Source organism: Trematomus bernacchii, unplaced genomic scaffold (genome assembly GCF_902827165.1).
Source record: "Trematomus bernacchii unplaced genomic scaffold, fTreBer1.1, whole genome shotgun sequence".
Taxonomy (NCBI): Eukaryota; Metazoa; Chordata; class Actinopteri; order Perciformes; family Nototheniidae; genus Trematomus; species Trematomus bernacchii.
Window position 1 is genome coordinate 1435533 of NW_022987577.1, and position 70538 is coordinate 1506070.

The following is a 70538-nucleotide window of genomic DNA, read 5'->3' on the forward strand; positions in this document are numbered from 1 at the left end:
TTCGTATGTCGCGGGCGGGAGATTCATGTGATTGGTTGTTCGCAAAAAATCCCCAAGCTTCAGATACGCCCACCTCCAAGATTTTTTTAACGCTGCTGTGGAGACGGTCCGTAACACCGACTTCTTTATATTTCTCTGGTGTTTACAGCGGCAGTTAAAAGACAGCCTTCCCTCTTCTTCACTGTCAGAGTTGGAGAGGAAGTCACTTTGCCTTGTAGCGGTGTGAGAGATGATCAGGACGGATGTAACGGTACTGACTGGACCTTCAATCATTTAGGACCCAGAGAAGTAGATCAGGTTAAACGTGGGCAGATTGTTGAAGAAGCAAAAGCTAAATCAGACAGACTGAGTGTCGCAGAGAATTGTTCTCTACAGGAGGTCAGAGAGGAGGATGCTGGTCGTTACATCTGCACAGAGATCAGATCAGGACGACAACAAGGAGAAGACGCTCATGTTTACCTGACTGTTGTTAGCTGTGAGTATTAACATCACAGTGTTGTAAACTGCATCTATAAATATACTGAAACATACCAGCAGTTATGATTACAGTGATGAAGCTAATTGAACTCTTGTTGTCTTTCTCTCTCAATATCTCCACCTTCAGTGACTCAACATCAGGACAATGATGAGGTGACGTTACGCTGCTCTGTGTTGAATAATGCATGGTGCAGACACACAGTGAAGTGGCTGTTCCAGGGTCAGGATGTGGATAAAGATCTCAAAGATATGAACACATCAGAATCTCACTACGAGGCCTCTGTGACATTTCTGACTTCTCATGTTGGATACAGATCAGGGCTTCATTTATTTACTTGTCAACTAACTGATGATCACACAGGGGAAGTATTTCTGTTTCCCTTCAGCACTCCGTCCTCAGGTGAGAAAACATGTTGAGATGCTCAAAGTCACTTTAAACTCACCGATTAATTAAATAAAACATTTGTATTTTATGGCTTTAAAGTGCTATAACTATATCACAACAGATGGTACACGAAAGACAGTTTGATACTGAAGACTTTTATATTTTATAATAGGATAATTTTTAACTGAACACGTTTTGCGTTTTTGGCTTATTTTTAAAGAATACATCAGAAACCTACAACATAAATGTTTGTATTCTCTCTCCAGGTCTCTTGAGGCTCATCGTGGTGTCTGTGGGTTTAGCAGCTCTCATAATGATCGTTGTGGCGGTCAACATATGGACAAGAATTAAAGGTGAGAACATTCACAGATTTACAACAAAATACTGAACTGTTTTTCCAGTTGTTTCTTTACACTCTTCATTATAATCTGTATAAAGACAGAAGAGAGAGAAACAGACAAAGGATGGTTTACCTAAATTACATCACATCCTACAGGATTTTCCAAATGTAATGTTTGGATCTAAAACCAACCCAGTGTTGTTGTTGTTTTCCTCAGGTGCGTTATGATGTAGATGATGGTACAGTGAACTGAGAAAACATCAGACCTCCTGATGGAGTTTGAGCAACACTTCTGCCTCCATCAGCCTCCACTGATCAACAACGTCTACATCCATCACCGTGTTTCACATCAGGAAGACTTTAAGATCATTGTTTTGTATGAAGTTAGGTTTATTTAGCAGCTGGATTTGAACCTTTTAGCATTTTACTTTAATGTTTTACTTTCTTATATTGCCTGAAGATTTCAGAGCTACTTTTAATATCTACTGATTGTTTTTGAAGATACAGCAGCTTGAGCTCAGTTTAATATCTCTGTGTGCTGTGTCTGCTGTGTTGGGATGTGTTTGAGGGGTCTTCACCCTTAATGAAGTCAGTAACAGTCCTTTCTTTATAACATGTGATGACCATATCATCTGCAAATAAATACATGTTTATCTTAGTCTTACCCTGTGTTCTGTGATTCCTCCGTGTATTTCCAGTGTTTAGTGGACAGTGTTTATGTACTCTGAATGTCCTTTACATCACATCTCATTCAGACAAGAAGTGCAAACAATTTCCATGACGAGCAAGCATCCTGCATTAGCTTTGAATCAGACCAACCATTTTTCTTTTTACATTAAAGCAAGTCAAATGTAAATGGATAGTTTCATCAAAGACAGAGACCCTTCAGCTCTCATAAATAAGATGTGAGAATCTGCAATGTCGACTTAACTATTAGTAACGTTCGCTGCCTTATCGCTCCAGAAAGCCAACCCACCCCCCCTTACTGGATATCCGTTGTTTATCTCTGCAGCTGATCTAATACATTTCAACATCACTGCAGCTTCACACCGGACTGAACACAGATAACATATTGAACTCACATTAACCCCTCTAAAGGGTTTAGTTTGAGGGTAATTCCAGAATTGGAAGACATTTTCTGTAGCACCTGAAATGTCATATAATCGATACCTATAGTTGTGTTAAATATACTTATTACACTGCAGTGTTTCCCCTACCATTGTCTTGGAGGGGCGCTGCGCCCCGCCAACGGAGCCCCGCGCCCCCCCTGAAATTCAAGGTGTTTAAAAGAAAAATGTATATATATATATATATATATATATATATAGCACCAAATTGCAACTAATCTATATCTACTGTCACTTTTCACATTGAACATGTGCTCTTTTATTAAATAAACTAAACGCTTTCATTTTAAGTTGTGAGTTCAGTGTTTTTGACCCTAAGAAACACTGATGCATTAATCAATAACAATAATCCACAGCTCCTCTCTCTGCTCCAGAGGATTTAAAATATATATATCCCAATGCCACCCCAAATGTTTGCTCTAGAGTGGATTTTGTTCACATTCACATGACTGGGAAGCTGTCAATTTATTGCAAATGAACATTGTTCTTTTGTCATTGAAAGAGTAATTTGTTGATGGTCCCCAAGTGAACACCTACCGGCCTTTTGCAAATGTTTTGCACACGTCTGCACAGCCCTCCACTTTAAAATACAAGTCACTGTAGTTTGCCATTTACTCATTGTCCTATGTGTTTTTTTTAGCTTTTACGGTTCTTTGTATATTTACATTTACATTTGGTGTAAATACTTGTCTTTAGTATTATTTTGTTATGCTAAATTGTTTCTTAAAAATGCTTGGTTTTTATTATCCCCATATATTTATTTTTTAACTACTATTGCAAATTACAATTCCCTGTTTTTGCTAACGTATCTGGCAATAAACTTGATTCTGATTTTGATACTTCTTGTATGGCGGAGAAGAGCTCACCATCGAAATACAGCCAGGATAAACTGACGCTGAATATCCAACCTAAAACCTAGCTTCACCAAATATCCAACCTAAAACTAACTTCACCGCCATACAAAACCTCACTACAAACATAGCTAACGGACAGTTCAGTAAACAGTAGCGTCACACAGAGAAAGGGGGTGTGTATTTCACTCACCCTTATTTGTAGAGGAAGGCCATTATCCTGTCTTCTTACATACAGTAGAAGTGAAGTGGTCAATAACCGTTGAATTCCCGCCAGCCTTCATAGTACAGCGGATAAGCACAACAATTGTGCATTTTATGAGAAAAGCATGACATTTCTAACATAGTTAGAGCATACCATAAGGTTTATTTTCAGATGTGGAGGGAAGTCAGATTTGACCTGTGAGGACCGTGAGAGGTCAAATCCAAGATGGCCGCCAGTCTCTCGGGTCAAATGTTCAAACACGCTTAATTTTGGAACCAAACATTGTAGAAAAACATTTAAGGTGTCATATCCAACTAAATTAGGGATGCCCAATCATTTGATGATACTTTTGAGATCGCCAGAATTCAAGAAAATGCATTTAGGTGAAGATAAAGGTAGAAATTGACCAAAAATAAGCTGTCAATCAGTTGAAATTTGGTGTGTGTGTGTGTGTGTGTGTGTGTGTGTGTGTGTGTGTGTGTGTGTGTGTGTGTGTGTGTGTGTGTGTGTGTGTGTGTGGTCACCCAGCGCTAGCATTACTACAGAGACTGGAGGAATATGGCTTTACTTGGCACAGTCTGCATGCTGAAGCAAACATTTGTTTTTGTCTTCAAATACATACTAACATGATTGTGACGAGCATCATATTTGCTCCCCGCCCAACTCTCTAAGTGCTTGAACTCCGTGACAGGAGGATGAAGTATGTATAAATGGATGGAACTATCAACAAAACAACAGCGTTTTATTCCCCAATGTCATATTTAATAGAAAAATAATGATGCACCACTTATTGGAGAAAGAAGAATGGGGAACAGAAAGGTTTAGAGAGGGACAACATGCTGAAACCTTGCAACTTCAGTGCCAGAGAAAAAAGGTACTGTGAGTACACTTGTGGTTATTGTCCTCATGTTGCACATAGACAATTCAATTAAGATGTTTACCGCATGTGGGCAAAAATCCATCAATCTTTCAATTTTCTAAAACTTGTTATATCCTTAGAGTCATTTAAAATGAGTTTTTTTCTCCATGCCATGGAGTCTAAATGGGTAAACCTTTGTATTTGTAATTGTACAGCCATGCTAGGACAAACAAATCCCCTTTGCCAATGTTCTCTCTGCACTCTCTGTCACACACACAACATACATAACCCTTTCTTTGCATGACCTCTAAATGTCCATGTGAGCCACTAAAGAACAGAAAAAAAGCTGCGCTACCTTGGCTTTATAGGTGGACAGGCAGGGAATCGAACCCCAACCCTCTATAAGTGGAAAGGGACAGCGGTGAACCTTATAGTTGAGTGCAGCCCTTTGTTAACAGCGAGGGTTAAGAGAGCTGTTTGTGCTCTACATGGAACTGTTTTCCATCTCCCTCTTTGGTTTACATTATTATTATTATTCTATTAAATATGACATTGGGGAATAAAACGCTGTTTTGTTGATAGTTCCATCCATTTATACATACTTCATCCTCCTATCACGGAGTTCAAGCACTTAGACTTAGAGAGTTGGGCGGGGAACAAATATGATGCTCGTCACAATCATGTTAGTATGTATTTGAAGACAAAAACAAATGTTTTCATCAGCATGCAGACTGTGCCAAGTAAAGCCATATTCCTCCAGTCTCTGTAGTAATGCTAGCGCTGGGTGACCATAAATCCACTGGAATATACCACACACACACACACACACACACACACACACACACACACACACACACACACACACACACACATTTTGCAAATTGCAACTGATTGACAGCTTATTTTTGGTCAATTTCTACCTTTATCTTCACCTAAATGCATTTTCTTGAATTCTGGCGATCTCAAAAGTATCATCAAATGATTGGGCATCCCTAATTTAGTTGGATATACCCGTTCACACACACACACACACACACACACACACACACACACACACACACACACACACACACACACACACACATGCGGGTTTTTGTGAACTAAAAGGACACTTTGACCCAAACACGTTTTTTCCATCATTAGGTGGACACCCCTTTCCACTAGCTTTACAAAGATGTTTTGAATATCAAAAAATCTATTTTGAGCCATACAACACAAATCCCACTTCAAATGTCCCATACACATAGCACAACTCAAAATACAACAACCTGACACCATGCTTCATTAAGAGGACAGCAGATAATGAGCTGCATAAGCCCCGCCCATGACACAATGGTTATTTGTGAGGACAGTAGCTATACAACACACAAACATGTCACTGAAGTGTATTAAAGGGACAAACATGATTAAATGGAACATAACTTTACACAAACGTGTTGGATTGTGCATTACAAGACCAAACCTTTTATAAACGGACAAAATGTTTTGCACAACAGCATAGGAATACCTGATTTGTGATGTAATATTTTAATAGACAATATAGTGCACCATAGATATATAGCTTAAAAGTATGTTAATGTGTTTTGGTTATTGCTTGCCTCCTGTTGGCAATCTGTTGTTTTCATGCAAATGTAGAACCACATTCTAATACTCTCCAGAGGGGTATACTACAAGCAGGTCTTCCGAGACAAATTAAATCCATTTGCAAGTAAATGCTTATATTTGCAGCACTGCTAATTGCAATTACATCATCGATATGAAAAGAACCGATAACCATTTTATAGCAAAGTGACCGAACTGGTTTATCACTAATACAAAATGCTATTTGCCCTACAAGACTGCTCATCTACTTGGAGCTTTACCTTTTAAAAGCTGATACAAAAGGACATATTGCACCTTGCACAGTGAACAATGAGCCAAGTTTAATGGTTATTTTCACATAACATTTTCTCACATGAAAATTGAGCTAAGACTAAATCTTTATTATTTTAAACATATAACTCTCCTTCCAGCATTACCTTGGTACGACAGAGGATTAGGGCCACACAAAAAAGAAAAGATAGTAGAATAAAGTCATAATTACGAGATTAAAGTAGCTATGTTAGGAGAATAAAGATGAAATTATCCCGGGGGCTGAGGGGTCGTTGCAGCAGATCTTCAAGGAAGTTATATTGACAGATTGGAACTGGAACGGATCAATAACTCATGAACAAAACGTTGCTAAAACACAAACTAACTACCGTAATAAGGTAAACAACTATCCACAATCCAATTTTCATCAAAACAACCTCACACCGGCCGCCCTCCAAGCTGGACACATAACACAGGTGTCTGTCTGCAGCCGGAGGAGAGAGGAGGGGTCATGGACCGTCTACAAAGTGCATCCAATGCGGTCATCCAATCCGCTAGGTGGCGATGTTGCAAAACAACTAGGGTCCTGGGAGTGCGGCCCTGAGAGTGCAGCCTCCAACGCTGCAGCTTCATACTATTGTTCAATTCTGAGAAACAAGTCGTTTTCTATGAGTTTTGGATGGCCGAAGACATTACATTACCCACAATCCTCTGTAGCAACCATAGACTGTATAAAAAAATTAAATAATACATTATTCCGAGTGTGCTTAGTTTTCTCTTTGAAAGTCATCACATAACGGCATTGTAATACACGTTTCGGCTGCATTAAATATGACATATCTGCCGTAGTTAACTCTATGTATAGAGCCCTGATGAGAACACTTCTAGACAAACAGGAACTGCCGCCAAAACTGAAAACTTGACGTGGATCTTAAATATATAAGCAATTAAACAACATCTTACATTTCTTTTCACACAATACGTCTCCTTGCAGTATCAACACTAATTCGGCTGACTTTTATATTTGATCCAATTGGTAGATAGGCTGTATTTACGCCATAACGGTGCACAGCTGATAGAAAGGGACACCTACTGGTTAAAGCACGTTATTGCATTTTATCATTTTATTATTATTTACTTTCTATCCCTTTTTTTAAAATGTTTAATTCATTTTTTTAATTTTATTTTTTTTTTCTTTGAATGGAATGAATACCTATGGTGATAATTCAATGTAATACATCATTTTTATAGTCTGGTACCTGAAAAAGGTCAAATGGCACTGATGGAACCAGATATACCCAAATGTGCCGAAAGCCTATTCCGCCTGGAACCTTTTTTTGCTAAATCTCTCTAAAAAGGTCAAATTTAACTTGTTTTGCCTCAATCTTGATACAGGGTACTTATTATATGTTATAGTTTGGATTCCTAAAGCTTTTAGTCTACCATCCCATCATCCAAGGGTGGTTTTCACTATAAGTAATGGGTTTTTTGTAGGCGGAGGTAAGAATTTACCTTTTTTTACTATGTTCCATCTGAATTTACTCTGACTGAGAAAAATCTATATTGATTCTGACACTTCTACATCCAACTCACAGATGTAACCTTGCTTTGATAAAATAAATTATTCATATAACCCTTTTAGAAGTGAAGTTGTAGTCATTTGTTTTGGGCATGTCATTTTCGAGCCTGAAACCTGAAAAACAGGCTCGGGGCTTAACAGGTTAACAGCCTCCGACACAAACGAATGCCGTGCTTCCCTGAGCGTCAAATCCCGCCACAGATGGGAATACATTGCAATCAGTTGACAGCTATTTGCCTCTGTTTATGAAGCTGAAGGAGCCTAGGAGCGTCCCAACTGCACGCCTCGGGACCCTGACCAAGCGTCGCTCCTGGACGTTTATGGAGTGAGAGTGTGTTGCTTCTGCATGTCCAGATCATTAATAGTAACAATCAACTGATTCTTATACACTTTCAAAAATGTTTATGCTGCAGCCCACTGACATGGTTTAAAATCAATATATTATCCAATTTGTGACCCCCCACAGGACTTAAAAAGCACCTAACTAGATCATGAAAATCCCAAAAATCTCATGTTTGGACCTCGGTATTTAGGAAATCCTGGATGCGGCCCAAAGTGTATATGAACAACAGGGAAATTAAAAAAAGCTAATTTATTAATGTTGTTAATTGGGTTTTATTAGTTAACCTTCATTTAAACACGACAGTCAAGTCGTGTTTTTTTTTCCGGAAGGTGAATAGAGAGTTCATGAACTCTTGAAAACCAATGATTAGGCACATCACTTTTTTCTATTTAATCACTGACATTTAAGTAAAACTTGCCAAGGCTTCCCTTGGCATGGCCCTGACTAATCACAGGTCACCAAGGGATGCCAATTTCGGCTGGCCTCTTGCAATATACTGTTTCACCATAACATCTAGAGGGACGCTGTTTCCCTCTTTGTAAAATACTCAATGAGAATGGGGGAGAGATGGCAGCAACACACACTCAGCACAGAATAATTACCGAAACAAAACAAAGTGTTTTTTTAATTTATTTAAATGATAACTACAGTCCGAAAAAACAGCTAAGCCTGGCTTCCCTTGGCCTGCAGGAGAAAACGCCCCTGGAGGAGGTGAGGTGGTGATCCCCCCCAGAGTGCTGCAGATGGGGGGCTGGATGGTGTTGAAGGCACTGGAGAAATCAAAGAACATGATCCTCACGATGCCCCCAGCCTTCTCCAGGTGGGAGAGGGACCTCTGCAGCAGGTAGATGACGGCGTCATCCACCCATGGAGCATCCACCCCGATGTCAGGCTGGTAGCATGGTAGCTTATTATACATCCATGCATGGTAGGCGTAGCGGGTCCATCGATGGTCTCACAAGGGGCTGAAGGTGACCGAGGACCAGCCTATTCACAAAGTATTCCTTTTACATCACAGTTTGACCCATTGAATTTAAATAATATATTACGAGTTATATAGAAACAAACTGGATGTGCAATTTAAGTGTGCAATGATCTTACTACAATAGCCTACTAAACAAAATGTACAATCACGATGACTTACGTAGTGATTATTCAGATTTTTTTCTTTCACATCATTTTCACTTTTTCAATATACTTTGGGGGTTTAGAAGCTCAAATGATATATATTTAAACAATGCTACAGAAAACACCTGAATCATAAATCTCGACCTGATATTTAATGCAGGACAGGTTATTCCTTTTTCCACCCGACAAACCCTTTTTAGGTTTGCATACTACTGTGACCAACAGGGGGCAGTATTTGATCAAATAAGTGTTAAACCTGTTGGCGGTGACCTCTCTCACAGCACACATTTTTACTTCACTGGAAAATACAAGAAACTAGAAAATGCATTTCCAGCATAAAATGTGTGTGAATGCTGTAAACTGTGAACATTTGTGGCTGAATTTCGCTGAAAATGCAGAAAAAGCTCAATATTTTATTAGCTGAATGGTAGCTGCTTTTAGCTACAGAGACCAAGGTTGCATTCGAATAGTCCATTTAGCTTAGGAACCTTCCTAACGGAGTGAAATGACCCGGAAGTCCCTCAGTGGCAGCCATGATAAGTGCCGTTCGAATTCTCTAAATTAAAAGGAAAGGAGGTTTCAAACTTCCTTTATAACCTCCTTTAGCCTAGGAACCACTGGACCTCCCTAACCGAAAGGAGAGGAGAAAATGCTGCCCCACAATGCCTTGCAGCCGCAGCATTTACCGTCACACAACAGTCAGCCGTTCACGGAAACAACCGATTATGAACGAGAAATGATATCATGAAAGTTACGGTGCTTATTAAGCATTTTAAAACGTATGTGGTAAGTTGCCAAAGTGCTTTGTTTTGAACGTTCATCAGTATTATAATCAAAAAGAGAAATATGAACGTTAGTTTTTACTGAAATGATCAAATAAAGTCAACATTTCACAGTCTTTACTGAGCTGTGTGGGGTTTGTTCAACTTTTAAAAGATGTTTGAATGGTGATATACACAGTGATAGATGTTAAGGACTAACGTTTATAATAAATACATTTGTATTTATTTTAAGATCTTTTCATACAATCATACGTACAGTAGGCTATTGGGATCATTTGTATTAATGTGGACCGGAGGGAGAGGGTGAAGAGCATAAGTTGCACTTTCCTTTTTTATTTCAATTCCAACTTTGGTCATGAAGAATATGTTTCTCTGTTGTCCCCGTTCATAAAGCATAAAACAACAGCATCAGAGCACGGTGCAGAGTCTCTAGATGAGTTTACAGTAGTCCCTCGTTCTTATTAAACATCCATGTTGTAGTCCGCTGTATAGAAAACTGTAGTTTCCATAGTTTCCCCACCGCAGCAGGCGCACATTTATGACCTCTGCTGGCGCATCATAAACACGTCGGATAGTGAAAGTGCAGTCGGATTCTCTAAAGTGCCGCAGTCTCTTCTCCTAAATCCTTTTGAATTCTCCTATCCACTATCCCTTAACCCCATGACGTTTCACTCCGAGGTCAAGGAATAGACGATAGGGTTAGAACTTAGGAGCTGTTGTTTTGGAGTATTCGAACGCAACCCAAGTAAGTGTGTTGCTGAACTTAGCAGAGAAATGCAGAAAAGTGAAATGATTTGAATCAAATTGTTACAGCTCAAATGCATTGCAATGACTTCCATGTTAAAAAAAGACTTTAAAAAGCTGAATATTTTTAAAAGTATAACATATTTTAAAAAAGTTGAAAGTTTCCCATCATGTGCTGAAAAGGCTGAATAGTTTGATATTTAAATGGTTCCTGCAGCTGAAATTAGGCTCAAGGAGTTAAATAAAGATATTAAATGTAAGTACTAGTGAATGAATGTTTACAAACACCTGTGTGTGTAAACCATAGACTGTATATATAAATGGACGTAGGGTCCGTGACGTCACCCATAGGATTCTGCAGAGTTGCCGAGAAGCCCTTAGTAGGCGGAGTCGGCCACTAACGGCTTGACAGTGGCGTCAGAGTTCCACTCCCGCCTGCTCCAGCCTGCTCCAAATAAGGGCAAAGAGGCGGAGCCGAGGCGGGAACTGCTGCCTCCGAGCTGGAAGTTCCAGAGCTAGCTGAAGCGACCAAGCTAACATGCTCACCATCTGCACACTGCCGTCGCATTTTACGTTTCTAAGGTAAGCGGACATGAGACTATTCAGCAAAACTATAAATAATAATCTAAGTTGAGTTTTTAGCATAATACTACAGAATCTTAAAATCCCTTAACGTTTGTATGCAATGTGCTAAATGCAACACTGGAATCAAGCAAAAATATTAATATGTTTGCATGACATTAGTTATTTATATTTTGCCATCACTTAATTATACGTTTAATACATTTAAGTTAAGCTAAGGTACATGTGATGGTAGCTAGTTTGTGCTCTTACCTGTGAGGCCTCCTCCAAACAGCATTATAACCAGACTGTATCATTAAAACTATAAGTACCAGTTCTAGATCCTTGACTTTAGACAAACAATTCAAAAGACAAAATGTATTTAAAGACCAATCTTTATTTGAAGGTGCCTCTTAACCTGAGATATTAGTTATACAGTAATAGTATTGACAATCTAAAAAAACGGAGCAACTCAACAGTCAACTTTATATTTCTTATTGTCTAAAGCATTTATTATTTTCATTTTTCCCCTCTCATATTCAGTGTGGATGGATTGAGACAGCGTGGTGTCCAGAGAGCTGCAGAGACTTCAGGGAGAAACCTCCGTGTGATGGACGTCCTGTCTGTTGGTTTGGAGAGGACTGAGGGTCTTTCCTCAGCGAGGAGGACCAGGCCTGATGGAGGAGCCCATGCTGGGCATAGCTGATACCAACTGCACAGGCCTTGTCTGTCACTTTATTTGACTAAATGTGTTTACTTATACATTTAATAGGTTTACACCTTCTGTCCATATGTGCTTTTTTATTTAAAACATGTTTGATTAACTTTTGGTTCAGATTTCAATAAATTGAATTTGTATTTGCACTCCTTTTGTCCATTATTCTTACTGAAAATGTTAGATTACACATTCACATCCGACTGAAGATTGGCCCCATTTATTTGTGACGTTGCAAACTCTGCGGTACAAGGTACATGTTGTGAAGCTCATGAAGTGAGGCAAATAGAATTAATCAGCTGATGGAGTGTAGATGTGGAAATAGGTGCATTCGATCAGCTGACTTCACAATAAAAGTAGTTTCTTAGTGAATGTCCTGTACTGGTCTTAACATCTCATAACATCAGCTTTTAATTTTCCTCTTGGATGTTCTTCTTGACCCTCAGAGAAGGAGAAAATGTTGAGTCGTGTCTTTCAGGCATGTCCTTTCCTAACAAAAATTACAGGAAACATAAAACATATTATTGCAGAACAAGTGTGTTATTTATGAAAGAGGTGTGTTTGTGTTTAGGGGCTGTAGATATAATTATTTTGTAATTGTAATGTTTTATTTTATTTCAACAGTGAGCTACAAAGACAATCAGATTATGAATGAACAGTATGACATTCATCAACATTGAAATATATTTTATTATCAAAATAATATTGAACTGTTATCAAAACTTAGTGCAACTGTAGAAGCTTGCTCTGTTCTCTCACTGAAAGAATCACTTTTACCACGTTTTTTACAGACAATATTGAGAGATAAATAGCAGTTCTCACTAATAGCTTTGCCTTCAATACCTTAAATTAGAAAGCTGACAAAGTAATATTGCTTGTTAACATGTAACCCTTTGCATGGAAAAAACCCACAACTTCACTGATGTGTAGGTGATCTAGTATTTAGTATTGTTTAATGGAATGTATAGCAGTGTATTAAAGTCAATACTTCATTTATTTAAACCAATATCTTTCTTGATTCTTTGTACAGTATGAAAAAAGAGTATTTGTACCTGTGCTGAAGTTCACTGCTGTGAGGAGTCCAGTTCTGTCTCTCACTCTCTGGTCCATCCTGTCTGCATCACCTGGACACTTTAAACAAACAGATATATATGTAAAGAACCATGTGTACAAACAATATAACTTATTCTCTTCTGTTGAACATGTTGGATTGTGTATTGCCCGAGTCAGGGTCCTTTTTATTTTACTGTAACTTTGGAAGTTGTGTTACCAATGCTTACTGTTTATCTGATACCAATTTGGTAATGCAATTAATAAAAACAACAAGGTTTGGGTTCGTTCTTCAGATGACTGTGACGTTAACGTGTAAGCTCAATAATGAACTCCAGCTCAACCAACCATATTGTAATATCTAAGTAATCATCTTGAAATATGACATTAATAATTGTAATATACACACATCTTATTGTGAGGTTGATTTCACATACACTACTTCGACGTTAGCTTGTCTACATACTTGAGCATAGCCAATTTAAATTAACCTTAGCGATGCATAAAGTTCCTACCTACATAATAAAATATCTCTCTAAGTTACAAGGATGACCTTATTTTATCAACCTCAAACAGAAGCCGTTTGTTCTACAGTATTATCCCACTTAACGCTTAACACTTGTCTATTTCATTTTAACCTTTATATATACAGTCTATGGTTTTAAGTTAACTTGGAGGATTTTTCTGCTGTGATATTGGGCATTTTAACATGGGGGTCTATGGAAATTGCTCCTTTCTGCAGTCATCGCCTATCGGCCAATATATGAACTGCAGTTTGTGGCACTTCCGTATTGGCGTCCCGGCTCTTCCCCAGAGTTTGCCGCTTGGTGTAAACCCAGAGATCAAAGGTTACCATGGTGACGACTTATGACGATTTACCAACTGCAGCACTGAGTCCCATTAAGAATGCATTGAGGATTATATCTGACAATTTTGCCACCTGTTCAAAAACTATGGCTCCTATACAAAGATGACCAGACCGTGAGCATCAGGGAACCCCAATGAACTGATATATGTTGTTTTTTTTGGTTTTGTGTGTAAAATGTGGAGATGGGAGCAGTTTGTCTAAAGTGTGCTTCTCTCTGTTCTGAAGAAAGTTCCGGAAAATTTAACATGGGAATCAATTGGGAGCTAGCTGGACTTTTTGTCTCTTCATGCCCTCAAGAGGCATTTTGTTAAAAAAAGAGTTTAAAAAGCTGAATATTTCAAAAAGTATAAAATATTTTTAAAAAGATGAAGGTTTCCCATCGATTCCTGAAAAGGCTGAATAGTTTAATATTTGAATGGTTTCTGTAGCTGAAAATAAGCTGAAGTTATGGAGAGCCAAAGTATTGGTGAAATAATAATAAGGGGAAGAATACAGATTTGAAGTACTATAGTGGAATATGCTGTGGCACAGCATTCCACTAATAACTCCTAGTCAGGAAAGAAACACTGTACAAAGACATGTTATGCAATCATTGTTTTTATTATTTTGAGCAACAACATTGAATATAGTAGATTTGAACAGTACATTTATTCATTTACAGTTGCAGGTCAACACACCTATTATCGATAACCTATTTTCAATTACAAAAATTCATGATTTAAGCCAGTGTATTGTAATGTAAAGATGGAGCAGTTCAGTAAGAAATAGAAACCTCTCAGATACAATAGATGCAGTATCATGGAGGCACTGGTTGACATGGAGGTTACAATTCAGCATGGTGCTCCAGCTCCTCCAGGGCTTGGATTATTTTCTTCAGTACGCTCAGATCCTGTTCCGCTTTCAACATCTTTGCATCTAACTTCACATTATCCCTATCTATGAGAGACTTAACTTTCTCCTTGTAGTCCTCAGTGATCTTTGCATAATCCTCCATGAATGCAGATTGTTCAGGTGAACCTTCCGCCGCTTTCCTCATAAACGCCATCATTGGGTCAGGGCCGCTCAAAATTGCATTAATGAGCTCTGCAGCGGCCACCCTTTGTGCCTAATGTGGGAAAAAACAGACTTCATGAGATGGCAGTGAATCTATTTGCTGTGTTGTGGCCACTGTAGTGCATAAAGTCCCTTCTGAACAAGGCCAACTTCTCTCAGTCTGTCAGTTACTCCAAATAATTGATGTTACCCATGGACTCACCTTCAATTTGTCCAGGTTTTGTTCTATTTCCTGAAGTTTTTCCTTGGAACTTTTCTAAAGAAAAAATCCATCATGAAAAGGACCAGTTACATTTGGGAACATAAAAGCAGCTCTTAAGTAGCTGCATTTTGGCGCATGAGCCGGCAGAATCACAACATGTTTTAAGAGCAACTGAAGAAAATGTGGATTTGTTTCCAATAACAATGTGAAGTTAAGTCACTATTTATTTACCGATTGGTTCTCATCAAGTGAAGCTGCGGTGCAAACCAGACCCAGAAGAGTGAAGAGGAAGAACAGCCCCCCCGCTGCTCCTCTGCTTCTGGATGAAACTGCTGCTGCCATCGCTGCTGTGATTCAAATGATTAGAGTCAATGGGGACTTCAAGAAATGTTCAAATATTTAGAGGTCTATATATTTGATCTAATAGTGAGTAAAGGTTTCTGATCTCACCTGTGATGTGAGTGAAAGGAGAGCGTCTGTACCGGTGATGGATGAAGGGAATGATTTGATGCCTCACCTCAAAATGTTTTATACTTCCTGTGACCTCGCCCCGTGTGCCTTGATGCAGATTGGCTATTGGTTACTTGTTGGTATTTGCATGCACTCCTTGGTATTTCTATACGTCACGCTGTGCCTTAAGTTTCCCTTTCATATAAATAGTATTTGGTTATTTCTCTTTACAGGAATACACCAGCTTTACACTTGTCTATGAGAATGTGATTACATGCAGGGTAGAACGTCCTCTGTTTCCATATGACACTCTGTTTTACTTTCACAGGAATAAAACATGTTTTCTCAGGCAAATCCCCCGATCGGTGTGTAAAGTTAATTTATCCTGATGAGCAGGTTGCCTCTGCCACAGGTGTGTGAATGTGTGTGAAACAGTGAATGGCTTCTTGTGTTGTAAAGCGCTTTGAATGTTCACTAAGAAAATAATAAATGCAATCCATTTATCACTCAAGAAGCAAACGTGGACGTTAAAGTCATGTCAATTACAATTTAAACTTTGATAGCATTTTTGAGCATATCACATCACACATCACATGTCCTCTGCTTTTCTGTTTTTATTGATTGATTATATTGTCGGTTTTTTTGGACTTTTGTTTTTTTTGTGTACCTTGGACGGAGACCTTGAGAGCCTTGAAAGGCACCTTTATAAATAAAATGTATTATTATTTTTATTATTATATCTTCATTTTTCTTCCACTTAATTTTCCCTTCAATACATTGTTGTTTAAAAGGCGTTTCAGTATTTGTTCTAAATCTATTTGAGAGAGATGCGTGCTGAAAGTCTTAGAATTAAATCAGCATTGGTTAAGGTTAAACAAATAACCAATGCTACAGAAAACATCTGTATCATCAGTCTGGACCTGATATTTTAAGAGTTTGCTAAGCATCATATTGCACACCTTTTCATATGTTGAAATGATTCCAGTTGTTAACTTCCTATATATTTTAAAATCAAATGTTTCCATGACACCATTTTAACCTGGAAAAATAATAATAATGGGCCAGAAATACAGACTAGAGAAAACATAGTTGGGTTATCCACCATGAAATGTAAGGAAGTTAATGATGTGTCATCTTGCGTGTCTCCCTCACAAACACCTTCCTAATTTAGTTTTAAACGCCCTGCCAATCCCAACAAAAGCTCCTCAGACAGCTGCATTGAAATTGAGAGCAAAGCTGTGAATACTTCTGTTTTTTTATAATTTAATTTGAATGTGATTGCATGCCATTTTATACATAACTGACACATCCTTTTGGTTTTCTCATGTCATTACTGTGAACATCAGGGGTCAGTAATTTAGTGGGAATGCTGATACAGCATTCCAACTATATGTTATGCTACGGACAAAATTCTTCTTATTATTATTCCATCCAATTATTTTGTCCGTCTTCTCCTCCCACATTCAACATCGCAGAAACTCCGTTCAAACATCAAAACGTTCAGCTCGGTCGGGAATCGATGGCTATTACTTTTATCATTCATAACTTTCATAATTCCAGAGATACATCCCATAATTCATCACATTTTTAACATTGAAGTCAATGGAGACATTCTTCAGACTTCAACAAATCTTCATGCGACTTCAACTGCTAACTGTTCATTCATACTTTCACTCAGAAACCTCATTTCAACTTTAAAATGTTACACATCTTTCTGACATTATTCTTGTAATACAACTTTTGAATCTGATTCTTACTTTTAGAGATATTAAACATTGTTCAGACCTTGTTAAAGAGGTTTTCTTCAGATTTTAACATTAACTAGAGTGCGTGATGTCACAGCTAGAGGGTAGGAAATCTTGAAATTTGCCTTCATATATTTTTTTAAAACTGCCATAATTCCCAAACCCTACATTCTTGAGACATCATTTTTCATGACAAACGTAGGAAAACATCTCGTAGCTTGAAAAATTACAAATAATTAAGCAAAAAATAATTAAACAAAATGCCTCTTGAGGGCATGAAGTGACAAAAACGTTTAACATGTCTCCATTAAAGCCCATTGTAATTTCAGGCAGATATTTCCTAACAGCAGCAGCCGCACACCTTTAGTTAATCTGCCAAAAAGGCCACATTATTAACCCGAAAGTACACAAAAATTACACTTCAGATACTCAACTTCCTTGACATGCTTCACGTTTTGAAATTTCAGATATCTGTTATCGTTCTTCCACAAAACGTTCACATGTAAGAGGTTCATCTCTCATTCAGAACAATGAAACCTTTGAAGTCTAGGCACCTCGTTAGCTGAACTATAAACACCTGTGCAATGGAACTTTCTTTTCTTTTCTCATCACACATTCAAGCCCCCAGTGCTCATGTATCATTTCAATCTAAATTCTTCACTTTCTTCTTACACATTACATTTCAGCATAGCAGTTTAGCGTCAGATTTTCAGCATAAAGCATTCCCACTAGCAATTTCTTCAGGAATTGCATTCTCTAGTTACAAATATTATACCGTTAATACAACAACAAAAAAGTATTATTATGTGCAACAACATTAAATATAGCACATTTTAACAGTTAATGTATTCATTTACAGTTGCATGTATGTGAACGCAAATTCCTTTTCCGTTTAAAATCTAACAGTTGAAATAAATTCATGATTTCAAGGCCAGTGAATAGCAACATAAGATAAAGCTGCATAATCTCAACGAGAAACTTAGCCAACACAATAGATGAAGTATCAGATGGAGGCACTGATTGACATTACGTTACAGCTCAGTTTGGTATTCCTCCAGGGCTTTGATTATATTCTCCTCTTCTATCAGATTATGTTCAAAATTCTAAAAGTCTTCATGCATCTCCCAATTTTGCCAAGCAGCTTCGTACACCTCCAGGGCTTTGACTAATTTCTTAATTTCTCTCAGATCCTGTTAAATGTTCTGAATTTCTGGATCTAATGCCCACATTTGAATGTGTCTCGAAGTCATCAATGATTGGCAGACATTCCCACAGACTTTCTGGATCTAATGCCCAAGTTGGATTTAGTTTGACATACTTTTTTGTCATCAAGACATCAACGATCGGCAGAAATACCCTCACCAATCCTTTCAGGAGCGAGAAGCTGGGCATATGTGTATTCTTAGGCTCTAAAATGGCATCCCATCTTGCCTAATATGGGAAAGAAAACACACATTTCATGATATGGCACTGACTCTATTAGCTATGTTGTTTCCACTGTAGTGCATTAAATCACTTTCTCTCCTCCTGTCAGAGTATTAAGAATGTATGTGAGCAACATAGAAACTGACTCGCCTTCCTTTTCTCCAGTTTTTGTTCCAGTTCCTGTACATCTCTCTTGCACTTTTCCTTGAAATCCATAATTAGAATAAGCATCAACATGCAGTTACATACGGAAACAGATTGTACAAGCATGACAGGAACAACTAAAATAAAATGTGAAATAGTTATTTACCCGTGTGTTGTCATCCATCAGTGAAGTCGCGATGCAAACCCAGACACAGCAGAGTGAAGAGGAAGAACAGCCCCCCCGCTCTGCTTCTGGACAAAACTGCTGCTTCCAATCGCTGCTGTCACATTACCTTGGTTGGTGATTTCAGAATCTCTTTACACAGAGGGGACACATGTTGATGTAGAGGAGACATGAAGAAGAGGGGACACATGTTGATGTAGAAGAGACATGAAGAAGAGGGGACACATGTTGATGTAGAAGAGACATGAAGAAGAGGGGACACATGTTGATGTAGAAAGAGACATGAAGAAGAGGGGACACATGTTGATGTAGAAGAGACATGAAGAAGAGGGGACACATGTTGATGTAGAGGAGACATGAAGAAGAGGGGACACATGTTGATGTAGAAGAGACATGAAGAAGAGGGGACACATGTTGATGTAGAGGAGACATGAAGAAGAGGGGACACATGTTGATGTAGAAGAGACATGAAGAAGAGGGGACACATGTTGATGTAGAAGAGACATGAAGAAGAGGGGACACATGTTGATGAAGAGACATGAAGAAGAGGGGACACATGTTGATGTAGAAGAGACATGAAGAAGAGGGGACACATGTTCATGTAGAAGAGACATGAAGAAGAGGGGACACATGTTGATGAAGAGACATGAAGAAGAGGGGACACATGTTGATGTAGAAGAGACATGAAGAAGAGGGGACACATGTTGATGTAGAGGAGACATGAAGAAGAGGGGACACATGTTGATGTAGAAGAGACATGAAGAAGAGGGGACACATGTTGATGTAGAGGAGACATGAAGAAGAGGGGACACATGTTGATGTAGAAGAGACATGAAGAAGAGGGGACACATGTTGATGCAGAAGAGACATGAAGAAGAGGGGACACATGTTGATGTAGAAGAGACATGAAGAAGAGGGGACACATGTTGATGTAGAGGAGACATGAAGAAGAGGGGACACATGTTGATGTAGAAGAGACATGAAGAAGAGGGGACACATGTTGATGTAGAAGAGACATGAAGAAGAGGGGACACATGTTGATGTAGAAGAGACATGAAGAAGAGGGGACACATGTTGATGTAGAAGAGACATGAAGAAGAGGGGACACATGTTGATGTAGAAGAGACATGAAGAAGAGGGGACACATGTTGATGTAGAAGAGACATGGAGAAGAGGGGACACATGTTGATGTAGAAGAGACATGAGAAGAGGGGACACATGTTGATGTAGAAGAGACATGAAGAAGAGGGGACACATGTTGATGTAGAAGAGACATGAAGAAGAGGGGACACATGTTGATGTAGAAGAGACATGAAGAAGAGGGGACACATGTTGATGTAGAAGAGACATGGAGAAGAGGGGACACATGTTGATGTAGAAGAGACATGGAGAAGAGGGGACACATGTTGATTGTAGAAGAGACATGAAGAAGAGGGGACACATGTTGATGTAGAAGAGACATGAAGAAGAGGGGACACATGTTGATGTAGAAGAGACATGAAGAAGAGGGGACACATGTTGATGTAGAAGAGACATAGAGAAGAGGGGACACATGTTGATGTAGAAGAGACATGAAGAAGAGGGGACACATGTTGATGTAGAAGAGACATGAGGAAGAGGGGACACATGTTGATGTAGAAGAGACATGAGGAAGAGGGGACACATGTTGATGTAGAGAGACATGAAGAAGAGGGGACACATGTTGATGTAGAGGAGACATGAAGAAGAGGGGACACATGTTGATGTAGAAGAGACATGAAGAAGAGGGGACACATGTTGATGTAGAAGAGACATGAAGAAGAGGGGACACATGTTGATGTAGAAGAGACATGAAGAAGAGGGGACACATGTTGATTGTAGAAGAGACATGAAGAAGAGGGGACACATGTTGATGTAGAAGAGACATGAAGAAGAGGGGACACATGTTGATGTAGAAGAGACATGGAGAAGAGGGGACACATGTTGATGTAGAAGAGACATGAAGAAGAGGGGACACATGTTGATGTAGAAGAGACATGAAGAGAGGGGACACATGTTGATGTAGAAGAGCCATGAAGAAGAGGGGACACATGTTGATGTATTAAGAGACATGAAGAAGAGGGGACACATGTTGATGTAGAAGAGACATGAAGAAGAGGGGACACATGTTGATGTAGAAGAGACATGAAGAAGAGGGGACACATGTTGATGTAGAAGAGACATGAAGAAGAGGGGACACATGTTGATGTAGAAGAGACATGAGGAAGAGGGGACACATGTTGATGTAGAAGAGACATGAAGAAGTGGATTTTGCATAATAGGTGACCTTTAAGGTAACATTGTTATTACAGTATGTAAACATTTATAAACTGACCTGAAAGGGGAGCTGCTGCAGCGATGATGAATGAAGGTAAATGAAATGTGCTTCACTCAAAATAAATGTATATTCCCTCCTGTGACCTCGCCCCGTATTCACTTCAACTGTGTCAGTAATGAAGGTTAGCTATAAGTCATTTGCTTTGTTTGTCTTCATTCCTTAGTATCTCGTCTACGTCAGGCCTCTCTTAAGTTTCCCTTTCAATTCAATATAATTTGACAGATCCATTTCACAGGATCAAACTGACATCCATTAATGAAGGTATTGTAACTCAGAGAAACAAAACACAACTCATAAAAGACAAACCTGTACAAAATATGTAGATGTGCCTGTTGTTGAAGTCCAAATATAAGACTGAAATAATAGAGGCCTTGAATGAAGTTGTTATTGTCTCCTGATTTATTCTGATAGGCTGACAGTTGAACAAATATGTGATACAGTGACAGACAGCAAATTGTTTAAAAGTCAGAACTTTTAATTTGTGTTTTCAAAAGAAAACACCAATTGAAAATAAAGGATGTTACACAATATGTTCGAGACATGGAAAGTAAAAAACAAAACGTTTTATTTCACTTCATGAGATGTTGTCAGTTCTATTACAGTAACTTAACCACTTAAATGCCCTTACTGTCACTCCCCCATGGCGTCTGTATCTGCAGGTGTGTGCTATGATGACATTTAGATGACATGCCTGTAGATACAGGTTATTCCTGTATCTACCTGACACATCCTTTTAGGTTTTACTTTCACAGAAATAATGTGACGGTTTCACTTCTCAGGAAAAGGCCAACATCTATTAGTATAGATACAAACCTATACACAAAGAGGTAATACAAACAAGAACTGTTTTGTTCAACAACATTGAACGTAGGACTATGACTCTGACTTGACAGGTTGAATGGCCCTATAGAACAATTTGTTTGAATTAGGTCTTAGGACAAATGTGTAACACTATAGCCAGTGTAAGAAAACGTTTTTAGAGAGTAGGCTACTTGTCCATGGACAAGTGAGTTTGGCAATTTACTTGTCCGAATACTGGACCACTGGAATCTTCTTCTTCGCCATCGTATTTTACATTTTCGACACCGCTAACGTAAGTGAGCGGTAAGATCTTACTGCATCACACATAGGGTTGGGTTCTTATTATACATCCATGGTGGCTGGGTATCGCTTGGAGTTTAACGATTTCGGTTATGCTTCTCGATTCCGGTTCTTTGAGAGAGTAAAAATAAGTCCCATGCCAATTTCACTGGGAGAAAAATATATTTATGAAAACATTAAGTCAAATCTGTATTCCTATTTACAAATCACTTCATACTGTTTAATTTTGTTACGGTTGAATGCAATTATATAAAAATAATCTCTGCATTGTTTAGTTAGTTCTAAGTGGTGCAGTTTGAGAATGTACAGTTGGCCCAGTCTCCTCTGATGTTACACTGCAACCTGCCTGTGAGACAGAGTCCAACCACAGTCTGTGTCCAACACGTGTCCTGCAATACACATGCTGCAGCTGCCCAGCTACTCACTGTTTGTAAAAGGAAATAAATAGTATTTTCATTTCAATAATGTACTTTCTATACCCTGCTTCATATACAATACTGACATGTGACATCCCTGTGCTCCTCCGAGTCAGGGGGTCCGGGGATGTGAGGACAGCGCGAGGACACAGACAGGGAGGCTGCTTTACTTCATAAAGGAAATGGCGGTCAATATTAACAACATAGGAGCTAAAACGCTTAATAACCTTCATTACGTGTTAGAGAAAGAACATAAGAAAGTTTGACAAAGATGAGGCTGTTAAACGGGCAGCGGAGCCGCTGTGTGTAGAAAGAGAGAGAGAGAGAGAGAGAGAGAGAGAGAGAGAGAGAGAGAGAGAGAGAGAGAGAGAGAGAGAGAGAGAGAGAAAGAGAGAGAGAGAGAGAGAGGAGAGAGGAGAGAGAGAGAGAACGAGAGAGAGAACGAGAGAGAGAGAAGAGAGAGAGAACGAGAGAGAGAGAGAGAGAGACAGAGAGAGACAGAGAGAGACAGAGAGAGAGAGAGAGATAGACGCTGAGCTGCAATCAGCTGATCCGGAGCATAGAGAGAGAGCTGCGGTCCGCGGGAACACGGACAATTTGCGAATGAGTTCTGCCTTTAGTAAGCTGAATTTATCAATAATTTGTCAATAAATGTGGGCGAAAAACGTCACTTGTCCGTCGGACAAGTCAATGGAAAGATGTACTTGTCCGATATTGTAAATAACACGTCCCGGACGATCGGACGTGTGCTTTTTCGCACACTGATAGCAGAGAACAAATTATTATAAAAACAATGCTTGATTTAGAAGCATGGTGTTTTAGAGTCAATATTTCTTGAGTAACCATCTCTGTGTTGGCCTGTGTTGCATTCAGGGGAAATGCATTATTTGCTATGAACACCAGGGGTCAGTATTTGATTATATCAGATGTTAAAGCTGTTGACTTGAGGCCTTTATCACAGCACACATTTTCACTTGACAGTTTGAAAACACAGGTATTACAACACTATCTAATACACTAAGGATGTTTCTGTTATATTCACACCTGTGTTTTCCCCCTGTAACAACTCAGCATGACTTCTGTGAAAAGGCATCTGTAGAGCACTTTGACTTGTGTATGGTGTCTTTTCCCAATTATGTATCAGAATCAGAATGCATTTGTTCGTCCCACAGAGGAAAATTACAATTGTTCCTGTACCAATAACAGTTTAGCGATAGAGCAGCCAGGTGAAAGTACAAAAGGTGGTAGAGTAAATTGCACAGCTTAACGGAATGTATAAATATTGCACATAAGTAGTATTGCACAACAGGAGTGTTATAGTCTTTAGCCGCTTTCACACCAAGTACTTTGCCGTACTTAGTGCCGGCACTTATTACCAAGTACCAATCGCGTTCACAACGGAGTACTTTTCCCTGAGGGAGGATTACGCAAATGAGCCGCTGACGTCACTTCTTCTTCTTCTGCTTTGGGTTTACTGGCAGGCCGCAAACCACTTCACGGCGTATACTGCCACCCGAAGTCCCCGGCCGGAAGTCCCCGGAGTTGGGGACTGGCTTCAGTAGAAGCTGCTGGGACTCCCAGCAGCTTCTTTTTCATTTCATAAAATATGATGTGAGAATCTGAATGTTGATTTATGAGCATTTGTAACGTTCACTGCCTTATCGTGTCTTTGACAAGGCAACACCCCCTGATATATTTCATCATCACTGCAGCTTCATACGGGACTGACCACAGATCAGATTAAACCTCGTGCAGCACTCTATAAAGTGTCTTATTTTACGGACATGTTCTTTCCCGCCTATGAAATGTCATGTAATCCATGCCTAACATGCTAAAACATGCACTAGTTGTGTTAAATGTACTTTTAAATACAGTTGTTAAACAAGGGGTTTCAAAATATTATTTAAAATATCTCTCAAGCCTCCCCCCCCCCCCCCCATAAAATGGCATTTTTCTCTTGTTCCTTCTTCTTGGAGATCAGCTTGCATGTCAAATCCAACATTTAAAAATATTCTTTTTATTGACTTGTTTTGCTATTATTGTGATGATACAGTATATGCCTCCTGTAATGGTCGAAGCAGTTTGTTAAATGATTATCACATTTAAATGAACATCACTTTCACACTGAACGTGTGTCCGACAACATGCAGTACTGTTAGACTTGTCAGTTCTGCTTAGGAAGGTTCCTAACGGATGATAGGAAAGGAGCTTTGATACTTCCTTTAGAATCTCCTTAAGCTTAGGGAACACTGGACCATCCTTTAGGAAAGGAAAGGAGAACATTCTGTCCCACAATACCTTGCGGACGCAACCGTGACTGAACATTCGGTCTTTCACGGAAACAACCGACCGCGACCGAGTTTCAAGTTTCATGTTTGTTGCATTAGATTGGATCAATGCATGCAGGAACGTTCAACTTCAGAAAAACACTTCTCAAAATGTTTTGACGTCTACGACAAATTAAAATATACAAAAATGTAAAGTCACTTCTAGAAGGTGGGGTCCTACTTATCACAGGAAGTGGGTGCAGCCTCTCTCAGATAAAAACCACTTGTTTAGAGACATCTCATCAGAACTAGAGATAGAGGAAGCAGAGAGATGGACAATCAAGATGGATGAGTTCAAACGGATTAAAATGTCTGTATTTCTCATTCTGCTGCTTCAGTCTACAGGTAAGAGTAAAGATGATGTGTATGAACAACAGGAATGTTAAAATGGCTAATTCATTCATTTAGTTAATTGAGTATTAATAGCTAACGTTCATTTGAACATGACAGTAAAGTAGTTAGTTTGTTTTCCAGGAGGTAAATAGTGAGTCACTTCTTTATGTTTCTCTGGTCTTTACAGCAGCAGCAAATGGACAGCCTTCCCTCTTCTTCACTGTCAGAGTTGGAGAGGAAGTCACTTTGCCTTGTAGCGGTGTGAGAGATGATCAGGACGGATGTAACCGTACTGACTGGCTCGTCACTAATTCAGGATGCACAACAGTAGAGCTGGTTGAACTTGGACAGATTGTTGAAGAAGCTCGAGCTGAATCAGACAGACTGAGAGTGACAGAGAACTGTTCTCTGGTTATAAAGAATGTCACAGAGGAGGATGTTGGTCGTTACTTCTGGAGACAGTTCAGATCAGGACAAGATGAAGACGCTCTGGTTCATCTGTCTGTTGTCACCAGTGAGTATATTTACATCGTAGTGTTTTAAACTGTCTCTTTAGAACAATAAACTGAAACATTACAATAATTATGATCACACTGATGACGTTAATTTGACTCCTATTTTCTTTCTCTCACAATATCATCAGTGACTGAACATCAGAACAACGATGAGGTGACGTTACGCTGCTCTGTGAAGGCATCTGTACGGTGCAGACACTCAGTGAAGTGGCTGTTTCGAAGTCGGGATGTGGATGAATATCAAGAAGATATGAAGACATCAAAGTCTCACTACGAGGCCTCTGTCACATTTCTGACTTCTCGTGTTGACTACAGATCAGGGTTTCATTTATTTACATGTGAAGTAACTGAGTACATGGGAGAAGTACTTCTGTTTCCCTTCAGCACTCCGTCCTCAGGTGAGAACACATGTTGAGATGTTTAAAGTCAAATCAAACTGACCCATTCATTACAAACAATATTTGTATTTTATGGATTTAAAGTATTCGTATTAAATCACAACAGATGGTTCACTAAAGACAGTTTGTTACTGAAGACTTCATTTTTAACTTCACACATGTTGTGTTCTTTTAAGGAATACATCTGAACAATAATTACTTTATGAACTCATTTAGTTCCAGATAAAGTTACTCCATTTAGATCAAGTTCATTTAAATCTCTGATACATCTCTCTTTGTCCTATATTAGAACTCTAAAACCTACAACATGAATATCTTCTATGTTTGTATTCTCTCTCCAGGTCTCTTGAGGCTCATCGTGGTGTCTGTGGGTTTAGCAGCTCTCATAATGATCGTTGTGGTGGTCAACATATGGACAAGAATTAAAGGTGAGAACATTCACAGATGAAACGTAAATATATTTTATATTTTATTTGTAGAAACTCAAGTCGACTTTCTCTTTCAGAGAAGAAAACACAGATGGAGGAAATCACTGTGAGTTTTTACAACAAAATACTGAACTGTTTTTCCAGTTGTTTCTTTACACTCTTCATTATAATCTGTATAAAGACAGAAGAGAGAGAAACAGACAAAGGCTGCTTTACCTAAATTACATCACATCCTACAGGATTTTCCAAATGTAATGTTTGGATCTAAAACCAACTCAGTGTTGTTGTTGTTGTTGTTGTTGTTGTTTTCCTCAGGTGCGTTATGATGTAGATGATGGTACAGTGAACTGAGAAAACATCAGACCTCCTGATGGAGTTTGAGCAACACTTCTGCCTCCATCAGACTCCACTGATCAACAACGTCTACATCCATCACCGTGTTTCACATCAGGAAGACTTTAAGATCATTTTGAGTTACTCATTGTTCTGTTCTAAGTTACATTTATTTAGCTTGGTTTTAACTTCCTTTAGCAGGAAAGAGCATTTCTCCTTTTTTTTTTTTTTACTTCCTCATATGGCCTGACGAGTTCAGAGCTCATTTAAATATGTACTGATTGTTTTTGAAGATACAGCAGCTTGAGGTCATTATTTTATCTCTGTGTGCACGAGAATCATTTTAACCTCCTTTCATTTAGCTCTGCTGTGTTGGGATGTGTTTGAGGGGTCTTCACCCTTAATGAAGTCAGTAACAGTCCTTTCTTTATAACATGTGATGACCATATCATCTGCAAATAAATACATGTTTATCTTAGTCTTACCCTGTGTTCTGTGATTCCTCCGTGTATTTCCAGTGTTTAGTGGACAGTGTTTATAACTCTGAATGTCCTTTACATCACATCTCATTCAGACAAGAAGTGCAAACAACTTCCATGACGAGCAAGCATCCTGCATTAGCTTTGAATCAGAACAACCATTTTAAGGTGCTTTATTTTTACATTAGAGCAAGTTAAATGAAAATGGACGGCTTCAAATAAAAAAAACTGCAATGTTCACAGCAGCCTCAAACCGGACTGACCACAGATCAGATTAAACCTCGTGCAGCACTCTATAAAGTGTCTTATTTTAGGGACATGTTCTGTCCTGCCTATGAAATGTCATGTAATCCATGCCTAAAATGCTCAAACATGCACTAGTTGTGTTAAATGTACTTTTAAATACAGTTGTAAAACAAGTGGTTTCAGTGTGTACTTTTTAAAAAAAATTCTGTCCCACAATACCTTGCGGCCTGAACCGTGACTGAACATTCGGTCGTTCACGGAAACAACCGACCGTGACCGAGTTTCAAACATTGTTTGGCTGTCTTGACGTCTTCGACAAATTCAAATATACAAAAATGTAAAGTCACTTCTAGAAGGTGGGTCCTACTTATCACAGGAAGTGGGTGCAGCCTCTCAGATAAACCACTTTTTTAGAGACATCACATCAGAACAAGAGATAGAGGAAACAGAGACGGAGAATCAAGATGGATGAGTTCAAACTGATTAAAATTTCTTTATTTCTCGTTCTGCTGCTTCAGTCTACAGGTAAGAGTAAAGATGATGTGTCTATGTATAGCAGGAACATTTAAAAAGCCAATTTATAGATGTTGTTCAATTGATTTTATCAGCCAACCTTCATTTAAACCTGGGGTGTCAAACTCAATTTCATTGCCGGCTTCATTAGCATTATATATCATATATAATATATATATAAAATAACGTATTATATTACATTATTGCCTCTGCATTGGATTATTATTGGTTCTGGTAATAACTTCATATATAACTACGTCTGGAAGCAGAAGTCTAGTGCAAATATTCAACAATTGCTTAAAAAAATGGGTTTGGTAACAAAAACATGGTTGTGCATCGACATATTGTGAATGCACATAGACACAAAATGACTGCATGTGTTTGCTCACTAACATTATTCTGTGTTACTGTTACATAAATCCCGTGAATGTAGGAGACTTAGTTAGCCTGATCATATCTCATCAATTAGATATTGATAATTAGGTCAAGCACTATTTAAGTAGGCTATAAATAATTTTAATTCAGCAACAATTACATTACATTACATGACATGTCACTTGTTAGACGCTTTTATCCAAAGCGACTTACATACTCAATACTGTGGACAATCCCCACAGGAGCAATTTGGGGTGAAGTGTCTCAGGGACACAACGACATGCTGACTGCAGTGGGGTTTGAACCTGTGCTCCCCTGATCTGAACACCAACATTAGTCCACTGCGCCACACGCCTCCTTAATACAATCTTTGAATAGTCTGAAAGCCAAGAGTTTGAAACCCCCTGTCCCAGACCCTGTCACTCACGGGAGGATCACAGAGGAGACGGTGAACGCAGAAGTTTTCCTCCTGCATTCACAAACTTTACACTGTCTGAATATATGACGTTCATACTCTGCAAGCCAAGACCTCATGTTTTTGAATCGACCAAAGCATCTGAAACGCACGTTTTTTTTAAAACATATTGACACCGACTGACTCTCACTTCCTCCAGCTCTTTCACTGACCGCCTCAGAGTGCCGCTGATTAAAACGGCTGATATAAAGTCGCTTCAGTGGCATGTCACAGAAGGAGATGCATTGTGGGAGATGTAGTTTATGGGCACCGTGGATCTATAAAGCGTCATATAAGCGTATAATAGACGTTTTATCTTCTTTGCAAGCTCTCGCGGGCCACATACAATGAGGTCTTGGGTTTAACACCTGTGATTTAAACACTACAGTCAAGTAGTTTTTTTTCTGGGAGGTAAATAGTGAGTTTAACTCTTGGAATCCAATAATGAGGCATATTGAAACTTTGGTAAATGTAGGATTTTCCTAACGGACCGTCCACACAGCAGCGTTAAAAAAATCTTGAAACGCTTCTGCCCATTCACTTTGAATGGGGTGACGTCACTTTCCCTCACTTTTCGCCGAACTGCATTGTGGGCAGGCGAGCGGAGATTTTCAGGATTTTCAGGATTCAAAGTTGAACAATGTTCAACTTTTGAAGCTGAGGTGGAAGCGTCAGCCAATCAAATCCTGTGTACGCAAATCTGACAGTTCAAGCTCTAGCCAATCAAACGGCGTGTATGCTGGGAGAGACATACCGCAGGTCATTTCCTCATATTCCAAAAAATGGAGGAGAAATGAGCGGTAGGGAATCACCCTGGTGCTTTATGACCAGTCCCTATTTACCTACCGGGATACAAACCGGAGGAGCCAGGCATGGAGGGAGGTGGCAGAGACAGTGGTATGTTTTCGCCTGTTTGGGGAGTTTATATCCAGTTTACTTCAAACTCTTTTGCTTCGTATGTCGCGGGCGGGAGATTCATGTGATTGGTTGTTCGCAAAAAATCCCCAAGCTTCAGATACGCCCACCTCCAAGATTTTTTTAACGCTGCTGTGTAGACGGTCCGTAACACCGACTTCTTTATATTTCTCTGGTGTTTACAGCGGCAGTTAAAAGACAGCCTTCCCTCTTCTTCACTGTCAGAGTTGGAGAGGAAGTCACTTTGCCTTGTAGCGGTGTGAGAGATGATCAGGACGGATGTAACGGTACTGACTGGACCTTCAATCATTTAGGACCCAGAGAAGTAGATCAGGTTAAACGTGGGCAGATTGTTGAAGAAGCAAAAGCTAAATCAGACAGACTGAGTGTCCCAGAGAATTGTTCTCTACAGGAGGTCAGAGAGGAGGATGCTGGTCGTTACATCTGCACAGAGATCAGATCAGGACGACAACAAGGAGAAGACGCTCATGTTTACCTGACTGTTGTTAGCTGTGAGTATTAACATCACAGTGTTGTAAACTGCATCTATAAATATACTGAAACATACCAGCAGTTATGATTACAGTGATGAAGCTAATTGAACTCTTGTTGTCTTTCTCTCTCAATATCTCCACCTTCAGTGACTGAACATCAGGACAATGATGAGGTGACGTTACGCTGCTCTGTGTTGAATAATGCATGGTGCAGACACACAGTGAAGTGGCTGTTCCAGGGTCAGGATGTGGATAAAGATCTCAAAGATATGAACACATCAGAATCTCACTACGAGGCCTCTGTGACATTTCTGACTTCTCATGTTGGATACAGATCAGGGCTTCATTTATTTACTTGTCAACTAACTGATGATCACACAGGGGAAGTATTTCTGTTTCCCTTCAGCACTCCGTCCTCAGGTGAGAAAACATGCTGAGATGCTCAAAGTCACTTTAAACTCACCGATTAATTAAATAAAACATTTGTATTTTATGGCTTTAAAGTGCTATAACTATATCACAACAGATGGTACACTAAAGACAGTTTGATACTGAAGACTTTTATATTTTATAATAGGATCATTTTTAACTGAACACGTTTTGCGTTTTTGGCTTATTTTTAAAGAATACATCAGAAACCTACAACATAAATGTTTGTATTCTCTCTCCAGGTCTCTTGAGGCTCATCGTGGTGTCTGTGGGTTTAGCAGCTCTCATTATGATCGTTGTGGCGGTCAACATATGGACAAGAATTAAAGGTGAGAACATTCACAGATTTACAACAAAATACTGAACTGTTTTTCCAGTTGTTTCTTTACACTCTTCATTATAATCTGTATAAAGACAGAAGAGAGAGAAACAGACAAAGGATGGTTTACCTAAATTACATCACATCCTACAGGATTTTCCAAATGTAATGTTTGGATCTAAAACCAACCCAGTGTTGTTGTTGTTTTCCTCAGGTGCGTTATGATGTAGATGATGGTACAGTGAACTGAGAAAACATCAGACCTCCTGATGGAGTTTGAGCAACACTTCTGCCTCCATCAGACTCCACTGATCAACAACGTCTACATCCATCACCGTGTTTCACATCAGGAAGACTTTAAGATCATTGTTTTGTATGAAGTTAGGTTTATTTAGCAGCTGGATTTGAACCTTTTAGCATTTTACTTTAATGTTTTACTTTCTTATATTGCCTGAAGATTTCAGAGCTACTTTTAATATCTACTGATTGTTTTTGAAGATACAGCAGCTTGAGCTCAGTTTAATATCTCTGTGTGCTGTGTCTGCTGTGTTGGGATGTGTTTGAGGGGTCTTCACCCTTAATGAAGTCAGTAACAGTCCTTTCTTTATAACATGTGATGACCATATCATCTGCAAATAAATACATGTTTATCTTAGTCTTACCCTGTGTTCTGTGATTCCTCCGTGTATTTCCAGTGTTTAGTGGACAGTGTTTATAACTCTGAATGTCCTTTACATCACATCTCATTCAGACAAGAAGTGCAAACAACTTCCATGACGAGCAAGCATCCTGCATTAGCTTTGAATCAGACCAACCATTTTTCTTTTTACATTAAAGCAAGTCAAATGTAAATGGATAGTTTCATCAAAGACAGAGACCCTTCAGCTCTCATAAATAAGATGTGAGAATCTGCAATGTCGACTTAACTATTAGTAACGTTCGCTGCCTTATCGCTCCAGAAAGCCAACCCACCCCCCCTTACTGGATATCCGTTGTTTATCTCTGCAGCTGATCTAATACATTTCAACATCACTGCAGCTTCACACCGGACTGAACACAGATAACATATTGAACTCACATTAACCCCTCTAAAGGGTTTAGTTTGAGGGTAATTCCAGAATTGGAAGACATTTCTGTAGCACCAGAAATGTCATATAATCGATACCTATAGTTGTGTTAAATATACTTATTACACTGCAGTGTTTCCCCTACCATTGTCTTGGAGGGGCGCTGCGCCCCGCCAACGGAGCCCCGCGCCCCCCCTGAAATTCAAGGTGTTTAAAAGAAAAATGTATATATATATATATATATATATATAGCACCAAATTGCAACTAATCTATATCTACTGTCACTTTTCACATTGAACATGTGCTCTTTTATTAAATAAACTAAACGCTTTCATTTTAAGTTGTGAGTTCAGTGTTTTTGACCCTAAGAAACACTGATGCATTAATCAATAACAATAATCCACAGCTCCTCTCTCTGCTCCAGAGGATTTAAAATATATATATCCCAATGCCACCCCAAATGTTTGCTCTAGAGTGGATTTTGTTCACATTCACATGACTGGGAAGCTGTCAATTTATTGCAAATGAACATTGTTCTTTTGTCATTGAAAGAGTAATTTGTTGATGGTCCCCAAGTGAACACCGACCGGCCTTTTGCAAATGTTTTGCACACGTCTGCACAGCCCTCCACTTTAAAATACAAGTCACTGTAGTTTGCCATTTACTCATTGTCCTATGTGTTTTTTTTAGCTTTTACGGTTCTTTGTATATTTACATTTACATTTGGTGTAAATACTTGTCTTTAGTATTATTTTGTTATGCTAAATTGTTTCTTAAAAATGCTTGGTTTTTATTATCCCCATATATTTATTTTTTAACTACTATTGCAAATTACAATTCCCTGTTTTTGCTAACGTATCTGGCAATAAACTTGATTCTGATTTTGATACTTCTTGTATGGCGGAGAAGAGCTCACCATCGAAATACAGCCAGGATAAACTGACGCTGAATATCCAACCTAAAACCTAGCTTCACCAAATATCCAACCTAAAACTAACTTCACCGCCATACAGAACCTCACTACAAACAGTGGCGACTGGTCATTAGGGGCAGGTGGGGCACAGCCCCACCTAGTGTCAGCAGAAAGTATTACACATAATGAAAACAAAAAATGCAAAAAGATGCAAAAAAAGAAATAAAAAAATATATAAAATATATTTTAAGGTCATGTTTAATCATCTGATTCGTCTGTGCATTGCTGTGTTCTTCTAATTAGTGTCTACAGTGCCGTTTTGAGCCATGTGGGACAAAACCTGATTCTGCCCCTCCCTCTCACTGTCAAAGTGAACGGTGACTGTAAAAACTACACTGCGCATGCTCAGAGTATTTTTCAATGTAATGTGTGTGGCGAAAAAAAAAAGACCATAGGGGCACAGAGCTGCCATCCCCACCATACGTCAGCTCACATTATTCAGAACTGATTGGCTGTAAATATGTCACGTGTGCAGTGCTGCGAAACGTCACGTGTAGTGTGAAGAGAAGACGAGAGAGCAGCATATAGCTAACATCACCAGCGATTAAAAGAAGTAAAAAAACGGAAAGAAAATGAATGAAGTTGACCATTTACTGGAGCACACATTTGAGACACTTAGTCTCGGAGAGAAACTGGAGGTAAAGCGCCTCGGTGCCCACCATCCACCGGATTTCCAAATGGTCCAGACTGCGGGCAAAGTGAACCGCGGGTTTAATGCTGAGTGGTTTGCTAAAAAGAAATGGCTAACGGCGAGCATCCAGAAGAATTCCCTCTTTTGCTTTCCTTGCCTGCTTTTTGGTGAAGATCAAGGTACTTGGTCGAGGACAGGTTACAAGGACTTAAAGCATCTTTCGGAGAGGACAATGAAGCATGAGAGCAGCAACAGTCACTTGGAAAATGCCGTAAAATTGGGATTACTGGGAAGGGTGAATGTTGCAGCTCAGATTGACAGCGCCTACAGACGCGGCATTGATGATCATAATAGAAAGGTGGAAGAAAACAGGTACGTGTTGGGTCGGATCATCACCTGTATTAAACTGTGTGGGAAATGTGAGACAGCACTGCGGGGCCACGACGAGTCGGCGGACTCTCTGAATCCAGGGATATTCAGGTCAATTTTCGAGACAATGTGTGAGGGCGATTCCAGGCTTCGACGGCACTACGAAGCTCAGCCCGTTTTCAAAGGGACATCAAGCACCATACAGAATGAACTCTTGGACTGCATGTATGATGTGTACAGGGAGGAAATATCCAAGCAAGTGGACAACACATCATTTGTTGCCGTTCAGGCCGACGAGACAACCGATGTCTCATGTAAATCGCAAATGGTGATTGTGCTGCGATACATTATGCCTGACCTCACAGTTACAGAGCGTTTTTTGGAGTTTGTGGAAGTAAAGGACAAAACTGGTGTAGGTCTCTCTAACAGCATCAAGGCTGTTCTTGAACCCCTGAAGCTGAAAGAAAAGCTAATCGCTCAGACCTATGACGGGGCGGCCGTCATGAGCGGTAAACGTGCGCGGGGTACAGACGGTCATGAAGGAGACGTACCCAAACGCTCAGTTTGTTCACTGCTACGCCCACCAACTGAACCTGACCCTGCAGCAACTGTGTTCAGCAAGGATGAGCATCCTGAAGGTGTTTTTTTGCAGATCTAACTGCTTTTTCCACTTTTTTCTCCGGTGCTCCAAAACGTGTTGCAGCTCTTGCAGAGGCAACACAGAGACGCATACCACGGCCACCGGCTGTGAGATGGAACTTTAAAAGCAGAACTGTGAACGCGGTTTGGGAGACCCGAGAAGCACTTCTTCAGTGTATGGACCATATACGCACACAACCAGGATGGGATGCGGTCACCATAAGTGAGGCATACGGCCTGTCAAAGAAACTGCGGGACCGAGCATTTATGCAGCTCCTGGAGTTTTTTTCGTTGCTTATGCCAGAAGTGGATGTTTTATACAACACTCTGCAAAAACGAACCATCGATGCACCTGGGATCAACAGCGCGCTCTGCCGCTTCAAGGAAAATGTCCAGAAAATGAGGCAGCAAACTGATGCATTGGCCGCCACCACTCATGATGGAACAGACGAGCCAGGCCGACGAGTCAGCAGCACAGCGCCGGTAATGAAGGAGGCATGTGACACAGTCATCTCACAGGTGGAACAGAGGTTCTCACAGAGTGACCATTTGATCGCTGCAAAGCTCGTTGACAGCTCACTCTTCCCACAGCATGTCCTGTCATTTCCTACACCTGAGCTTGACTGCGCAGTGAAATTGTGGCCTGCTTTGGGAAACAAGGAGAAGTTGAAGTCTGAGCTGACCACGCTCTACCGCCACAGTGAACTTCACACTGGAAACACTGCCCTGTCTCTGTTGAAATCCATTCACGAGAACAACTTGGAGGATACGTTTGCTGAGACTGTTATTTTGATCAAAATAATAGTAACAACTCCGATGACGACATCCGAGTCAGAGAGGAACTTTTCCACCCTCAAAAGGATAAAGACTTTCACTCGCAACACCATGGGACAGCTGCGACTTAACGCATTGGCCATGCTTTCAATTGAAAGCCAGTTGATCCAGCAACTACAGGACTTCATCCCCAAAGTGATAGAAACATTCTGTCAGAGGAAGGACCGCCGTGCCGCTTTTCTTTTCAAGTGAGCCTTCAGCTTTGGTAAGTTCATTTATGTCATATATTTTGTTGATCTTCTGTGTTTTGCCTCCTGCTGGATCGATTGATATTGTGACCCTCGGTGATGAGTGTCTGTGTTTTCCTTATATTTACAGTCTATGGTGTTTTAATGCTAAAGCATTATGGTGGTTGTTGTTGTTGTTGTTAAGAATTGCTTTGTGATGGTGCCCTTTACTTATGTATTAAGGGTGCATTACAATATGACATCCCCACGCTGTGGTACCGTACATTTACGTACACAGTGTACGTAAATGTATGCGCTGACAGTGTTGCTCCGTGTGGTCTTCAGTATGTCATTTGACACTCCCCCTCTCTCTCTCTCCCCCCCCTCTCTCTCTCTCTCCCCCCCATCTCTCTCTCTCCCCCCCTCTCTCTCTCTCTCTCTCTCTCCCCATCTCTCTCTCCCCCCATTTCTCTCCCCCTCTCTCTCTCTCTCTCTCCCCCTCTCTCTCTCTCCCCCCACCTCTCTCTCTCTCTCTCTCCCCCACCTCTCTCTGCCCCCCCAGTTTTGTACACATAGAAACGCCACTGACTACAAACATAGCTAACGGACAGTTCAGTAAACAGTAGTGTCACACAGAGAAAGGGGGTGTGTATTTCACTCACCCTTATTTGTAGAGGAAGGCCATTATCCTGTCTTCTTACATACAGTAGAAGTGAAGTGGTCAATAACCGTTGAATTCCCGCCAGCCTTCATAGTACAGCGGATAAGCACAACAATTGTGCATTTTATGAGAAAAGCTTGACATTTCTAACATAGTTAGAGCATACCATAAGGTTTATTTTTCAGATGTGGAGGGAAGTCAGATTTGACCTGTGAGGACCGTGAGAGGTCAAATCCAAGATGGCCGCCAGTCTCTCGGGTCAAATGTTCAAACACGCTTAATTTTGGAACCAAACATTGTAGAAAAACATTTAAGGTGTCATATCCAACTAAATTAGGGATGCCCAATCATTTGATGATACTTTTGAGATCGCCAGAATTCAAGAAAATGCATTTAGGTGAAGATAAAGGTAGAAATTGACCAAAAATAAGCTGTCAATCAGTTGAAAATTTGGTGTGTGTGTGTGTGTGTGTGTGTGTGTGTGTGTGTGTGTGTGTGTGTGTGTGTGTGTGTGTGTGTGTGTGTGTGTGTGTGTGTGTGTGTGTGTGTGTGTGTGTGTGTGTGTGTGGTCACCCAGCGCTAGCATTAATACAGAGACTGGAGGAATATGGCTTTACTTGGCACAGTCTGCATGCTGAAGCAAACATTTGTTTTTGTCTTCAAATACATACTTACATGATTGTGACGAGCATCATATTTGCTCCCCGCCCAACTCTCTAAGTGCTTGAACTCCGTGACAGGAGGATGAAGTATGTATAAATGGATGGAACTATCAACAAAACAACAGCGTTTTATTCCCCAATGTCATATTTAATAGAAAAATAATGATGCACCACTTATTGGAGAAAGAAGAATGGGGAACAGAAAGGTTTAGAGAGGGACAACATGCTGAAACCTTGCAACTTCAGTGCCAGAGAAAAAAGGTACTGTGAGTACACTTGTGGTTATTGTCCTCATGTTGCACATAGACAATTCAATTAAGATGTTTACCGCATGTGGGCAAAAAATCCATCAATCTTTCAATTTTCTAAAACTTGTTATATCCTTAGAGTCATTTAAAATGAGTTTTTTTCTCCATGCCATGGAGTCTAAATGGGTAAACCTTTGTATTTGTAATTGTACAGCCATGCTAGGACAAACAAAACCCCTTTGCCAATGTTCTCTCTGCACTCTCTGTCACACACACAACATACATAACCCTTTCTTTGCATGACCTCTAAATGTCCATGTGAGCCACTAAAGAACAGAAAAAAAGCTGCGCTACCTTGGCTTTATAGGTGGACAGGCAGGGAATCGAACCCCAACCCTCTATAAGTGGAAAGGGACAGCGGTGAACCTTATAGTTGAGTGCAGCCCTTTGTTAACAGCGAGGGTTAAGAGAGCTGTTTGTGCTCTACATGGAACTGTTTTCCATCTCCCTCTTTGGTTTACATTATTATTATTATTATTATTCTATTAAATATGACATTGGGGAATAAAACGCTGTTTTGTTGATAGTTCCATCCATTTATACATACTTCATCCTCCTGTCACGGAGTTCAAGCACTTAGACTTAGAGAGTTGGGCGGGGAGCAAATATGATGCTCGTCACAATCATGTTAGTATGTATTTGAAGACAAAAACAAATGTTTTCATCAGCATGCAGACTGTGCCAAGTAAAGCCATATTCCTCCAGTCTCTGTAGTAATGCTAGCGCTGGGTGACCATAAATCCACTGGAATATACCACACACACACACACACACACACACACACACACACACACACACACACACACACACACACATTTTGCAAATTTCAACTGATTGACAGCTTATTTTTGGTCAATTTCTACCTTTATCTTCACCTAAATGCATTTTCTTGAATTCTGGCGATCTCAAAAGTATCATCAAATGATTGGGCATCCCTAATTTAGTTGTATATACCCGTTCACACACACACACACACACACACACACACACACACACACACACACACACACACACACACACACACACACACACACACACATGCGGGTTTTTGTGAACTAAAAGGACACTTTGACCCAAACACGTTTTTTTCCATCATTAGGTGGACACCCCTTTCCACTAGCTTTACAAAGATGTTTTGAATATCAAAAAATCTATTTTGAGCCATACAACACAAATCCCACTTCAAATGTCCCATACACATAGCACAACTCAAAATACAACAACCTGACACCATGCTTCATTAAGAGGACAGCAGATAATGAGCTGCATAAGCCCCGCCCATGACACAATGGTTATTTGTGAGGACAGTAGCTATACAACACACAAACATGTCACTGAAGTGTATTAAAGGGACAAACATGATTAAATGGAACATAACTTTACACAAACGTGTTGGATTGTGCATTACAAGAACAAACCTTTTATAAACGGACAAAATGTTTTGCACAACAGCATAGGAATACCTGATTTGTGATGTAATATTTTAATAGACAATATAGTGCACCATAGATATATAGCTTAAAAGTATGTTAATGTGTTTTGGTTATTGCTTGCCTCCTGTTTGCAATCTGTTGTTTTCATGCAAATGTAGAACCACATTCTAATACTCTCCAGAGGGGTATACTACAAGCAGGTCTTCCGAGACAAATTAAATCCATTTGCAAGTAAATGCTTATATTTGCAGCACTGCTAATTGCAATTACATCATCGATATGAAAAGAACCGATAACCATTTTATAGCAAAGTGACCGAACTGGTTTATCACTAATACAAAATGCTATTTGCCCTACAAGACTGCTCATCTACTTGGAGCTTTACCTTTTAAAAGCTGATACAAAAGGACATATTGCACCTTGCACAGTGAACAATGAGCCAAGTTTAATGGTTATTTTCACATAACATTTTCTCACATGAAAATTGAGCTAAGACTAAATCTTTATTATTTTAAACATATAACTCTCCTTCCAGCATTACCTTGGTACGACAGAGGATTAGGGCCACACAAAAAAGAAAAGATAGTAGAATAAAGTCATAATTACGAGATTAAAGTAGCTATGTTAGGAGAATAAAGATGAAATTATCCCGGGGGCTGAGGGGTCATTGCAGCAGATCTTCAAGGAAGTTATATTGACAGATTGGAACTGGAACGGATCAATAACTCATAAACAAAACGTTGCTAAAACACAAACTAACTACCGTAATAAGGTAAACAACTATCCACAATCCAATTTTCATCAAAACAACCTCACACCGGCCGCCCTCCAAGCTGGACACATAACACAGGTGTCTGTCTGCAGCCGGAGGAGTGAGGAGGGGTCATGGACCGTCTACAAAGTGCAACGCTGAAGAAAATACTGCAAATAAACTACTAAAACCACCTATTTTCGCAAAGTTGCATGTGTAGTTTAAGCAACAGTATATTATTGTGTGATTTAAAATGTGATGTTTGTAGCTTTATAACAGAGCAGTTATTGAGTATAGTATCTTTATTCAGCGTTGCACTTTGTAGACGGTCCCTGACCCCTCCTCTCTCCCCTGGCTGCAGACAGACACCTGTGTGATGTGTCCAGCTCAGAGGGCGGCGGGTGTGAAGTTGTTTTGATGAAATTGGATTGTGGATAGTTGTTTACCTTATTACGGTAGTTAGTTTCTGTTTTAGCAACGTTTTGTTTATGAGTGTTTGATCCGTGAAGTTCCAATCCTTCAATATAACTATCTGCTGCAACGACCCCTCAGCCCCCGGAATGATTTCATCTTTATTCTCCTAACATAACAGCTTTAATCTCGTAATTATCCTTATAATAAAACATTGCTCCTACATGTAACATAATAATGAAAAGTTTAACTGTGAACTGTCCTCACTGCATGTTCGATTAAATCTCATCATCTTTTTTGAAGCAGTGCTTTTTTCTTCTGAGCCGTGCCTTGGTTCCTGACGAAGTCTCTAATATTTTGCAAAGAGCGACCAGCCAGAATAGGATGCTCTGCTGCTTTGCACTGTCTGCATTCTATCATCGTGGCCAATTTCCCCTTGGCAATGTGTGCATTAAAGTGTCTCAAAACTGCTGCCACCTCTTTTGGAGACCACTTCTGTTTTTGCATCCTCCTGGGATTCCTCTCCACAGCATTTTCAAGAGACTCTACAAACAGAAAAAGAGATCAGTCAATGGTAACCACGTTAACACGTATTTTATTTAAGATGTATTATGTTACTTACTAAAACTATAACTACAAATGGGTTTGGGATGAAGGAATCAAACTGTCTTTCCGGCTTTCATTCTTCCAATTTCTGATATTGTGCTGGTTCTGAACAATAGCATGTAAGGATCAAATGCTAATGCTTGCTCTTTGCCATATTTAAACATCTGTAAGTCTAACTGTGCAGAGCTTGCAGGAATGATTCTTCTGTATGTAGGGTTACGTTTTCTTTTTTTACTTAAGCAGCTTAAAGTTAGTATTTGACATAATAATAGTACTAACAGGATCAAGTTTTCTGAGACTTGTATTTCGTCCTCACAATGTTTTTAAATGACTTCTTAACAGGAAAAAGACGCATGTAACAATATAGTTTCAGGAAACCATATTCTGATCATTTTTGGTCATGATAAACTCAAATCTTCCAGTTTAACAGAAAAATTCAGTTCATGGCTTTAACGTTTAACGCTTCACGATAACCTGAACCAGGGTTTAACCTCCATGCTTGAGAAAGTGACTCATTGGTAGTAGCAGAGTATTTTGTGTACATTTACCAGGTGGCTCATGCGTGTCCCCTCTCCTGCCAGGCTCCTTGTCATTCTCATCTGCATTTGTGTTCAATGATAGAAAAGAAGAAGAAAACATCCATCTTAACCAAGAGATTTGTGTAAATATTCAATCTTCATTTCAGCTATTATGTTATTACATTATTACAAAAACAGGGAGTCTACACCCGCACTTTGACAAAAAAGAAAGGTGATACTTAAAGTTGTACACCAATTCTCCCTCAATAATATAATACATTAACCGTGCTTTACGTGAACCTCATCCTGACACAAGAGAGGACGGCAGCACTGTAATTTCCCGTGTTCAGTGAATGCAACAGAGGCATGACACCAGACCAATCAGAGAGTTGCATGGAAATAAACGTGTGCTTGTGTCATTCAAGCTCGGCTCTGTGGGTGTTTCTCAATCGCGAGTAAAGCTGCTTCAGAGCCACTATTTCAAGCATACTACGTCATCGAGTGCCGCCGAAGTACTGTTCCAATCTCCAGTATACTTGGAAATCTACCGAGCCCGGCGTACTCCGTTTGGAGAAATATCGAGGCTGCACATGAGTAGACTTTGCGGTCTTAAAATCCCCACAATGCTTTGCGCACGGACCAATTTCCCCAAATCTGTGGCGGAAGATGTAAGGCGGGGCCTCTCATATGACGCACACCTGCACACTTGCTAGCGTGTTCCACACTTCGTTTTCCGAATGCCAGGAAGTATTCTTGACTCGCTTCTGAAGCAAGATGCTCGGCAGACATGTGCTACCAAGCAAGCGTACTCGCGATTGAGAAACACCCAGAGAGAGGGAGAGAGGGGGAGGGAGGGACCGGTGCCAGCAGGGACCGTGTTGTTAGCATCTGGTTAGCTAGCTGCACTAACGGACATAAGGAGCTGTTTGTTCCACAACAAGCTGGAGGAGAGTCCTCTCCTCTCAGACTGAGAGACTCAGGTGAGCTAAAGGACTCTCTTACCCCATTCACACCAACGGTGTTTCAGGGCCGGTTCGGAGCTGGAGCTTGAAAAGCACCGGGTTTTCCTGTTCACACCGCAGCGGAGCAGCGTCATAGCTCCGGAATCCGGTTCATTTCAAGCACCAAAAAGTTGTCCGTCTAGAAAGCCAGCACCGCATACGTCACGCTTACGTTGGAGGCGGGGGCAGGGGCAGGGGCGGGATCAACCTCTAACAACAACAAAAAGCCTGCGTGTTATCCAGATTGTACACAATGATGGAAAACCTAAGACTTAACAAGCAGCAGTGGTCCACCGAGGAGACGAGCTACCTACTGGGAATCTGGTCTTCCGAAGAGGTTCAAAGGAAGCTGGAGGGGACCACGCGGTCCAAAGCAATTCTACAAGAATTGCAGCAAGACATGGCAACCGCTGGGTTTGACCGTACAGTTGAGCAGATTGCCAACAAATTGAAGAAGGTTAAGAAGGATTATCGGGACCAAAAGCGAGACCTCGGACGGAGTGGCAGCGGTCGTCCTAAAGCAAGTCCACATTTTGACTTGCTAGACTCGGTCCTCGGAGACAGACCGACGAGTGGTTATGGATCGACGGTTAACTCGCTTTCTCTCTCGTAGCTGTGTACTACACAACATATGTGAGGAACATAGTGACAACTTCACTGAAGATTGCCATGAACGTCTTGTGTACAACCAACCCCCTTTACACCCCTTTCCAGATAATGGTAGACAAGAAGGAGCTGACGTTAGATCCGCATTGATGGACTATTTCAACATGGAGGACCACTAATATTACTGCAGTTAAACCTGATCTATTTTGTATCATGTCTCTTTTTTTTTATTACAATAAAATCACTGGATCACACTTGAATTGTGTTTATTTTGTATACAAATCACAGAATCTAGATACAAACAGGTATGAACAATATTCTTATAGAAAAAGTGCATACCCAAACGGTTTAGACTATATTCTTAACTCAAATACACAGTGGGCCAAAATTTAAAAATCGGTACTAGTCGAGGGCCGGACTGGTTCAATGTTTATTGCAAAACTCATTGCCCATATTAAACATGGAACTAATAAAGCTTAAATGGTTGTAATGATGGATAACACTGGTAAAATGAGTTGATCTAAGTGTATCATGCCTATCCTTTTTCCCAATAACATCAATGGATCAGACATGACTTTTGTTTATTTTATATACAAATCAAAGACAAGTATGGACAATATTCGTATATAAACAAGATTTATTCCAAAAAATAAATAAGCAGTGAACTAGCCAACCCATGACTGCTCTCTGACCTTTGACCCTTCTATGAGGACATGACATGCAGGATACAAGTATTAATACATTTTTCTGTTAAGGCATTTTCTTAATGGACATCATTCGAAAACCACCACCGGGTGGCTGCACACCGTATTTGAACATTAAGAAAAAGAGCATATTGACATTCTTTTCTTTTGTTTTTTAAGATGTTTTGGTATGCATTTTAAATATAAATTAGAGATGTTTAAAAATCTACTACTGTAACCTCTCCCAAAAATGAGTTCAGTATTTTTATGTGTATTTATGTGTGTGCAATACAGAAACATCTGGAAGATCAAAATGTAAAAATTGAGCTTGCTTTAGTTCTGGTAATGTATATACATTGTGAAAAACAAACATTGAAATGGCTATTCTTGCTATCAGAGGAATTAAGAGTTTACATAAAATCCAGTATATGAGCTACATTTATGTTTGCTATGAGCTAAGTCATGTTTGAATTGTCCAATTTCAATCTATAATACTAATTTAAATGTAAAGAAAAGCAGAGCAGCTTACACTTTGCATCGAGATATGTTTGCCTTTTATATCAGTGAAATAAGAAATAAGAGAATGTAGCATATATGTAATATATGAAAATTCAAGAATATTGTGTAGTGCAGGGGTACTCAAACTTTTTTATTAAAGGTCCAGTTGTGAACTTTATACAAGGTCACTGGTCCGGATCAATGCCAGTAAAGTCCGTCCGTCCGTCCCCCCCCCCCCCCCCCCCCCCGAGCGGAGAAACGAAACTGAAATTAAGAAGCAGTTTCTTGGCGCTCTATGCATAGGTGTTTCATGTTGTCGTTGCTGTGGACCTTCTTAATCTACCTTCTTTGGGGGACCCCTTCTGGTCCAAGCACTTGCCTGCCTTGCCTGTCGGTAAACGGCGCCCGTGTATACACACACACATTCAATACATACATACAGTATGGTGGCTTGAACTAGTGGGAGAGATGGCACTGTTTGTCTGTAGTCAATGCTTTGAACCTCTGCAAAAAAGGCATTAGAAGCATTAGAAAGTCAAGGTAAACTTGCGGTTAACTTGCGGTCTGCTATGCGTGTCATGCTCGCACACACAAGTAAATATATATGCACGTTCATTCTCACAACGCGTCAGACACAAGACGCGCGTACACAATAATGTACATTAATTTATCAGAATCAGAATTTTTTTTTTTTTTTATAATGGGACACAGGGTTCGGTCCGGATTGATTTGCAGTTCGGTCCGGATCCGGACCTTGGTCCGGAGTTTGAGAAGCCCTGGTGTAGTGCATGGGGGGGATTATTGTAAGTAAGATCATATGAAACTATAATATCAAACATAGGACTTTTGTGTATTTTATATACAAATCAAAGACAAGTATGGACAATATTCGTATATAAACAAGATTTATTCAAAAAACGTGTGGAGAATATACTTTATATACTATAATAATGTGTTAAAAAAAAAGAATGTGTGTTGAAAAAAGGTATGAACAAAAAAAGTATGAACAATTTACATACAAAAAATAAAGTCAGCGCTTGTTGGTCTCCATCACCTTCACAATCCTGTCTACCAAGCCAAGCATTGAGTGGCTGTTCTCCTCAATTTTGCTGAACACCTTTAGGAAGTCAGCATTGGCAGTATTGGCAGTATGCACCTCCTGAAGCATCACCTGGCCCTGCTCCAGTAGCCTTTCATCCCTCACGTCACTTTTCTCCATATAACTCAGAAGGCCAGATGACGAATCCCGCTTCCTTTTAACTACAAAGGGAAAAATATTAAAGTCAACACAGTATTCATGACATTTTATGAGATGTATATTATATACTGTGTAATGAAATGTTGTATTGTTATTATGGCTGCAGTTGCATAACTTGAACAACTACTACAATGACTATGCCATGATAAATGCACATGGCAACAGGGAACAGTATAACTATAATGATCACTGTAAACCTTACCCTGTTTGTTTCGGCCCACTGGCTGGATTAGGTTCACCAGACATTCCTGGGAAGAGCTGCTTGCCGTAAGAGGAGACCCTTCCATCCGCACTGGGGAGCTACACGCCGACGGTAGTGGTGGTTCCGACACAGTACGCTCCAAACCAGATATTTCTGTAAACACAATATAAACACAATGAACAAAAGTAGCTCTTCAACAAATCATAAATCGTTAGTGAGAAGAAAGAAGATACATTGGAGGCGTTAGCTGTCTTTGCCATGGGGATACCTTTGTTTATTTTGTTAGCATTAGCATGCTAGCGCTATTATTGGTTTGGATGCACATCCGGTAGCTGTAGTAGCTCAACTTTAGCTTTATTGCCAGGTCTGTCGATAGCTAGATGGTTGTAAAACAAAAAGTCACAAATAAAACAAATCGGTAATGCATAACTCACCGGCAAATGAGCTCTGCATCCGCCTTTCCGCCAGCTTCAACATGATCTGTGGAAATAACATTGAGAATCAGTTTTAATGTTATACCATAGTAATTAATGCTGCAAAGCTGGGTATGTTGAGCTTGGCGCATGCAGAGGCTAACAACAGCTAGCTCTAACGCCATCGAATAGGACGTATATTTACCTTCTTTCTCCTAACGGATCGTCGTTGAAGTTGATGATGATGATTGTAAAGAAGTCTTGAATGTAGCATGAAACGACTGTGAAGTTGGTAGTAAAGTCGTCCCATTTGTACCATTTGTTCCATTTCGTTTCGACAGAGCAAAACCACAACGAGTAGCGCTTCAATACAATCTGCCATTGTTGTTGTCGATGTGAGGGGTTTCCGCGCGGTTTGGCTTTATGAAGCAGGCACGCAAACGGTTACGTCATGACGCAAACGATGACGCAATGACGCAGCACCAGTCGGACTCTGAGCGGTGTGAAAAGAGCCGGAGCTAAACCGAAGAACCGGTTCTGAACCTCAAAAGCTCTAGCACGGAGCTTGAACCGGAGTTGCGTTGGTGTGAAAGGGGCATGAGAGTGTTTAGATACTTAACTTTAGTCTAAGTTATCTCAGTGGGTCTCAAACGGTTTGGTCACAAATTATTCAAAAGATTATTTCCGCGGCACACCTTCATATGATCATTATAGATATACAAACAATAAGAGAAAAAAGGAAAAACAGTTATGAAATACTATATGGCAGTAAAACAAGAATAGAGTTTAAAAGGGGAGTGATTAGTAAAATATCCATAAAGAAAAAGTACATCTGTTTACAGTTCTGCTTCATATGGGTGTTGAAGGAAAAAGATATGATTCTACACTGTATTGAAGTAAACATGTATTGTTTGAACGGGTTTTGATAATCACTTAGAAAAAGAATGTTATTCTCACTTTTAAACTCACTGATCCAGAGATTCTGTGTTTCACACACCAACATTGGCTGTTATCATCTCTAAGAGCCAGATGCTGTTTCTAAGTCGTTAAAGACATCGTAAAATAGGAAAAGATCCCCTGGGAAAGGAATGTAGAGTAAGATAAGGTAAAGATAAACATTGACTTTTGACCTGGGGTGGCTTGGGATCTCACATGCTGGGCAGACCTCTGATTGAACCCGGCCAGAAGCGAATCCAGCCAATCAGGACACTTGGGGGAGGTTAGCAGTTTAAACAGCTCCTCCCCAGGGGTTCTCTGATTCGCTTGGGAGAAAAGTGGGAAGGAAGAATCGACAAATCTCCGCCCCAAAGACAGATAGAAATACTGACGTTTGTGTGTGTAAAATTGCTTTTGGGTTTGGTGAGTGGCAGGTCCTGAGAACTGTGTCCGTATCGCATCACAAACCTGAAGTCCAATTTCTTTTTGGTTTGATGAGTTGGCGGGTCCTGACGCATTTGTCCGCATCGCATCACAAATCTAAAAGTCCGGAGTACTCGAGTACTCTGTATAACTTGTATATGTGTTTGGTTTCCTACTAGAAGTAAACTCAGATAATTTGTTATAACTTTGATTCCGGTGTTTTCAATTCCTTTCTTAATTTAATAGAGATCCAGCCTCATCCAACGAACGGCGCGTAGCAGAAGTATTCTACTCCAACAGTGTTGAGAGAGGTATCCACAGATCTCTTCATTTTGCTCTCAAAGTGCACCAGATTGATGCATTTAACTTCAATATTTAAAAAAAAATCTTCCCGGGGGAGCATCCCCCCGGACCCCCCAGAGGAGGTGAGGTCTGCCCCCCACTCATAAAAAATACCACTTTACCCCTGCCTATATGCCGTGAGCTGATTATCGAGCCTTCATTGTAACAGTTGCGGGTGTACTGTGTGTGTGTGCGTGTGTGTGCGTGTGTGTGCGTGTGTGTGTGCGTGTGGGGAGTGTTGCAGTAAAAAATGCCACTGTGGGCTAAGCCCCGAATGTTTTCAGGTCCAGGCGACGCCCCTAGGTGGGGCTGTGGAAATGGTGATCAAACAATACTAGAGGGGTCCGGGGGGATGCTCCCCCGGTAATTTTTTTTGAGAAAAGACCCCTTAAATCATGACTTCTGGTGATGTTAGAGGGGGGGAGAAGGACAATTTGAGGCTTAAAAATATGAGAAGACTGATCAATACCTCCATAACTTCAGTGTGGTTAGCTATGAATCTTCCAAAACTTCCAAACACCTTGTCCTGGACATAGTTTCTACAGCATAAACTGTGCAACAGTACAGTAGGCCCACACAAAGTATCAGTATCAGTATCACACTGAGCGATCAGAACTCGCGACAGGGGAAGCAAATACAGACATCACACGACGTAGCTTTAGGTAGCAAAACATGGAGATATGCTCACCTTTTGCAGAATAACAATTCTGATCAAAAACGAGAAAAACGCAGCTGAAGGTTAATCCATAGGTTAATCCAATGTGTCTGTCACTTTGAAAAATGATTGATGATCCATAATTCCATTTTTATGTCAAAAACGGAGTTTTCATTAGCTGCTAATGGTAGCTTCCAGAGTGTATGACAGCTTCCTGTTTTGTCTCCTTGGATACGAGTCCAAACAACTCACAGACTGCACCGGGCGCTCACGTAGGAGCCCTGTGACCATCATATTTGACGACGCTGATTGGCTGAAATTATGTTTTCGCGGCATAGTTTACACGTTACAGATAGCAACAGTCAGCTGCTAGTGGCTGCTGCTGCACTGGTTGAGGGCTCCTCTCTTAGCGCCCAGACGAGAGAAGGTACACGGGCAAGGCCAGGCAGGTAACATGTGACTTATCAGTAACTTTAGACATCGTAACACAATTTTAAACGAGATTTTATTGTAGATTATACATTTTACTGATACCAATTATATAATATTTACCTTGTTCATTAAAAATAAAAATAAAAATATATATATTTTTTAAAATATATTTTTTATTTTTATTTTTATTTTTATTTTTTAATATGGGAAGAGGAGGGGCGGCGCCCCTAGCGCCCCTATGGACCGGCCGCCACTGCGGCCCGGCTAAAATAACTGGATGGCCTACCTGCCTGTCAGCCTTCCATCTGTGCACAAACTTATCTCGTGCCCTCATTGGTCATGTGCGCGTTCGTGTGTATTTTCAAATTCTAGCGCACTCGAGCTGGTTTCTCCAAAATTACCTACCCCACCTTTAAGTACACTTAAATGTGTATTTCATGGCCGACGCACGGCCATGAAATACAAATTGAGTTTGGGCGACAGGGCACGCTTCGTGGTCCGACTAACAAAAACGGCCGATTTCGGCCTGGTGTGTCAGGGCCTTTATGATTATTATCTCATTCTTCACCTTGAACACACTCCAGCACTGCCTGTACAGGTGAGACTAACTGACTGCAAACGTCCCGTCTGACTGGGAGATAAATAAAGGGTTTTATAAGTATCAAAATTGCATGAAATATGCTTGTAAAGTCTATTTTATTAATGCCTTTAAAAAGTGTGTGCAAGTAGTGGAAGAAGTATTAAAGAGGCACTAAAATGCTTTTAGGGTTTCCCCTTTCCTGTAGTGTGTTCTAGAGGTTTGTGTGCATGTGAATGGTCTGCAAAATAATACATATTACATAAAAAATACTTAGATCTTATACTTGAGTAAAAGTAGAAGTACTCAGATCTTGTACTTGAGTAAAAGTAGAAGTACTCAGATCTTGTACTTGAGTAAAAGTAGAAGTACTCAGATCTTGTAGTAAAAGTAGAAGTACTCAGATCTTGTACTTGAGTAAAAGTAGAAGTACTCAGATCTTGTACTTGAGTAAAAGTAGAAGTACTCAGATCTTGTACTTGAGTAAAAGTAGAAGTACTCAGATCTTGTACTTGAGTAAAAGTAGAAGTACTCAGATCTTGTAGTAAAAGTAGAAGTACTCAGATCTTGTACTTGAGTAAAAGTAGAAGTACTCAGATCTTGTACTTGAGTAAAAGTAGAAGTACTCAGATCTTGTACTTGAGTAAAAGTAGAAGTACTCAGATCTTGTACTTGAGTAAAAGTAGAAGTACTCAGATCTTGTAGTAAAAGTAGAAGTACTCAGATCTTGTACTTGAGTAAAAGTAGAAGTACTCAGATCTTGTACTTGAGTAAAAGTAGAAGTACTCAGATCTTGTACTTGAGTAAGGAGGCTGTGGCTCAGTGGGTAGTGTGCTGGACTTCGAATCAGGGGGTAGCAAGTTCGAGTCCCACTGCAGTCAGCATGTCGTTGTGTCCCTGAGACACTTCACCCCAAATTGCTCCTGTGGGGATTGTCCACAGTACTGAATGTATGCAAGTCGCTTTGGATAAAAGCGTCTAACAAATGACATGTCATGTAATGTAAAAGTAGAAGTGCTCAGATATTGTACTTGAGTAAAAGTAGAAGTACTCAGATCTTGTACTTGAGTAAAAGTAGAAGTACTCAGATCTTGTACTTGAGTAAAAGTAGAAGTACTCAGATCTTGTAGTAGAAGAACTCAGATCTTGTACTAAAGTAGAAGTACTCAGATCTTAAAGTAGAAGTACTCAGATCTTGTACTTAAGTAACTAAAGGTATTACATACATGTAGTGGAGTAAAAGTACAAAGTAGTGAAAAATGGCACTTAAGTAAAGACCCATTTTCAGACAGTTTGTTCAGGGAGGAGGAAATGTTTCACAAGCTGCTCTTAAACAGGGACTATAACACACCATTCTGAAATATAGCTATACATCTCCAGATGTGTAAAGAGATGTCCTTTATGCATTGAGAAAATATTCCTACTTGTGCTCAATACACTATTTGAAAGCCTCTTGGATCAGTTGTAAAATGCATCGTCACAAATTTAAATAACAAGCCTCAACAGTTCTTCCTCCAATCCCTCTTGGCAAACAGCCACTGAGACGTGGGACCACACTGTAAGAGGAGAGTTTCCATTTCCTGGAAATGAAAGCTGAATTTTGTCGGAGCGACAGCAGAGCAGCAGTGTCTGTTTCTCTGAAGAAACAACTGAATCCAGCAGCTTTTTTCAACACAGCAGAACCTCTGCAAACACTGGTGAGTGCACTACAGACACATCACTCACTAAATATCTAGTCACAGTTGGATTCATATAAGAATATTATACTATAGAAATGTGTCAGTTAAGATATTAGCAACAGCCACAAATACAATGTAAACTCTGGGTAAGGAAGGTTAGACAGAATACAGCCAAAGCTAGCATTAGCTTGTACTTATTTTCATATTTCCTGTATTTGAAAACATCTTTATAAATGACTTTATTAAACAAAGTAGTATCTAAGTATTAGATTTGTTCTGGACTGTCCAAAGCAAGGTAAGGTAAGGTAAAGTACGTTTATTTATATAGCACATTTCAGATGCAGAGGCAATTCAAAGTGCTTTACATGATCATTAACACATAAGACAACAGAAAGGAACACAATAAATAAACATAATGGAATAACAGATTCATAAAAAACATGTATAAATGAGATACAAAATAGTTTAAAAACGACATTGTAAATACGGTAGGTGCTAAAACAAGTTAAAAGACTTCTGGGTAAGCAGCTGTAAAAAGTAGTGTGTTTAGCCTCGACTTAAAATAACTCAGCGTTGGTGAAGACCTCAGGGTTTCTGCAAGTTTGTTCCATTTGTGGGGAGCATAAAAACTAAAAGCAGCTTCGGCGTGTTTGGTCCTCAGCCGGGGAACAATGAGTACGCCCCCGATGATCTCAGAGCTCTGGGGGGCTCGTAACAGAGCAGCATCTCGGACATATATTGGGGTCCCAAACCATTTAATGCTTTATAAGTTAACAATATAATTTTAAAATTGATTCTGTAAGCTACTGGTAGCCAGTGCCGATATCTGAGTACTGGGGTGATGTGTTCTACTCTTTTTCTTTTGGTCAGGACTCTGGCAGCGGCGTTCTGGATTAGTTGAAGTTTTTTAACCGATGTTTTACAGAGACCTGTAAATACACTGTTACAGTAATCAAGCCTGCTAAAAATGCGTGGACTAGTTTTTCAAGGTCTTGTTGAGACATGAATGTTCAAGGTTCAAGGTTCTTTATTGTCAAACTAACATAGCTACAGAGTAATTATGTAGTTGAAAATCTTAGGTCACAGGCTTCTCCAACAATGCAACATAATAATACAGATAGTAAAAGTAATACAAAAAGAAAAATAGTTCTAAAATAAAGTGGAATAGTGCAGTACGAGTCTATATACAAGTTATTGGAATGATATATTAGATAGTAGATATATATTACTAAGTAGCAGATGAATGTTTTGAAATTGTTTCAGCAGTTCAATTGTTTAACAGTCTCACTGCCCGCGGGAAGCAACTGTCTCAGAATCTTTTTGTTTTTGCCAGGATGCTGCGGTAACGCCTGCGGTAACAACAGAAAGAACAGTTTGTGGCTGGGGTGATGGGGGTCTTTGATAATCCGTAGTGTTTTCTTCCTGAGCCGCTGGGAGTAAAGGTCCTCCATGGATGGCAGCTCCGTCCTGGTGATGTGCTGTGCAGTTTTCACCACCCTGTAAAGCCTTACGGTCGAGGTCGGTGCAGCTGCCGTACCAGGCCGTCATGCTGCCAGTCAGGATACTCTCTATCGTGCACCTGTAGAAGGTCAGGATGCTCTCTATCGTGCACCTGTAGAAGGTCAGGATGCTCTCTATGGTGCACCTGTAGAAGGTCAGGATGCTCTCTATGGTGCACCTGTAGAAGGTCAGGATCCTCTCTATGGTGCACCTGTAGAAGGTCAGGATTCTCTCTATCGTGCACCTGTAGAAGGTCAGGATGCTCTCTATCGTGCACCTGTAGAAGTTGCAGAGTATCCTGGAATCCATTTTGAACCTCCTCAACCTGCGGAGGAAGAAGAGCCGCTGTCGAGCTTTCTTGGTGATGGTGGTGGTGTGAAGAGACCATGTCAGGTCCTCAGTGATGTGGACCCCAAGGAACCTGAAGCTGCTGACTCTCTCCACCGTAGTCCCATTGATGGCGATGGGGGCGTGTCCCTCTCCCTGCTGCTTCCTGTAATCCACAATCAGCTCCTTTGTTTTGCTGATGTTGAGATGGAGGTTGTTCTCCTGGCACCAAGATGTCAGGTTTTCGACCTCCTCTCTGTATGCCGTCTCGTCATCGTCTGTGATCTGGCCGATGACGGTCGTGTCATCAGCAAACTTCACGATGGTGTTGGAGCTGTGTGTGGCCACGCAGTCGTGAGTGAACAGGGAGTAGAGGAGAGGGCTGAGCACGCAGCCTTGAGGGGCACCGGTGTTGAGGATCAGGGTGGAGGATGTGATGTTTCCCACCCGCACTGCCTGGGGTCTGCCCGTCAGGAAGTTCAGGATCCAGTCACAGAGGGCGCTGTTGAGCCCGAGGTCTCTGAGCTTGATGGCCAGCTTGGAGGGCACAATGGTGTTGAATGCTGAACTGTAGTCAATGAACAGCATTCTCACATATGTGTTCCTGTTCTTCGGGTCCAGGTGTGAGAGGGCAGTGTGGAGGGTGAGGGCTATGGCGTCGTCTGTGGACCTGTTTGCTCTGTAGGCAAACTGCAGGGGGTCCAGAGATTCAGGGAGGGAGGAGGTGATGAATGATTTGACTAACCGCTCAAAGCACTTCATGATGATGGAGGTGAGTGCTACTGGGCGGTAGTCGTTGGGGCAGGTGATGATTGTCTTTTTGGGGACAGGAACGATAGTGGAGTGTTTAAGACATGTGGGGACTACAGACTGCAGCAGGGACCTGTTGAAGATGTCTGTGAACACCTCTGCCAGCTGAACTGCACACACCCTGAGAACACGGCCAGGGATGCCATCAGGTCCAGGAGCCTTGTGTGGGTTAACCCTTTTAAAGGATTTACACACATCTGCCCTGTTTAAAACAAAAGGGCAGGGCTCCTGGTCCCTCTGTACCTCCACAGCCTGGCTGCTCTCAAAGCGTGCAAAAAAGCTGTTCAGCTCATCTGGGAGAGATGCGCACGCAGACACTCCCGCAGCACCCCCCGCTGCTCCTTTGTAATCTGTCATTGTTCTAATGGCGCGTTTCCACTACAGCGCGGAGCACGGTTTAAGAGGGCTGTGACGTCAGCGGCCCGTCTTTGGTTGCGTTTCCACTTGGCCTAGTACCGGCCGGCGGGTCCTAATTCACAGTTTTTCTGGCCTCATAAAATCGTGGGTCTAGGGCCAGAGACAACGAGGCTGAGTCGGGCTGAGTATGCTAAACTAGAGAGAGCATCGCTGGCAAGGGGGCTACAACTACAACAAGATGGACATATTTGACCGTGATTTAATTGTAATACACGTTTCAAAATGATGCCGAAGTAACAACATACTGATACCGGTTAGTAAAAACCATGAATTAATGCTTTGTCAAGTCTGCAGACAGACGGCAGGCGAAAAACCTTTTAAAATGCGTGTGTTCTAAATGGAGATTGGCTAAGCTAACGCAGTATATGCTCCGACCGTCCACACTCACAACAACGGCCTATACAGACATAAATAAAGCAGCGACTGTATTCACCATGACACAGGCAGTCTGTGGTTTGTACTTGTTTAACTTTTGTCTAGTTTCTGAACATATATGAGGAGCTGTGAGCTCTGAGTGCTAACAGCTAACGGCTGTGTTGTTTTTCTGGGGTCCTCTGAAGATCACGTCACGGCTCCGCCTACACTGCGTTACTATAGATACTGCCCCAGTTCCTAAACTGTAATGGAAATGCGCCATAAAGTGAGCCAGTCCTAACGAGGCCCAGCCATACCGAGCGGGGCCGAGCGAGGCCGTGTAGTGGAAACGCGCCATTAGTCCCGCCCACATGTTCCTGGTGTTACAGCCTTTGAAGTCAGATTCTACCTTCTCTTTGTACTGTCTCTTTGCACTGCTGATTGCTCTCCGGAGATCATACCTAGACTTCCTGTACTCCTCCAAATCTCCAGCTCTGTGCGCGATAGTGCGCACTTTCAGTTTGCCGCGCACATCGCCATTTATCCAGGGCTTTTGATTTGGGAATGTTCGTACAGTAACCTTCGGTACCACGTCATCGATGCATTTCCCAATGTAGCAGATGACAGTGTCCGTGTGTGTGTTGATGTTATTGTCCTCAAACACACTCCAATCCGTAGATGCAAAGTCTGGCTATGTTTTTCAGGTGATAGTATGCTGATTTAGTAATTGTGTTGATGTGTGATTTGAAATTGAGGTCGGGGTCCAGAACTACGCCTAGATTTCTCACCTTTTCTGATGTATTTAGCAGTAGGGCTCCTAGTTTAGCGCTTACTTCAGCCCGTTCTTCCCTTTTGGCACCAAAGATAAATGTCTCTGTTTTGTTTTTGTGTAATTGTAGGAAATTGTTGCTCATCCAGCTACTGATTTGTTCCATGCAGTTGGTGAGGGATTGTAGCGGTCCGTAATCGCCAGGCTTTATTGTAATCTATAACTGAGTGTCATCCGCATAATTGTGGTGCGACATTTTGTTTACTTTTAGGATCTGGGCTAGTGGAAGCATGTATATGTTGAATAGAATTGGACCAAGAATCGACCCTTGGGGAACTCCACAAGTCATTGCTGTTTGTTGCGATTTAAAAGAACCAACAGACACAAAGAAGTCCCTGTCCTGCAGATATGATTTGAACCAATTAAGTGCTTTGCCAGATAAACCAACACAGTTTTCTAGTCTGTCCAGTAATATTTTGTGCTCCACTGTATCAAAGGCTGCACTGAGGTCCAGCAGTACCAAAATAGTGATTTGGCCCTTGTCTGTGTTTAAATATATGTCCTTTAAGACCCTCATAAGCAGAGTTGGGTGTAACGCGTTACAAAGTAAATCAGTCATAATCACACTGACAGACAAGAGGGGTTTCCGCCGCAGGTTTATATGTACGTAATCTGCGCGACTTGCACGTCCACATCTCGCGTGCAGTGCTGCATAAACATGGCTGAGTCAGCGATAACTTTCGAGGGGTGGAGGTATGCCCATTATTTTGAGTTCGTTCGAAGAATAGACAGGAATGTGACGGTGAGGTGCAAACTGTGTCCAGGCCAGAAGCTGTTATCCACTGCTGTAAACACCACGTCAAACCTCAACAAACACCTGCAAAGAACACATGCTAAGGTGAAGCTAACCGCTAAGGACCCCCGAACCCAGAGTGAGGATGTTGTGAGTGCACCGCCGCAAGAATTTGGAGGACCGGTAACCAAAGCAGAGATGGACAGGCTTGTAGCATCCTTCATAGTAGAGGTAATGTTGCCCATTTGCACAGTGGAATCACCATCGCATCGTTCAGAGATATACTGCGCAAAATACAGATAGCAGGAGACAGAGGACAGCCATGGTCAGAGCTATCTGGATCAGTCTTATGCGACAATGGAAACTGAACTAAAGAGAACATTTGAAACTTTAGCAGTCTGCGTGATCTGCCTGCAGGGAGGGGCGGGCCGGCCCTGCGAGTAAAGTAACGAGTAAAGTAACGAGTAAAGTAACGAGTTACTTTATGTAGAGAGTAACGAAGTAGTGTAATATATTACTTTTTTTTAAAGTAATATGTAATATGTAATATATTACTTTTTTTTAGTAACGACCCCATCTCTGCTCATAAGTGCGATCTCAGTGCTGTGATGGGCTCTGAACCCAGACTGGAGAGCATCAAAGCAGTTATTTTGTGCCAAAAAAGAGTTGAGCTGATGGAAAACAGCTTTTTCTATAATTTTACCCAAGAAGGGTAGGTTGGAAATTGGCCTATAATTCTGCATGATTGAGTTGTCTAGGTAGATTTTTTTTTAAAGAGGCTTGATTACTGCTGTTTTTAGTGCTTTTGGGAACTGTCCTGAGCTGAGGGAGGTGTTGACTATCTCTAGTAGCTCTGATGCCATGCAGTTAAAAACATTTTTCAGGAAGCTTGTGGGAATACTATCTAAGCAGCAGGAGGAAGAACTTAAAGTGGACCTATCATGCTATATTTGAATAATATAGTGTAGGACCATACCTATATAAGGCATATTTATACTTTTTTTTTTTCAAAATACCAAACAGATCATGCATTTTAGCCATGCCTCATTTTGCTCAATATGACATTTTTTAGATCTGTTTTAGCAAGGGCAGATTCAGTGAGAACAGCACCATCTACAGGCCTGGCATGTGTACTACAGCGTCTCCAGCGCTTTCGAACGGCAATGGCCATGGCTGTCTCCTCCTGATTGGTGGAGTTGGCCCAATAGCCGTAGCGCCACCGTCCTGACGTCAGGACAGTGTTCAAATCTGGATGAGTTTTTATCAGATCCGTTGCAGCCCCTTTTTTTAGAGATTTGGGTATGGAGGAAAATAGAGAGGGTTGTGTTTTCTGACACTTGGTGAGTTCCCTGGAACACCGGGGACACATATTCATGTATAAAAGACGTACAAAAGTGCATTTTGCATGATAGGTCCCCTTTAAATGCAACACTATGTCTTCTAGGGCATTATAGCTGATGTGATCAAATTGTGTCTTGGGGATTACGTGTATTTTAAGAGGATGAATGGTTGCCATAGATCCCTTTCCCCAAATGGAGGCACTCACCGTTAATCTTATATTTTCAATTTTGGTTGTAAAAAAGGTATCTGGTGTTATGTTACAAGTCTTGCTTATAAAAAGGTATGACAATTACATATTTCATCTTATATAATTTGTACACACTGTGGTTAGCAGCCTTGAGCTTTGAACCTGTTTCTGTAGTAACTGCTGTCTGCCTTATGAAGCTGATAACGGTTACTGTTTTTTAACAACTAGTATTAACTTCAGTGATGCTCAGGTTTCACTCCTCTGTTCAACAATGGCAAAATCCCCTAAAATGATTAAAGCTTACACAGTGGTTTTTTAGAGTTTAAACTGAATACTGCTATGATTTTCCAGATTTCATTTGAACTTGAATTCTTACAGACAAAAAACCTAAATGTTTTTGGTTGTCATTGGTCTATGTATGTCATTTCTAACATAAAACGTTGGTGTAGTTTACATTTTCGGGTTCATAGTAGGACTCTATGAACTGGCAAATAGAGAATATGTAATTGCAGTTGTGTTTTTTTCTAACTTTTGTCCCCAGAGAGACATGTCTGCTGCCAACTGTCTGCTGACTGAAGATCAGTTTCTGTGCTCCATCTGTCTGGATGTGTTCACTGATCCAGTCAGCACACCATGTGGACACAACTTCTGTAAAGCCTGCATCTCTGAACACTGGGATGTTGATGTCCAGTGTCAGTGTCCCAACTGTAAAAAGGTTTACAACATAAAGCCTGAGCTGCAGGTCAACACTTTCATCTCTGAGATGGCTGCTCAGCTCAGACAGTCAGCTCAACAGAAAGCCAGCAGCAGCAGCTCAGAGCAACAAGTTGTCAAACCAGGAGAAGTTCCCTGTGACGCCTGCACTGGAACCAGACTGAAGGCCCTGAAGTCCTGCCTGGTGTGTCTGGAGTCCTACTGTGAGACTCACCTGGAGCCTCACCTGACAAGGGCAGGCCTGAAGAAACATCAGCTGATCGACCCTGTGGAGAACCTGGAAAGCAGGATGTGTGTGAAGCACGATAAACTGCTGGAGCTGTTTTGTAAGACCGACCAGGTGTGTGTCTGCATGCTCTGCACTGTTTTAGACCACAAGACACATGATGTTGTTCCTCTGAAAGAAGGATATGAAGGAAAGAAGGCTGAGCTGGGGAAGACAGACGCTGACATTCAGCAGATGATCCAGAAGAGACGACTGAAGATTCAGGAGATGAATCGCTCAGTGGAGCTCAGTAGGGAAGGAGCAGACAGAGAGATAGCAGATGGTGTTCAGGTCTTCACCGCTCTGAAGGAGTCTGCTGAGAGAAGCCAGGCCGAGCTCATCGACACGATCAAAGAGAAGCAGAGAGAGACAGAGGAACAGGGTGAAGGCTTCATCAGAGAGCTGGAACAGGAAATCTCTGAGCTGAAGAAGAGAAGCTCTGAGGTGGAGCAGCTCTCACGCTCTGAAGACCAGCTCCACCTCCTCCAAAGCTTCACGTCCCTGAAAGCTGCTCCACCCACCAAGAACTGGACAGAAGTCAGGGTCCGTCCACCTTCATATGAGGGGACTGTGTGGAGAGCTGTGACTCAGCTGGAGGAGACGCTCAGTAAACAGATGAAGAAGCTGCTTGAGGTGGAGCTGAAGAGGGTCCAGAAGTATGAGGTGGATGTGACTCTTGATCCTGATACAGCACAACCCAAACTCATCCTTTCTGATGATGGAAAACAAGTTAAACTTGGTGATGTGAAGAAGAATCTCCCAGACAACCCAGAGAGATTTGATCCGCGTGTCAATGTATTAGCAAAGCAGAGTTTCTCTTCAGGAAGATTTTATTACGAGGTTCAGGTTAAAGGGAAGACTGCTTGGGATCTAGGAGTGACCAGAGAGTCGATCAACAGGAAGGGAAAGATCAGACTGTCTCCTCAGAAAGGTTACTGGACGATATGGTTGAGGAATGGAAATGAGTACAAAGCTCTTGCTGGTCCTGGAGTCCGTCTCTCTCTGAAGTCTCAGCCTGAGAAGGTGGGGGTGTTTGTGGATTATGAGGAGGGTCTGGTTTCCTTTTATGATGTTGGTTCTGCAGCACTGATCTACTGCTTCACTGGCTGCTGCTTCAAAGAGAAACTCTACCCATTCTTTAGTCCCTATATTAATGATGGTGGTGAAAACTCTGTCCCTCTGATCATCTCTCCTGTCAATCACACTGAGTAGAACAAACATTTGATTTTCTACAGAAATATTCACTAACTATCACTAAATGGGTGGTGTACATTGTACACATTTTAAATTTTTCAGAATCTGATCACATATGATTCACCTTGAGACGCATACAAATACATAAAATACTGAGTATACAGATTGCACTACCTGCCGTCATAACTTCAAGTGATCAGAAAACTATTTACTCAGAAATAAACTTTTACCACTTCTTTATATGTCAGGGGGACAAGAAAAGTATTTATTGTCTCAGAATTGTGTGTTCAAAAAGTGTTTCATACTAGCACACATTACTAGTGGAAGTAATGCACTCCTTTTTCATTAGTAAAATACTGTATATATACTTTTTTTTTTTTTATATATATAATGTTGAAATTGAGGGGAAAATTATGGGTGTTTCTGATATGTTTTAAAAGGGTAGATTCAGGATTCATGCTTTAATTACAGTATATTGGTACAAAATGTATTGGCAGTTACTTGGAGAATCAACAATATCTGATCATAAAACATTAGGCTGCAGTGGTTTAACAAACGAGGGAAATGAAAATGTTACATCTCAGCTGTCTGTTGTGTTATGTTAATTTTATTTTGTTCATCTCTCTGCACACTGCTTGTATAGTTTGAATGAAGCCTCAATGGATTAAAAAAAAAGGAACAAAGAATGTTTTTTTGTGTTTTTCCATCAACTGGTTAGCTTAGCTTAGCAGAAAGACTGGAAGAAGGGAAGACAAAGCCAGCCTGTCCAAAGGTAACAAAATCCACCTATCAGCAGCTCTGAATCCAGTTTGTTTAATCCATACCAAAACAGAGGAGTAAAAACATCAATAATATGAGTTACTAACCGGTACTGACATAATGGGGTATTTAGTGTAATTCCGCTGCTTGATTTTTCCTATCAGACCCTTCTATATCTTGGAACTATTTCATTTGTTGAAAATTGCCAGTGTATTACTACGCACTGGAGCCAGTTCACCTATTACGCCTCTATTCAAGATTATCGGCGGCTTGATATGGGAATCGGCTCCACTGAATAGTAATACACATAATTAACAAAGAAAATAATTTCAAGGTATAGAGAGTTCAAGCAGCAGAAATACTCAATATATGTTAGTAGTAGTAATGATGCTGTTTCAATCACATTAGTATGTATAAAAAGTGACAGGTCACATCCCCCACTAATTATGCTAATGAGCCCCTTTGATATGCTAATGAGCCCCTTTGTTCGAGGTGTTATCGCGTGTAGGTGTGATATCACAGATAGGTGTGATATCCTTTGATGTGAGGGGTGAGGTGTTGTAACATGTAGGTGTGATATCCCCCATTGTAGTAGATCCTTTGTTGTCTAATCTAATTAGCCTTTGATGTCTGCCCCTTTGTTGTCTAATCTAATTACCCTTTGATGTCTATCCTTTGATGTGAGGGGTGAGGTGTTGTGACATGTAGGTGTGATATTCCCCCTTGTAGTAGATCCTTTGTTGTCTAATCTAATTAGTCTTTGATGTCTGCCCTTTGTTGTCTAATCTAATTACCCTTTGATGTCTGTCCTTTGATGTAAGGGGGGGTGAGGTGTTGTAACATGTAGGTGTGATATCACACCGACGTGTTATAAGCCTTTGATGTCAGTCCTTTGATGTAAGGGGGGTGAGGTGTTATAACATGCCGGTGTGATATCGCACCGGCGTGTTATAAGCCTTTGATGTCAATCTAATTAGCCCTTGAAGTCAATCTAATTAGCCCTTTGATGTATGTCCTTTGATCAGTGTTTGTAACTAGTATTAAGACAGTCTCTTTGAAGTTGTGTGAGACTGTCTCGCACCCCGTCCTCCAGTCAAGAAACGGATGCATTATCTGTGCCGGGTTCAGACCCTCCGTCTGAGGTTCTTCATGAAAAATGGAGTCTGGATGTGTGAGACTGCCTCCCCTCCCTCCCCTCCCCTCCCCCAGCCGGTCACCTCCTGATTTGGCTATCAGCCATTAATTTGTTTCTTCAGCAAGGCTTCAAAAATCTTGTTAAATAATTATTTTCCAGCATCCGTTTGCAACTTTTTAGGAATCTGACTATCTTTTAGAATTGCATCAAATGCTATAGCCACTTCTGTGGAACACTGAAACACTGAAAACACTGAAACACTGAAACACAGAAACACTGAAACACTGAAACACTGAAATACTGACACACTGACACACAAAACACAGAAAACTATTAAACAGCCCTGCTATATACTATGACCATTCTTTACTTATTTATAATATGGTTCAAATGGAGTAATTTGAGTTGTCTGATGCACTTGATACAATTTTACTTTTTAAAAATACTGATGTGTTTATTCAAAACCATTTCAACACATAATGTCATGACTTTTTCAAGATCTTTTTGTCAAACTATACTATGACTTTCTCTCATTTTTTTTTTTAGAGATCCTATACTGACATTGCAGACAAACTATATAATATAATTCTTAACTACATACTATACTTGGACTTTTTTCACGATACTTTTAACATACTATACTAGTACTTTTAAAATAAATGTTCAGACATTCTATACTGTGACTCTTTTTTAAAATGATATGTAGGAAATACTATACTATGATTTGAAGACAACAGATTTTTAAAATGTAAAAACACTTTTTGTTATTTGCAGAATTTCATATTTACAATTTATTGTTTTCACCCCATAGGAATCAGTAATACATTTATACTGATTGCAACATCCCCCAGATGAAGGGAAATATTATAATGGAGTTTTTGCACTTCGGCCAAAGTATTCATGTGTATTCTGTTTTTGACACAAAGATGCATTACATCTACAAACAGAGCATACAATGCGAGCACATGATACACTTTTGGTGTTTGTTTCATTTCTTCTGTAATGTTACAGAATGTTTCGGAAAATGAAGATTCCAGTACCACTTTAAATGTTTCGTTTACAATCGTTTCCCAATGACTGCCAGAATGAACGATATCCAAAATGTCTTCTAGTTTACAAACTTCAGCCGTTCTGTTTACACGGGGATCACTATTCATTCTGTTTTCAATCGTCATCAACAACACACTTATTAAACAGGTATTGACTGCATTCTGATAAATATATACAGATTGTTTTCCATAGTAGTTACCCATTTTTATTTTACTTTAAAGAAAAGTCAAAGTATCGAAAAAAATCCCTGGCTTCAATCAACCGCTGGTTATTAGTCTTCTTCCTATCCATCCAGCTCGACATGGATCTTTTCAAGTCTCTCCTTGAGGCGTCTGCAGTTTTGAGATTGTGCAGAAAAGCCTCCGAAGCGCCTTGGATCCTCCATTCAGCCGTGTAAATGTTTTTATCATTAAGACTCTGGTCAATCGCAGTAATGAAGTCGGCGAGCCAAAGTCTTTTTCATTAACGCGTTGTAATTGTTTCTGAAGAAATATTCTGGAATGTCATTCAGACAATCGTGTTGCCTCTGGCCGGGGTGACTGACTCGGCATCCATTGCAGATTTCTTCTCTGTACCAATGCAGCAGCCTCTCCAGAATATTAACCAACTCCGATTTCACTATGTTCAAAAACAGAGACGTCTTGGCCCAAGGAGTAACATCAGCAGCAGTAGTACTGCAAGATTTGGGTGTCCACAATGGTGGTGACGATAGTAGTCCAGGAGTTTGTTCCTGGCTGCAACTCTCGGGGGGAGACTTGGTTTTTCTCAGATCCCTGGCTAAGTTTCAACGGTCGTCTTAGTGGGGTCCTTCGTTTTAGATGATTTGCTGAGTGGGGGGTGGACTTATTGCGTTGAGTGGGGGGAGTCATCTGTAGAATTGAGAGTTTTTAGAAAGTTCTTTAAGCCTTGTAGCTTTTTCATCTATCATTTTCAACTAAGCAGCAAGAGGTCAAATTTAAGAATAAGTAATAGTTTGTCACGATTTTACGGAAAAAGTCAAAGTATAGTTTGTCTGAAAAAAAAAATATATATGGAAAAGTCATTGTGTACAATAGTATGTTGAAAAACAAAAAAGAAAACTCAATTCATTACAAAATAATTAATATTTTACCAAGTTATAAAGTTTTGCATCCATTAAAGTGTAACTATAAGTATCTTTGTAGGAGAAAAAACTAAAAATAATTTAAGTTACTTCCATAAAACTCGATTGTCTTACCTTTAAGAGTCACAGTCTTAAAGAAAATCTGTTCAGAAAAAGTACTTAACTTTCTACCAGTTGTAAAGTTGTCATACATAAAACTGTATCCAAAAAGTAAGTGAAAGACAATGGGGGAAAAAATAAAAAGTGTTAAAATCACCAACTTCCCTTTTAGAGTCACAGTCTTTAAGAAAATACATTTTGTTACAAAATAATTGACATTCTACCAGTTGCCAAATGTTCCTACATAAAAGTGTATCAAAAAAGTATCTTGGTAGCTGAAAATAACTAAAATATCAGAGAAAACCTACATTATTTAACTGTACAAGTGTTTTTAAAAATAAAAAACGGGGTATTAAAGAAACCCCCATTCCTTACAAAGTACTTCATATTATACCCTTTTGTTAAGTGTTGCATACATCAAAGTGTATCTAAAAGTATCTTGGTAACACAAGAAAAGAGAAAAAAAGTCAAAATCTGCCTTGTGTCAGTAAATAAGTGTTAAAAATCACAAACTTGCCTTTTAGAGAAACAGTCTTTAAGAAAAAATCTAATCAGACAATGTACTTCATTTTCTAGTTTTAAGGTTTTGCATACCTCAAAGTGTGTCTAAAAGTATCTTGGCAAGAGAAAAAAGCCAAAATCTGCCTTGTGTCAGTGGATAAGTGTTAAAATCACAAACTTATAGATAAGCTAGAGGCTATTTTAGATTTGTCTATTAGAGTTAAAGGGTTAAATAACATTTTCAACTGCTGTTCATAGTTACTGGATACATAACGAACCTCATCATTATCTCGATTTTCTACTTCCATTTTTATTTAACAGTGAAACGTCTTATTTTAGTACAGTCTAGTCAAAGGAGTTAATACTATTACTATATATGAAAGCAAAAATAAAACACATTTTCATTTGTTATGGTTGCTTAATTGAAAAACACACCATTCGCCACATTTTCAGAAAGACATATTACATTTGACCAAGTTAATGTCGTAGTGCATACAAGGTAATAGACTTAACGATTTGCACTGCTGCTTCTCTCCGCGTTTCATTTACAGTGATCGCTTTATCGTTCAATTCACATTGCCCAAGTAGATGTTTAGGGGTCTCTTGGAAGTAAATGAATGCATTTTTTATATCAGATAAGTGCATTAACATCACTTGCAAATTCTCTATCCTTTCACCCGCAACGATTATAATCTGCTTTGCTTCTTCTTCGGTTTCACCATTATTAGCTCTGAATGTAATCCTTTCTGGGGCTTCTTGTGCTTCTTGTGGTCTGTTGAATACCTGGCATAGGATTTGTTTAGCTGTAAGGACGGGTACCATATAATTGTCTTCAAAAGCTTTGTCTATGTCATCACACGTTTTGGCATATCCTTCGCTGTAATGACAACCGATACTAGAATAGAGATCCTCCAACAGTCTTTTAATACATGTTCTGGCACTGTCGCCAATTTGGGCAATTCCATAGTATCGTGCTTTTTCTCTCATTATATTGAAGCAAAGCTCTGCCATTGCTTTTGGTATTTGTTCAACACATTCGCAGCAGTCGGTTAGCGGTAGATGATCTATAAGATTATTATGATCCGGTAATGGCTCTACAACACTATCAGCATCCTCTATAGTTAGTTGAAATGTCTTCACTTTGTTCCTTTTTCTTTTCACCTTCCTTCTTTTTGTCTTTTTCCGTCCTATTGTCCCTTTTCTTTTCATTCGCATTCTGCGTTTGCTTTTTTTCTCCTTTTCATTTTGCTTTTTCTTTTTCTTCGGTTTTCTTTACTTTTGCTTTTCTTTTCTGCTAATTGTCGTTTGCGATCTTGGCGAGTTGTATGAGATATATTGTTTCTATAAAGGTTATCTATAATACCATCTTTTAAAGAAAGATATTCTTCATATGTCATTTTATCATAGTCCTCTTTTGTCCTAAAGACCTTACATGGATATGATATAGAGGAAAGCTCTTCTTCGGGAACATCCTCTCCCTTACTTTGTAACATCCAGTCATTAAGCCCATATCCGTTATCCTGGTGATAATAAGGGTAGGCTACATCAGACTTGTTTTTTCTCAGATCCATGGCTAGTTTTCAACGGTCGTCTTAGTGGGGTCCTTAGTTTTGGATGATTTGCTGATTGGGGTGGGACTTATTGCGTTGAGTGGGGGGAGTCATCTGTAGAAATGAGAGTTTCTTTCACCCGTATAATGTCCCTCGCTGTTTGACTCTTTTTAAAAAGTTATTTTTCATCTATCATTTTCAACCAAGCAGCAAGAGGTCAAATTTAAGAATAAGTAATAGTTTGTCATGATTTTACGGGGGAAAAAGTCAGAGCGCAATGTCACATCTTAAAGACAGCTTGAACTGGATAGATGGTTAGTCTTTTTTGAAACATACCATACGTTCTGCATGTTAGTATATTTGGCCAATCGGGTTAGGCCCTACTGCCCCACTCCCTCAATAGGGAAGTCACGCTTTGGGAAGAGGTGTTTAATTTCACAGATCTGACTTGATTGTTGTTGTGATGGCTGAAGGAAGAGGGACGGGGGAGGAAAATTCAGAGGGTGAAGAAGCAGAAAGATAACTTGTTTGTAAAACGGACAGCACGTCAGTTTCAGGAAAGATGACACCGGTTTTATGCATGACATGCCAAATATCCTGAAGCCCTACAAAAAAAGGTACAAGTATATTGTGTTGAAAATATCGCAAAAAGTTGTAATATTGTATAATGTATTAGTTGCATGTTGTATTTTGATAAAAATCACTGTGTAGTTTTTCAAAAAATATAATGGAAAAAGGAGAGAAAAAACATGTTGAAAAAATATGAAAAAAGTAATGTTGTGTTAAAATAACATGAAAGAAATCAAAGTAAAGCATCTAAAAACATATATTTAAAAAAAAGTTATGTTAGTCAAGTCAAGTTATCAAAACCGCATTGTTTCATCGAAACAGTGTTAAAATCACAAACTCTCCATTTAGAGTTTGATTCTTTAAGAAACTCATTTCATTACAGATTAATGAATATTTTACCAAGTTATAAAGTTTTGCATCCATTAAAGTGTAACTATAAGTATCTTTGTAGGAGAAAAATCATTTAAGTTATTTCCAGAAAACTGGATTGTCTTACTAGAAAATGCCTTTAAGAGTCACATGACCTATGTTTTTCATTGACATATCTACACTGTAGCTAATGGGCATATGCCATAAAGCCTTGAAACTTGAAAACTTAAAATGATCAGAAACTGCATTGTCTCACTGAAAACAGCTCTAAAAGAAAACCCAATTCCATACAAAGTACTTAACTTTCTACCAGTTGTAAAGTGTTGCTCACTTCAAAAGTGTATCTAAAAAGTATCTTAGTAACAAAAACAAAAGCAAAAAGCATTAATGTTAACAACGCCTCAAAGGGCGGACTCCTGAGTTCCGTAATGTCTCCCTACCACAGCACTTGGACTATTTACATCATCCAGGGCTCAACACCAGTAAATACACCTCTCTTTATCCGCTCTCCAAGCCTCCAAGGGCGGACTCCTGAGTTCCGTAATGTCCCCCTAACATGACACTTAGACTATTTACATCATCTAGGGAAGCATACCAGTAAATCTTCCTTATAGTTAATAAAGTAATTAAACAATAAAAAGACAAGATCAAGGGGTCATTAAGATCTTTAAATTATTATTTTCCTCTCAAAGAGACTTTGTTGTAGTTAGTAAAATAATTAAACATTAGTTCACAAGCCCTACAACTTAAGAGAACATCCATAGTTAACACAAATCATATTAAAACTAATCTAATTTAGAGAGGACAATAAAAGTTTTAGGTGACTTGGTGAGTGAAAATTAATGGCTGATAGCCAAATCAGGAGGTGACCGGCTGGGGGAGGGGAGGGGAGGGAGGGGAGGCAGTCTCACACATCCAGACACCATTTTTCATGAAGAACCTCAGACGGAGGGTCTGAACCCGGTACAGATAATGCATCCGTTTCTTGACTGGAGCTCCTGGCGGATGGCGGTAAGTTGTCACAGGCGTCTCGCTGATTAAACCCATATCGATGCGTCTCTTTGCCATTTTCGTTTTTGAAAGTTTAAGTGACTTGGTGAGTGGAAATGACTGGCTTTTTATCTAGTTTGCACGGATTTCTTTTTTACCTAACTCCACCCCTCACTATCTTCTGACATCACAGCAAAAGGAAGGGGGGTGACAGAAGAGGTGAGAGGGGGATGGGGTGGGAGGAGGACGGGGTGCGAGACAGTCTCACACAACTTCAAAGAGACTGTCTTAATACTAGTTACAAACACTGATCAAAGGACATACATCAAAGGGCTAATTAGATTGACTTCAAGGGCTAATTAGATTGACATCAAAGGCTTATAACACGCCGGTGCGATATCACACCGGCATGTTATAACACCTCACCCCCCTTACATCAAAGGACTGACATCAAAGGCTTATAACACGTCGGTGTGATATCACACCTACATGTTACAACACCTCACCCCCCTTACATCAAAGGACAGACATCAAAGGGTAATTAGATTAGACAACAAAGGGCAGACATCAAAGACTAATTAGATTAGACAACAAAGGATCTACTACAAGGCGGAATATCACACCTACATGTCACAACACCTCACCCCTCACATCAAAGGATAGACATCAAAGGGTAATTAGATTAGACAACAAAGGGGCAGACATCAAAGGCTAATTAGATTAGACAACAAAGGATCTACTACAATGGGGAATATCACACCTACATGTTACAACACCTCACCCCTCACATCAAAGGATATCACACCTATCTGTGATATCACACCTACATGCGATAACACCTCGAACAAAGGGGCTCATTAGCATATCAAATGGGCTCATTAGCATAATTAGTGGGGGATGTGACCTGTCACTTTTTATGCATACTAATGTGATTGAAACAGCATCATTACTACTACTTATGTTGCATTCTTGTGTGAATGGTTCATGTTGTTTTTTTGTTGAGGCTTGAAATGTTTTTGTTACCTGACCCCATGTTCTGCATTTTTGTCTAACAATTGACCAGCTGGCAGGGACATTTCTGACTGCCTGCCTGAGTTAATGTCTGTGTCAATACCGGTAAGTAACTAATACCAGCATCTTATGTTAAAAAAATCCAAACTATCCCTTTAAGTGAGCAAAGTAATGATTTGTGGTTATTCAGGTTTCAAAGATTTTAATTGTAAATAAAAAAACATAATGATTACAAGGAAATGAAAGGAGACTTACCTCTGAATGAATTCCAGAGTACAGGCTGCCTCTTCCTGATATTGCAGGTTGAATATATAGTAGATCGCAAAGACAGCAACAAGTCCCGTCAAAAAGGTTGATGTGATGCCCTCAGATATGACACGGCCCTCAAGGGTGATCATCCATCGCCGTCCAGTAGTGACTTGCCCGGTTCCACCTGAAAGTTAAAGTAATAGCAACATCAGAATGCATCTCACCTTGCGTAAACATCTGTAAACTCAAAGAACAATGGCCAATCTAATATATAATATGCAGTGGCGTTTTTATATGTACAAAAGTGGTGGGGCACAAAAAACGTAGATGTCTATATATAAGCTTCTGCAGTGACGTGCAGTGAGGTTCATGGCTGGTGAGGCACTGGCACTGACTCTTCAGGTTTACAAATATTATATTTTGACATAAACCAAAATATAATATTATTTTCAAAAGCTTTTTTAGTCTGATGCTTCGATTAATTTTAAACAGACAGTTCAACAAAAGGATACCCAAAAAATGTAATTTTATCATTTAAATATTGAATTGTTCTCTCTTAGTAAGATCCCATTTTCAATAAAATTGCGGTCTTACCTTGACTTGAAGATGAAGTCCATTTGCCTATCCTTCTGGACAAAAATTTCTATAACTTTTGTGTAAAAGTCCTCCTTATCTTCTTGTAGTTTCAAAAGTCTATCATAAATCTAATCGATAGATTTATGATTAAAAAATTATAAAAGTAGGGTAGACATGTGGATGTTATCCGGCTGAACAAAATGTGTATTTATCTAACAGGTACGTTTCCCACAGATCTTATTTCGAGCTATTTTCTAAAATCCTATGGAAAAATCTCATTGCTTTTTTGTCGAGGGAAGCCATGCGCAGCTTACTTCCTGGTTTTAGGACGCGTCACTGCAGCTCTCTCGTCTCCTCTTCACACACCACACTTTTCGCGGCACACTACTTACAGCCAATCAGCTCTGAATGATGTGAGATGACGTATGCTGGGGATGACAGCTCAGTGCCCCTATGGTCATTATTTTTTTGCCACACACATTAAATAGGAAAATACTCTGAGCATGCGCAGTGTAGTTTTTACAGTCACCGTTCACTTCACAGTGAGAGGGAGGGGCATGATCAGGTTTTGTCCCACATGGCTCTAAACAGCTCAATAGGCACACACTGTGACTGTAGACACACTAATTAGAAGAACACAGACTAAAACAGCAATGTACAGACGAATCAGA

The 70538-nt window shown here is 40.1% G+C and overlaps 4 protein-coding genes across 8 annotated transcripts in view; 3 read left to right on the plus strand and 1 right to left on the minus strand.

The window, feature by feature from the left end:
• Positions 1-1507, plus strand: part of LOC117479770 — a 6346-nt gene extending 4839 nt beyond the window's left edge. For both annotated transcript variants that reach the window (XM_034126852.1, XM_034126851.1), the window contains exons 2-5: positions 149-475; positions 605-877; positions 1129-1215; positions 1420-1507. In XM_034126852.1, coding sequence (XP_033982743.1) covers positions 149-475; positions 605-877; positions 1129-1215; positions 1420-1430 — 698 coding nt within the window. In that variant the 3' untranslated portion in view covers positions 1431-1507. The remainder of the gene's footprint in view (positions 1-148; positions 476-604; positions 878-1128; positions 1216-1419) is intronic.
• A 24023-nt stretch (positions 1508-25530) lies between these two features.
• LOC117479768 lies at positions 25531-32160 on the plus strand. 4 transcript variants are annotated; one of them, XM_034126846.1, is made up of 6 exons: positions 25531-25613; positions 25789-26115; positions 26245-26514; positions 26856-26942; positions 27020-27048; positions 27258-27759. In XM_034126846.1, the coding sequence occupies exons 1-6, from the start codon at positions 25553-25555 to the stop codon at positions 27291-27293; spliced, it is 810 nt and encodes a 269-aa protein (XP_033982737.1). In that variant the 5' UTR covers positions 25531-25552; the 3' UTR covers positions 27294-27759. The 4 variants fall into 4 exon arrangements, with proteins under 4 accessions (XP_033982737.1, XP_033982740.1, XP_033982739.1 ...); XM_034126849.1 differs by lacking the exon at positions 27020-27048; XM_034126848.1 differs by lacking the exons at positions 25789-26115; positions 26245-26514; positions 26856-26942; positions 27020-27048; positions 27258-27759 and adding exons at positions 30443-30769; positions 30899-31171; positions 31423-31509; positions 31714-32160 and having other exon boundaries at positions 25547-25613.
• A 13026-nt stretch (positions 32161-45186) lies between these two features.
• On the minus strand, positions 45187-46581 carry LOC117479833. Its single transcript, XM_034126925.1, has 4 exons — positions 46397-46581; positions 46213-46258; positions 45779-45931; positions 45187-45578 (listed from the first exon to the last, which is right to left on the minus strand). Exons 1-4 carry the CDS (start codon positions 46571-46573, stop codon positions 45349-45351), a joined length of 606 nt encoding a protein of 201 aa, XP_033982816.1. The 5' UTR covers positions 46574-46581; the 3' UTR covers positions 45187-45348.
• Positions 46582-51162: 4581 nt separating this feature from the next.
• LOC117479844 (E3 ubiquitin-protein ligase TRIM21-like) lies at positions 51163-60581 on the plus strand. Its single transcript, XM_034126941.1, has 2 exons — positions 51163-51253; positions 58275-60581. The coding sequence occupies exon 2, from the start codon at positions 58281-58283 to the stop codon at positions 59922-59924; it is 1644 nt and encodes a 547-aa protein (XP_033982832.1). The 5' UTR covers positions 51163-51253; positions 58275-58280; the 3' UTR covers positions 59925-60581.
• The last annotated feature ends 9957 nt before the right edge of the window (positions 60582-70538 follow it).

Bases quoted from the DNA above. Each gene is read 5' to 3' on its own strand.
- LOC117479768 (XM_034126846.1), top strand. From the start codon at position 25,553: ATGGATGAGTTCAAACGGATTAAAATGTCTGTATTTCTCATTCTGCTG. The intron at 26,515-26,855 runs GTGAGAACACAT...TTCTCTCTCCAG, and splicing joins CTTCAGCACTCCGTCCTCAG to GTCTCTTGAGGCTCATCGTG. The intron at 27,049-27,257 runs GTGAGTTTTTAC...TGTTTTCCTCAG, and splicing joins CACAGATGGAGGAAATCACT to GTGCGTTATGATGTAGATGA.
- LOC117479844 (XM_034126941.1), top strand. From the start codon at position 58,281: ATGTCTGCTGCCAACTGTCTGCTGACTGAAGATCAGTTTCTGTGCTCC.
- LOC117479833 (XM_034126925.1), bottom strand. From the start codon at position 46,573: ATGGCAGATTGTATTGAAGCGCTACTCGTTGTGGTTTTGCTCTGTCGA. The intron at 45,932-46,212 runs GTGAGTTATGCA...TTGTGTTTACAG, and splicing joins GATGCAGAGCTCATTTGCCG to AAATATCTGGTTTGGAGCGT. The intron at 45,579-45,778 runs GTAAGGTTTACA...TTCCCTTTGTAG, and splicing joins AGTGGGCCGAAACAAACAGG to TTAAAAGGAAGCGGGATTCG.